At 37.6% G+C, this 72,089-nt stretch overlaps 1 protein-coding gene, 1 long non-coding RNA gene and 1 other non-coding gene across 3 annotated transcripts; 2 read left to right on the top strand and 1 right to left on the bottom strand.

Annotated features, from left to right (window-relative positions):
* Window positions 1-34,200: 34,200 nt before the first annotated feature.
* On the top strand, window positions 34,201-37,105 carry LOC113333985. Its single transcript, XR_003352490.1, has 5 exons — window positions 34,201-34,328; window positions 34,425-34,558; window positions 35,351-35,534; window positions 36,156-36,232; window positions 37,023-37,105. It is a non-coding gene; the product is annotated as an uncharacterized LOC113333985 (long non-coding RNA).
* Window positions 37,106-38,196: 1,091 nt separating this feature from the next.
* On the top strand, window positions 38,197-38,278 carry TRNAS-AGA. Its single transcript has one exon. It is a non-coding gene; the product is annotated as a tRNA-Ser (tRNA).
* Window positions 38,279-57,348: 19,070 nt separating this feature from the next.
* LOC113334068 (clumping factor A-like) lies at window positions 57,349-59,053 on the bottom strand. The gene is made up of 4 exons (XM_026580412.1): window positions 58,860-59,053; window positions 58,101-58,164; window positions 57,823-58,026; window positions 57,349-57,543 (listed from the first exon to the last, which is right to left on the bottom strand). Exons 1-4 carry the CDS (start codon window positions 59,051-59,053, stop codon window positions 57,349-57,351), a joined length of 657 nt encoding a protein of 218 aa, XP_026436197.1.
* Window positions 59,054-72,089: the final 13,036 nt, after the last annotated feature.

Below are 72,089 nucleotides of genomic sequence, written 5' to 3'. Positions count from 1 at the left end.
TACCCCTCACTTTAAGCCCTGTAATCTTGTTCGCGTCATCGGGAGTGATTGTCATTTCCCCAAATGGTAGTTGAAACGTATAAGTCTCTGGACAAAATCTCTCGGTGAAGGCGGAAGCTGTGACACTATCATACTCCTGGTGTCCATATTTAATGATAGGCCATAAATCAGAGGATAGTACGTAAGCCTGGACTTCAGGAACCTCTTCGGACAATTTCCATTCCTTAGCCCTCTGATGTCTCAATACTCGGACCGCATCTTTGTGATCAGGAGTCTCATATATTCTCTTTGCCCAAGATTCGACGTAACCGATCAACACCCTTCCTCCATCTTCTGGAAGTCCATGTGGAAAACCATCATCTCAAGCTGGGATTACGTTTTTCTCATCAGGAATGTGCAAACCTTTAACCCGGCGTTCAACAACATGCTTCTCTTTCGGTTGATGTTGAGGTTCCTCATTAACATGACTACTATCAACTTATTGTTCTTTTCTTTGTATCTCTGGAAGTGGTTCACGAATTTCTAATGTTGTTGCTCTCCCTTGAGCTCCCAATTTCTTTTTACCTCCTCCTCGAGGATCGGGTGTTTTAGAAGTAGAAGGTGTAACCTCCATCCTCCTCCTCTTTTTAACTTCGTTATTCCTAAAACAAATTTATAACTTTATTAACATATTGAATTAACTAAAGTCTAGGATCGGCTACCCCGTAACACCTATTATGAGACGAACCCATTGTAACACAGTGCTATGTTCGGCGTATAATGAAAAGTAACATCAAGCCGAACATATTAAGTCAAGGGTTCGTCTACCCCGATAAACACAAAATAATCCGAACTTAAACCTAGTTTCTGTTGCAAACTAACAGAATATGGTTCGGCATAAATTCAATATTATACAACACGCCAAACCTATACTGAAACTCCTAACTTCGACAAGGTTCGGCGTATATTTGGTATACTATTTCATGGCGAACTGTTCATATACATTTCCAGATTCAAATTGTGAAGAACAGTTCGGCTCAAAATTCACCTAAAATATGCGCGGAACCTATCCCTGCAACCGTCTAAAACCCTAAGATTTTTGGAATTAACCCTATTGAATCGATTAAAACAACAAATAAGAGATTGGGTTTGTAGAACTTACTTTCTTATCTTCATTTCAGGAGTTGGTGCTTCGATTTGTTGATTTTGTGGTTCGATTTCAGGTTCAATCGGTTCTTCTTCTTCTTCTTCAATTGAGGGATTTGAAGACGATTTTAAACGCCTACCAGTTGCATTTTCCTTTCTACGACCCATTATATAGTTGAGTTTAATCGACGATCAAATTTTCACGAATCGACGATTAATCAAGACGATGAAAAAATCTCGCGAGGAATAAGAAGGGTTCGGCTGCTAGAGAAGATGAAGAAGTTAAAAAAAAACTGATTTTGATTTTCTTAAAACTGATTTTAGATTTTTATATTAAGGGAAAGGGTAGATTAGAAATTAAAACGGTTGGAGGGCATATGGGTAATTGAACTACCTAAGGGATACCCCTTATAAGGGAACCTTAGATGGGATTATTGATTTGTATGCCCTGAAAGTTTTATGTATGCCCTAAAATAGGGTTCTTTGAGAGAGCGGATAACAACAGTACTCTCAAAGGATCCAAGAGAGCACAAGAACATACACTTGGTGCGTCTATATGGTACATGTGCAATAAATCCATAACCAAAACAACCACATCAGCTGAAGCAACATTGTTATCACCCAATAAATCCATCCATAGATTTATTTTTTTATTTTTTATTTTTTTGAATCAATCCATCCATAGATGAACCACAGTGCTGGCCACTTCGGGAAATTTAATTGCACAAGAATCCCCATTGAGTCTTCACAACTTTTTTTTTTAAGAGAGGATAATTTCATTCGATACGAAGAAAAAAAAGAGTACAAGATGAGAGTGCTTAGGAGAGTCTAAAGGTCAGAGTAAACTCCACCTAAAACAGAGAAAAAGAAACTGAAAGAGTGGTATAAACCAACTCTTCACCAAAGAAAACTACAAGCAATGATAGAAAAACAGTAAACTACTTCTGCCTTTTAGCTACAGATCTTTGGGAATTTCACCATTCCATTTGAGCCTTAAAAGCTCCTTGTCTGTTTTCCTGCCATATTTTTTTCATAATTCAGAGAGTATTTGTCATCTTCCACAACATAGTCTTCGTCATGATCATCCTCATATTCTGCTATATCCCGAGTAATCCCGTTATTCAAAACTTTGAAAAAATTATTGACAGAGGTTTGATTGCGCATGACAGATTTATTAGTCGACGAGACGATCTTAGAAGGAGATTTCCTACTTGGAGCATCTTTCAATTTCCCATCATATTCTCCTATAGAGGTAAAAGTTTTTTCATTTTCCCATCAAGATCGCCTTTCCTCTTATCTGGTATAAAGCTAGGGTGATCCCCTACCATAAAAGGATTGTGGTTATTTTTCATTTTTGCACTTGGGATTTTTGTTGTAGTAGCTTGAACCCCCTTGATACTTGTCCTCTTTTCTGGTGAAACCTTTGTTACTGTAGGATAAGCATCAATCTTAGGTAGAGAAGCCTTGACCGATAAATATTTCCATTGGGATGGATAGTCACTAGACAAATGGAAGGGTTTTTGAATAAGTTCATTCTCTATAACCTTCTCCTTTGATGAAGCCGACTTTTGCAAACACCGCTACCCTTTTCAGATGAGGATAAATCAATCACAAAAGATGAATCAGCTGCTGCAGTCTCATTCACAATAGAGACAACAACTTGAGCATTTTTTAAACCACATATTCATTGCCACCATCCATAATAGTCAGCTGAGGATAATTGACTAATGCATTCAGCTGTTGTGTATCCCCACTTGAGTCACCATAGCTCCAGATTCTATTGCATTCATTATGTTTCCAACTGAATTCTTACGCTTTTCCATTTAATTCTCGCATTTTGCACTCTCTGTTGCTTTACACTGGATTGTTTCTTGATTTTTCTCAAGATCCTTTCCATTCTTCTTAGGATTCCGTTTTGGTTTCAGTTTTTTGAGTGCAGTTTTTAGAGGAGTGACCAAACACCTTGCACAATTCATACTTGGGGGGTTTCCAGAGATATTCAACCGGCATTTCCAAAACAATCTTGCCATCAATTATTAATAGAATGCTCTCAGGATAAATTAAATCAACATCAACTTCAACACATACCTTAGCATAAGATAATGTAGTTCTATTTAATCATCTGCCAATAAAGGGCTTCCTAAGAAACAAGAGATTAAACTCAGACCTTCAATGTCCCACATGTGCAATGGTACATTTTATATCTACACCCAAATGGGTATGGTTCTGACGCTAACAATTGTAGATTTAATTAAACTAGACCAAGGTCTCACAATGAAAATCCATTTAAATATGTTAAAGGAACCTAATTCTAACACTTTTGTACGATCTTCCTCATATTTGAATTCAAAAATAAAAGCACAGTTGTTGTGTAATTTTATAAGCACTTCGTTCTTGAGGTTCCATAGCTTGGATACAACTTCCTTGATTACTGGGAAGGATAGTCTTTTACCCACACATAAACCAACAACATATTCCTCACATCTCTTGATTCTTGTAGTGAAAACACAAGCAACATAATCTGTTAGAGCATTGCTCGGTCGAACTCGCATGAGTTGCTATCTCAAGCATGTTTGTCAATGTTAGTGATCAAAACTGTAAGTCTTGATTTCTAGTCTACCATAGCTAAGTCTCGGACTAAGATAAAAAGTGTAGTTGAGCTCAAGAACTCCATGGCAATCATCATAAAAGACGAAGGACTACTCAAGGAACTGGTGGAACTTCATCGACTAAAAGGTATGTGGAGACTCGAATTTATCTATCACTAAAAAGTCTATCTACTCTATCTCCTATTTTGAGACAAAAGTCGTTTTGCTATATAGACTTTGATTATAAATATTTGCTATTTCGAGCAGAGTTTATCTCGCCTATCTATTTCTCGAAATATGTGTTGGTAAGCTTTTTCTTTGGCCAAGTTCATCTTTACCTAGTGACGAAAGTCATGACACGTTTCAATCACTTTGAAAATTGCTTACTTTGACGAAATGTCCTCTAAGAATTTTTCAATGATTGAAATGAGAGTTTAGATCATATAACCAATGATGGATATAAGCATTGTGTGGCAACACATATATGTATAAGTCCCTTTTCCTTGAACCGAAGTTTGCGACCTTTGGTGATCAAGAGAACCAGAACAAGAGCCGTGAACTCAGCCCGCGAACTCAGTCCGCGAACTGGCGTAAGTTCTCGACCCGAGAAAATATGCTGGAGTTTGAGAACTCCTTCCGGCAACTTAAGTCCGCGAACTAAGTCTGCGATCTTTAGCTGGTTATATCTAAAGACGATTATTTGTGAACTTATTATATTAACTAAGGAATGCAAAATGCAAACCGTGGCTATATAGTTCATGAACCGTTTCGAGTGAATCAAATCGTCTTTGCTTCGATTGTGTCTTGTGTAGTTACATAAGATTTCCTTGCAATTGAACAGATCTCTAACTAGTTCATTTGAGTTATTTGAACTAGTTATGGTGAAGAAGAATATGGTTGATATGAAAGTGCTCACATGGATAACCATTTGGTTAACTAATGTTGAACCAACAAATGTACATGTTTGGGTACGGTTACACAAACCTAAAATCGTGCATTTCATTTATGTGTAACAAGATAACTTTTTGATCAAACGTTTGAAAGATATTAGCTTGAATCTAACCAGGTTTTCATCTAACGACGAATATTAAATTCTTTGTTACCAAGCTAACATTGATTTCAAACCCTGATTTGAAAGACTATATAAGGGAGAACTCTAGCAACTGGGAAACCTAATCCCCACACCTCCTGTGTGATACTAGTTGTATTAGCTAGAGTCGATTCTCCTTTAACCTTAAGTTTCTTCTTAAAAACCAGGTTAACGACTTACAGACTTCATTGAGATTGTGAAGCCAGACCGATACTACTTTCTCGTAGTTGTGTGATCTGATCTTGTTGATTCTATCATTTTGAGTACAATCGTAACGATTGAATGGAGATTTATATCTCCGATAGGCAAGATAGAAAAGTAGTCACAAACATCTTCGTCTCATCGTTTGTGATTCCACAATATCTTCTTTCGCCGCGTCGATTAAGATTATTGTGATGTGATTCCTAATACTAGGCTTTTCTTTGGAAATATAAGTCCGGTTTATCAATTGGTTCATGTTCACCTTGATTTATCAAAAGACGGAACAAAACTTGTAGGTATTTCTGTGGGAGATAGATTTATCTATTCTGTAGACTTTTATGTGTGATACAAATTTGTTTATTAAAGTCTTCGACTTTAGGTCGTAACAACTCTTAGTTGTGTGTGAGATCAGCTAAGGGAATCAAGTGTGTAGTATCCTGCTGGGATCATAGACGTAATGAGCGCAACTGTACCTTGAATCAGTGTGAGATTGATTGAGGTTCAACTACAGTCCAGACCGAAGTTAGTTTGTAGTAGGCTAGTGTCTGTAGCGTCTTAATACAGTGTGGTGTTCAATCTAGACTAGGTCCCAGGGTTTTTCTGTGTTTGCGCTTTCCTCGTTAACAAAATTCTGGTTTCTGTGTTATTTCTATTCCAGATTATATTTTGTTATATAATTGAAATATCACATATTGTGCGTTTGAATCAATCAATTGGAAATCCGACCTTTGGTTGTTGATTGAAATTGATTGATCCTTGAACATTGGTCTTTGGTACCGCTCAAGTGATTTCTCTTGTATTCAATTAGACTCGCAAATTTCTATTTGCTTGAGAAAGAATTGAATCAAGAAAGAGAGATATAAATATTTGATATACTTTATTAAGATTGAGTCTAGTTGATTCTTTTGAAAGTATATTGGAGTTTGTCCATACAGATTGCTAAGTGAAATATTGGGTGTGGTTGTTGTACCCCCACCTTTTCAATTGGTATCAGAGCAGGCAAACACATTCAAGACCCTGTGTTTGTAGAGATCTGACTCTATAGACAGAGGTGCTATCTCTATTAACGTACCACCAATCTTTGATGGCTCTAATTACTTACGGTGGAAAATTTCTATGTGAGCTTTCCTTCAAGCACGTGATTTTCAATCATGGGCATATGTGGTTAATGGCTATGATGCTCTCGTTGTGGCAGTAGGAAATGTAAACGTTCCCAAGAATATTGGTGAATATATTCCTGCTGTGATACTTGCTGCAAAGCAAAATTCCAACAGTTTGAATGCCATCATACATGCCATTACCCCAAATCGTCAGCACCATGTGTCAAATTGCACTAATTCTAAATAATCTTGGGATATCTTAGAAATCGTATTCGAAGGGAAGCTAGGCTTCAAAACCTTAATTTCGATTGGGAAAACCTTTGTATGGCAGATGAAGAAACATTTGATGAGTTTAATCACAAAGTGTCTGAAATTGTTAATGCATCTTTTCCATTGGGTAAGACTATTCCTGAAAAGTACATTGTGATGAAAATTCTCAGATCGCTGCCATCTAGATACGATTCTAAGAAGCATGCCATCGTTAAGGGAAATAACCTAGATAATCTCTCCAGAAATACGCTGGTTGGGAAGCTTAAGATCTTTGATCATGAGCATTCATCCAAATCTAAGGATGTTGCGTTCAAAGCACTAAAAGACTCTAAATTACTTGATAAAAGTAAAAAAGTGTATATATATGAAGACGATCACTCTGAGACTGATTCATCAGATGAAGATCTTGACAAGTCGGTCTCGATGATCACAAGACAGTTTAAGGACCTTCTGTTGAAGAGAAGTAAACGGTTCTCCGGAGATAAGCCTAAAGCATCAGTCAAACCGCATAATCGTATTCCTCCTAAAAATAGGGACACGGATGAAACTGATGACGAGGATATGCCTCAGTGCTTTAAGTGTAAGGTATTTGGTCATTTTGCAAACGAGTGCCCAAATCGTCGAAAATACATTGGGAAAAAAGGTCTTGCTGCAACTCTTGATGAATTGTCTGACAGCTATGATTCTAATGAAGACGAGAAATCGAGTGTTGCACTTCTTGGTGAAAATATTGATTTTTATAATTGTAGCAATACATACATCAATCTTGATATTCTTTCAGAAGAAAACCCAACTAATCTGGAAGAAAAAATTGACCCATTCTTTGGAAACTCTATATGTAATGTTTCAGGTTCCACCATGTGTCTAGCTGCTTGCACATCTCAGAAGCCTGATTTTTATCCTAGATTGATGTGCTTGTATTGTTACATAAGTACTTAAATAATATTGACGTCTGCGCCCTTAGTGATTTTTGGTGAATCATGAGTGCTTCGGGCTTCTTTAGAGAAAATAGTTGATTGGGCCAATGACGCTAATTAAGTGGTACAATACTCCCACAATGACTTTTCCATCTCGTACCGGTTCAACCCCTAAACCGTACTATGTAGACTCGATGGTGTCCTGTAATATCTGGATTATCCTTTATTTGTCGGGTGAAACTCCGTGTTTTAGTTCCATTAAGCTTAATTTATTAAATTCTGCAAAACTAAACAAAACATCAAATTTGTACAAAATAGAGAACTAAAATTTACAAATTGAGGTGTAATGTATGACGTGTTTACACACTCAACAGTAAGAAAATACCTGATAAAATGATCGTAGGTTTTGGACGGTAGAAATATTAGGGAGAACGTATAAAGACCATAGTTTAAAAGAAAACCAACCAATCAACAAAATATGCGCCTCATAGTTTTCAGGTGGATGAAATCAATACTCTCTTTCAAGCCTTTTCATATGAACGGAAAAATATCTTTCAAGCAAAGTCTTATCTTAGCCTTTTGATATGAATGGAATGATAAAAAACAGGAAAAGTCGAACAGGCAAAGTCTTATATAGGATTTTTGGTTCCAGAATTAGGACACATCTCTGTTTCCGGAAAGTGCTATACTATGAAACCTCCCATACTAAGATAAGAAACCGTATTAAGAACTTCACAGAAGTTACTGGCATACAATATGAAACCAAATTGTTCAATGGACCCTAGCAAAATCAGGAAACCAAGGAATCAGACGCAGAAAAATATCCCTCGCCCAACTCTCGATCCGCGTCGTGGGATGACGAAATCGAGTGTTGGATTTATTAGTCTACACAAGCACCACTTCTTTTTATAATATATAGATGGTAGTGCGTGATGCAAATGCCCAACGTTAAGCGCTTCACAGTTAAAAATCTCATTCGCTATTCACCAATGCCTTGTTAAGTTGGATATCAAGCATCCTCACCTTCAAGTTAAAAGCATACATAACGAGGGGCCAAGGGCCCATAAATATCATTAGTTCTTGGTGAACCGCCATTTTAAACGACCCAAAAATAATATACCCCAATCAAGGGCTGTGATGAACTTGTTGGGAAACGGTGGGTCCTAACTGAATGTCATGGAACCCACTTAAAAGCTTTGCATGTGAGGGAATTGTTTTTGGGCAGTTTTTTTTCGGGCGGTTCACCAAGCATTTTTATAAGAATATTGGTTAAGACAGACAAGTATTACCTCGATTTTTTTTCCATTTTTGAGGTTTGCATCATAGATTAGCAAATGCCTCAAATGTCTTTGGGCGGTGATAGACATACCACAATTTCTCCCACAAAAAATTCCGACAGAGATCTACATGAATAGGAAAATATTTCTAACATCGGGATGATAAAGGTTCATAGTGGGTCCTGCCATATATCTCGGTCGGTAGGTTTTCGGGAGAAAATGCTCGGACAACTTAGCATTTCCCATTTTTTTTTTAATCCTGAGAACTACACTAACAGAAGTGGTAATGACATGGAATAAGGATTCATATCAAGCATCCTCGTCAACAAGCAGAGACTATGATTGGCAAAAATGTGCCAAGGTAACACGAATGCATCCAGTTCAGATTTCCAAGGGTGGGTGCAATGCAGCGGCTCTACTTCCTCGAGTAAGTGCCACAAGGAAATTAGGGTGTGTGTAGGGCTCACCTAAGGGTCAATTACTCATTTTTGTTGTTTCATATAATGCTAAATGTTTTGTCTCTTCGCAGATATGTGGGCCGCCTGGTCATGGAGCTTCCTCCACAGAAAACACAACAGGCATATAAACAAAATGATCTTCTAATATAAGTTAAAAAAACATAGAACAACACCTGATGTAATAAACTATGAGTATCTAGGGATCATGGGTCAAAAAGAAATGAACTAAAACACATATTTCGACGTGACTAAATCATCATCGACCTGCTCTATAAAAAAAACCTCCAAATAGTAAAATACTATTGAACACCGATTGTAACGAGATGAATTACAATTGTTCGCGAAAAATTTAAGTGCATAGGAAACTAGCTTGTCGGATGCCTGTGAAGATGAGGTATTACCTAGTGGGCTGATGCCATGCCTCGTCTCATGGGCCATTTGGTTTGTTTCTTTTTAGGATTCGGTAAGATTTTTTCATTAACGTACAAGTGTATTTACTTTTAATTATAATAAAATAATTGTAATTGCGGAAATTAAAAGTAAATGACACAACAAGATTTTGTTAACGAGGAAACCACAAATGGCGAAAAACCCTGGGACCTGGTCCAGTTTTGAATAGTCTCAGTATTGAGCCGCTACACAAAGTTCAAAGTTAACTTCGTATAGTTGAGACCAAGTAATCTACCCCTTGTTACTTAGTTTCCTTAATATCCCTGCGTCTATGACCGTTCGGTCAAGCACGTGAATTCCAAGACATAACTACCTTTAGTTGCTTTATCGATGTAAAGTCTTAAGCATTAAGCTCCTTTTGATCGTCTTCCAAACAATAAATGAACAAAGATGTTTGGTAACTACTCCAATAATATTTTCGAAAAAGATTCATTGAGTTATGACAAAGGCTCTCCCGTTTAAACAAGTAAAATCCTTTGTTGGGTAAGATCATGAGTAACTTATATTCAAACTCACAACTATCAGATTATCACCTCGATAATCACCTTCCGCCCCTCTTCCACATGGAGTGATCGTCCAGGAGATAGCTCGCCCATACGACCTCCAAACGATCACTCGAAGATGGTTGGACGTGATGCTATTTTAAGACGCTTAATCTGCGAATTACTCGGTTAAGCCTTAAAACATCGATGCTTCGGTTGAGCATACACGATATTTCATGAATATCGATTTCTTAAATGACTTAGTTATTTAACTTAGTATCGAGATGAATTACAATTGTTCACGAAAAATTTAAGTGCAGAGGAAACTAGCTTGTCGGATGCCTGTGAAGATGAGGTATTACCTAGTGGGCTGATGCCGTGCCTCGTCTCATGGGCCATTTGGTTTGTTTCTTCTTAGGGTTCGGTAAGATTTTCTCATTAACGTACAAGTGTATTTACTTTTAATTATAATAAAATAATTGTAATTGCGGAAATTAAAAGTAAATGACACGACAAGATTTTGTTAACGAGGAAACCACAAATGGCGAAAAACCCTGGGACCTGGTCCAGTTTTGAATAGTCTCAGTATTGAGCCGCTACACAAAGTTCAAAGTTAACTTCGTATAGTTGAGACCAAGTAATCTACCCCTTGTTACTTAGTTTCCTTAATATCCCTGCGTCTATGACCGTTCGGTCAAGCACGTGAATTCCAAGACATAACTACCTTTAGTTGCTTTATCGAAGTAAAGTCTTATGCATTAAGCTCCTTTTGATCGTCTTCCAAACAATAAATGAACAAAGATGTTTGGTAACTACTCCAATAATATTTTAGAAAAAGATTCATTGAGTTATGACAAAGGCTCTCCCGTTTAAACAAGTAAAATCCTTTGTTGGGTAAGATCATGAGTAACTTATATTCAAATTCACAACTATCAGATTATCATCTCGATAATCACCTTCCGCCACTCTTCCACATGGAGTGATCGTCCAGGAGATAGCTCGCCCATACGACCTCAAAACGATCACTCGAAGATGGTTGGACGTGATGCTATTTTAAGACGCTTAATCCGCGAATTACTCGGTTAAGCCTTAAAACATCGATGCTTCGGTTGAGCATACACGATATTTCATGAATATCGATTTCTTAAATAACTTAGATATTTAACTTAGTATCGAGATGAATTACAATTGTTCACGAAAAATTTAAGTGTAGAGGAAACTAGCTTGTCGGATGCCTGTGAAGATGAGGTATTACCTAGTGGGCTGATGCCGTGCCTCGTCTCATGGGCCATTTGGTTTGTTTCTTCTTAGGGTTCGGTAAGATTTTCTCATTAACGTACAAGTGTATTTACTTTTAATTATAATAAAATAATTGTAATTGCGGAAATTAAAAGTAAATGACACAACAAGATTTTGTTAACGAGGAAACCACAAATGGCGAAAAACCCTGGGACCTGGTCCAGTTTTGAATAGTCTCAGTATTGAGCCGCTACACAAAGTTCAAAGTTAACTTCGTATAGTTGAGACCAAGTAATCTACCCCTTGTTACTTAGTTTCCTTAATATCCCTGCGTCTATGACCGTTCGGTCAAGCACGTGAATTCCAAGACATAACTACCTTTAGTTGCTTTATCGATGTAAAGTCTTATGCATTAAGCTCCTTTTGATCGTCTTCCAAACAATAAATGAACAAAGATGTTTGGTAACTACTCCAATAATATTTTAGAAAAATATTCATTGAGTTATGACAAAGGCTCTCCCGTTTAAACAAGTAAAATCCTTTGTTGGGTAAGATCATGAGTAACTTATATTCAAATTCACAACTATCAGATTATCACCTCGATAATCACCTTCCGCCACTCTTCCACATGGAGTGATCGTCCAGGAGATAGCTCGCCCATACGACCTCCAAACGATCACTTGAAGATGGTTGGACGTGATGTTATTTTAAGACGCTTAATCCACGAATTACTCGGTTAAGCCTTAAAACATCGATGTTTCGGTTGAGCATACACAATATTTCATGAATATTGATTTCTTAAATAACTTAGATATTTAAATTAGTATCGATATGAATTACAATTGTTCACGAAAAATTTAAGTGCAGAGGAAACTAGCTTGTCGGATGCCTGTGAAGATGAGGTATTACCTAGTGGGCTGATGCCGTTCCTCGTCTCATGGGCCATTTGGTTTTTTTCTTCTTAGGGTTCGGTAAGATTTTCTCATTAACGTACAAGTGTATTTACTTTTAATTATAATAAAATAATTGTAATTGCGGAAACTAAAAGTAAATGACACAACAAGATTTTGTTAACGAGGAACCCACAAATGGCGAAAAACCCTGGGACCTGGTCCAGTTTTGAATAGTCTCAGTATTGAGCCGCTACACAAAGTTCAAAGTTAACTTCGTATAGTTGAGACCAAGTAATCTACCCCTTGTTACTTAGTTTCCTTAATATCCCTGCGTCTATGACCGTTCGGTCAAGCACGTGAATTCCAAGACATAACTACCTTTAGTTGCTTTATCGAAGTAAAGTCTTATGCATTAAGCTCCTTTTGATCGTCTTCCAAACAATAAATGAACAAAGATGTTTGGTAACTACTCCAATAATATTTTAGAAAAAGATTCATTGAGTTATGACAAAGGCTCTCCCGTTTAAACAAGTAAAATCCTTTGTTGGGTAAGATCATGAGTAACTTATATTCAAATTCACAACTATCAGATTATCATCTCGATAATCACCTTCCGCCACTCTTCCACATGGAGTGATCGTCCAGGAGATAGCTCGCCCATACGACCTCAAAACGATCACTCGAAGATGGTTGGACGTGATGCTATTTTAAGACGCTTAATCCGCGAATTACTCGGTTAAGCCTTAAAACATCGATGCTTCGGTTGAGCATACACGATATTTCATGAATATCGATTTCTTAAATAACTTAGATATTTAACTTAGTATCGAGATGAATTACAATTGTTCACGAAAAATTTAAGTGTAGAGGAAACTAGCTTGTCGGATGCCTGTGAAGATGAGGTATTACCTAGTGGGCTGATGCCGTGCCTCGTCTCATGGGCCATTTGGTTTGTTTCTTCTTAGGGTTCGGTAAGATTTTCTCATTAACGTACAAGTGTATTTACTTTTAATTATAATAAAATAATTGTAATTGCGGAAATTAAAAGTAAATGACACAACAAGATTTTGTTAACGAGGAAACCACAAATGGCGAAAAACCCTGGGACCTGGTCCAGTTTTGAATAGTCTCAGTATTGAGCCGCTACACAAAGTTCAAAGTTAACTTCGTATAGTTGAGACCAAGTAATCTACCCCTTGTTACTTAGTTTCCTTAATATCCCTGCGTCTATGACCGTTCGGTCAAGCACGTGAATTCCAAGACATAACTACCTTTAGTTGCTTTATCGATGTAAAGTCTTATGCATTAAGCTCCTTTTGATCGTCTTCCAAACAATAAATGAACAAAGATGTTTGGTAACTACTCCAATAATATTTTAGAAAAATATTCATTGAGTTATGACAAAGGCTCTCCCGTTTAAACAAGTAAAATCCTTTGTTGGGTAAGATCATGAGTAACTTATATTCAAATTCACAACTATCAGATTATCACCTCGATAATCACCTTCCGCCACTCTTCCACATGGAGTGATCGTCCAGGAGATAGCTCGCCCATACGACCTCCAAACGATCACTTGAAGATGGTTGGACGTGATGTTATTTTAAGACGCTTAATCCACGAATTACTCGGTTAAGCCTTAAAACATCGATGTTTCGGTTGAGCATACACAATATTTCATGAATATTGATTTCTTAAATAACTTAGATATTTAAATTAGTATCGATATGAATTACAATTGTTCACGAAAAATTTAAGTGCAGAGGAAACTAGCTTGTCGGATGCCTGTGAAGATGAGGTATTACCTAGTGGGCTGATGCCGTTCCTCGTCTCATGGGCCATTTGGTTTTTTTCTTCTTAGGGTTCGGTAAGATTTTCTCATTAACGTACAAGTGTATTTACTTTTAATTATAATAAAATAATTGTAATTGCGGAAACTAAAAGTAAATGACACAACAAGATTTTGTTAACGAGGAACCCACAAATGGCGAAAAACCCTGGGACCTGGTCCAGTTTTGAATAGTCTCAGTATTGAGCCGCTACACAAAGTTCAAAGTTAACTTCGTATAGTTGAGACCAAGTAATCTACCCCTTGTTACTTAGTTTCCTTAATATCCCTGCGTCTATGACCGTTCGGTCAAGCACGTGAATTCCAAGACATAACTACCTTTAGTTGCTTTATCGAAGTAAAGTCTTATGCATTAAGCTCCTTTTGATCGTCTTCCAAACAATAAATGAACAAAGATGTTTGGTAACTACTCCAATAATATTTTAGAAAAAGATTCATTGAGTTATGACAAAGGCTCTCCCGTTTAAACAAGTAAAATCCTTTGTTGGGTAAGATCATGAGTAACTTATATTCAAATTCACAACTATCAGATTATCATCTCGATAATCACCTTCCGCCACTCTTCCACATGGAGTGATCGTCCAGGAGATAGCTCGCCCATACGACCTCAAAACGATCACTCGAAGATGGTTGGACGTGATGCTATTTTAAGACGCTTAATCCGCGAATTACTCGGTTAAGCCTTAAAACATCGATGCTTCGGTTGAGCATACACGATATTTCATGAATATCGATTTCTTAAATAACTTAGATATTTAACTTAGTATCGAGATGAATTACAATTGTTCACGAAAAATTTAAGTGTAGAGGAAACTAGCTTGTCGGATGCCTGTGAAGATGAGGTATTACCTAGTGGGCTGATGCCGTGCCTCGTCTCATGGGCCATTTGGTTTGTTTCTTCTTAGGGTTCGGTAAGATTTTCTCATTAACGTACAAGTGTATTTACTTTTAATTATAATAAAATAATTGTAATTGCGGAAATTAAAAGTAAATGACACAACAAGATTTTGTTAACGAGGAAACCACAAATGGCGAAAAACCCTGGGACCTGGTCCAGTTTTGAATAGTCTCAGTATTGAGCCGCTACACAAAGTTCAAAGTTAACTTCGTATAGTTGAGACCAAGTAATCTACCCCTTGTTACTTAGTTTCCTTAATATCCCTGCGTCTATGACCGTTCGGTCAAGCACGTGAATTCCAAGACATAACTACCTTTAGTTGCTTTATCGATGTAAAGTCTTATGCATTAAGCTCCTTTTGATCGTCTTCCAAACAATAAATGAACAAAGATGTTTGGTAACTACTCCAATAATATTTTAGAAAAATATTCATTGAGTTATGACAAAGGCTCTCCCGTTTAAACAAGTAAAATCCTTTGTTGGGTAAGATCATGAGTAACTTATATTCAAATTCACAACTATCAGATTATCACCTCGATAATCACCTTCCGCCACTCTTCCACATGGAGTGATCGTCCAGGAGATAGCTCGCCCATACGACCTCCAAACGATCACTTGAAGATGGTTGGACGTGATGTTATTTTAAGACGCTTAATCCACGAATTACTCGGTTAAGCCTTAAAACATCGATGTTTCGGTTGAGCATACACAATATTTCATGAATATTGATTTCTTAAATAACTTAGATATTTAAATTAGTATCGATATGAATTACAATTGTTCACGAAAAATTTAAGTGCAGAGGAAACTAGCTTGTCGGATGCCTGTGAAGATGAGGTATTACCTAGTGGGCTGATGCCGTTCCTCGTCTCATGGGCCATTTGGTTTTTTTCTTCTTAGGGTTCGGTAAGATTTTCTCATTAACGTACAAGTGTATTTACTTTTAATTATAATAAAATAATTGTAATTGCGGAAACTAAAAGTAAATGACACAACAAGATTTTGTTAACGAGGAACCCACAAATGGCGAAAAACCCTGGGACCTGGTCCAGTTTTGAATAGTCTCAGTATTGAGCCGCTACACAAAGTTCAAAGTTAACTTCGTATAGTTGAGACCAAGTAATCTACCCCTTGTTACTTAGTTTCCTTAATATCCCTGCGTCTATGACCGTTCGGTCAAGCACGTGAATTCCAAGACATAACTACCTTTAGTTGCTTTATCGATGTAAAGTCTTATGCATTAAGCTCCTTTTGATCGTCTTCCAAACAATAAATGAACAAAGATGTTTGGTAACTACTCCAATAATATTTTAGAAAAAGATTCATTGAGTTATGACAAAGGCTCTCCCGTTTAAACAAGTAAAATCCTTTGTTGGGTAAGATCATGAGTAACTTATATTCAAATTCACAACTATCAAATTATCACCTCAATAATCACCTTCCGCCACTCTTCCACATGGAGTGATCGTCCAGGAGATAGCTCGCCCATACGACCTCCAAACGATCACTCGAAGATGGTTGGACGTGATGCTATTTTAAGACGCTTAATCCGCGAATTACTCGGTTAAGCCTTAAAACATCGATGCTTCGGTTGAGCATACACGATATTTCATGAATATCGATTTCTTAAATAACTTAGTTATTTAACTTAGTATCGAGATGAATTACAATTGTTCACGAAAAATTTAAGTGCAGAGGAAACTAGCTTGTCGGATGCCTATGAAGATGAGGTATTACCTAGTGGGCTGATGCCGTGCCTCGTCTCATGGGCCATTTGGTTTGTTTCTTCTTATGGTTCGGTAATATTTTCTCATTAACGTACAAGTGTATTTACTTTTAATTATAATAAAATAATTGTAATTGCGGAAATTAAAAGTAAATGACACAACAAGATTTTGTTAACGAGGAAACCACAAATGGCGAAAAACCCTGGGACCTGGTCCAGTTTTGAATAGTCTCAGTATTGAGCCGCTACACAAAGTTCAAAGTTAACTTCGTATAGTTGAGACCAAGTAATCTACCCCTTGTTACTTAGTTTCCTTAATATCCCTGCGTCTATGACCGTTCGGTCAAGCACGTGAATTCCAAGACATAACTACCTTTAGTTGCTTTATCGATGTAAAGTCTTATGCATTAAGCTCCTTTTGATCGTCTTCCAAACAATAAATGAACAAAGATGTTTGGTAACTACTCCAATAATATTTTAGAAAAAGATTCATTGAGTTATGACAAAGGCTCTCCCGTTTAAACAAGTAAAATCCTTTGTTGGGTAAGATCATGAGTAACTTATATTCAAATTCACAACTATCAAATTATCACCTCAATAATCACCTTCCGCCACTCTTCCACATGGAGTGATCGTCCAGGAGATAGCTCGCCCATACGACCTCCAAACGATCACTCGAAGATGGTTGGACGTGATGCTATTTTAAGACGCTTAATCCGCGAATTACTCGGTTAAGCCTTAAAACATCGATGCTTCGGTTGAGCATACACGATATTTCATGAATATCGATTTCTTAAATAACTTAGTTATTTAACTTAGTATCGAGATGAATTACAATTGTTCACGAAAAATTTAAGTGCGGAGGAAACTAGCTTGTCGGATGCCTGTGAAGATGAGGTATTACCTAGTGGGCTGATGCCGTGCCTCGTCTCATGGGCCATTTGGTTTTTTTCTTCTTAGGGTTCGGTAAGATTTTCTCATTAACGTACAAGTGTATTTACTTTTAATTATAATAAAATAATTGTAATTGCGGAAATTAAAAGTAAATGACACAACAAGATTTTGTTAACGAGGAAACCACAAATGGCGAAAAACCCTGGGACCTGGTCCAGTTTTGAATAGTCTCAGTATTGAGCCGCTACACAAAGTTCAAAGTTAACTTCGTATAGTTGAGACCAAGTAATCTACCCCTTGTTACTTAGTTTCCTTAATATCCCTGCGTCTATGACCGTTCGGTCAAGCACGTGAATTCCAAGACATAACTACCTTTAGATGCTTTATCGATGTAAAGTCTTATGCATTAAGCTCCTTTTGATCGTCTTCCAAACAATAAATGAACAAAGATGTTTGGTAACTACTCCAATAATATTTTAGAAAAATATTCATTGAGTTATGACAAAGGCTCTCCCGTTTAAACAAGTAAAATCCTTTGTTGGGTAAGATCATGAGTAACTTATATTCAAATTCACAACTATCAGATTATCACCTCGATAATCACCTTCCGCCACTCTTCCACATGGAGTGATCGTCCAGGAGATAGCTCGCCCATACGACCTCCAAACGATCACTTGAAGATGTTTGGACGTGATGCTATTTTAAGACGCTTAATCCACGAATTACTCGGTTAAGCCTTAAAACATCGATGTTTCGGTTGAGCATACACAATATTTCATGAATATCGATTTCTTAAATAACTTAGATATTTAAATTAGTATCGATATGAATTACAATTGTTCACGAAAAATTTAAGTGCAGAGGAAACTAGCTTGTCGGATTCCTGTGAAGATGAGGTATTACCTAGTGGGCTGATGCCGTTCCTCGTCTCATGGGCCATTTGGTTTGTTTCTTCTTAGGGTTCGGTAAGATTTTCTCATTAACGTACAAGTGTATTTACTTTTAATTATAATAAAATAATTGTAATTGCGGAAATTAAAAGTAAATGACACAACAAGATTTTGTTAACGAGGAAACCACAAATGGCGAAAAACCCTGGGACCTGGTCCAGTTTTGAATAGTCTCAGTATTGAGCCGCTACACAAAGTTCAAAGTTAACTTCGTATAGTTGAGACCAAGTAATCTACCCCTTGTTACTTAGTTTCCTTAATATCCCTGCGTCTATGACCGTTCGGTCAAGCACGTGAATTCCAAGACATAACTACCTTTAGTTGCTTTATCGATGTAAAGTCTTATGCATTAAGCTCCTTTTGATCGTCTTCCAAACAATAAATGAACAAAGATGTTTGGTAACTACTCCAATAATATTTTAGAAAAAGATTCATTGAGTTATGACAAAGGCTCTCCCGTTTAAACAAGTAAAATCCTTTGTTGGGTAAGATCATGAGTAACTTATATTCAAATTCACAACTATCAAATTATCACCTCGATAATCACCTTCCGCCACTCTTCCACATGGAGTGATCGTCCAGGAGATAGCTCGCCCATACGACCTCCAAACGATCACTCGAAGATGGTTGGACGTGATGCTATTTTAAGACGCTTAATCCGCGAATTACTCGGTTAAGCCTTAAAACATCGATGCTTCGGTTGAGCATACACGATATTTCATGAATATCGATTTCTTAAATAACTTAGTTATTTAACTTAGTATCGAGATGAATTACAATTGTTCACGAAAAATTAAGTGCGGAGGAAACTAGCTTGTCGGATGCCTGTGAAGATGAGGTATTACCTAGTGGGCTGATGCCGTGCCTCGTCTCATGGGACATTTGGTTTGTTTCTTCTTAGGGTTCGGTAAGATTTTCTCATTAACGTACAAGTGTATTTACTTTTAATTATAATAAAATAATTGTAATTGCGGAAATTAAAAGTAAATGACACAACAAGATTTTGTTAACGAGGAAACCACAAATGGCGAAAAACCCTGGGACCTGGTCCAGTTTTGAATAGTCTCAGTATTGAGCCGCTACACAAAGTTCAAAGTTAACTTCGTATAGTTGAGACCAAGTAATCTACCCCTTGTTACTTAGTTTCCTTAATATCCCTACGTCTATGACCGTTCGGTCAAGCACGTGAATTCCAAGACATAACTACCTTTAGTTGATTTATCGATGTAAAGTCTTATGCATTAAGCTCATTTTGATCGTCTTCCAAACAATAAATGAACAAAGATGTTTGGTAACTACTCCAATAATATTTTAGAAAAAGATTCATTGAGTTATGACAAAGGCTCTCCCGTTTAAACAAGTAAAATCCTTTGTTGGGTAAGATCATGAGTAACTTATATTCAAATTCACAACTATCAGATTATCACCTCGATAATCACCTTCCTCCACTCTTCCACATGGAGTGATCGTCCAGGAGATAGCTCGCCCATACGACCTCCAAACGATCACTCGAAGATGGTTGGAAGTGATGCTATTTTAAGACGCTTAATCCGCGAATTACTCGGTTAAGCCTTAAAACATCGATGCTTCGGTTGAGCATACACGATATTTCATGAATATCGATTTCTTAAATAACTTAGTTATTTAACTTAGTATCGAGATGAATTACAATTGTTCACGAAAAATTTAAGTGCAGAGGAAACTAGCTTGTCGGATGCCTATGAAGATGAGGTATTACCTAGTGGGCTGATGCCGTGCCTCGTCTCATGGGCCATTTGGTTTGTTTCTTCTTATGGTTCGGTAATATTTTCTCATTAACGTACAAGTGTATTTACTTTTAATTATAATAAAATAATTGTAATTGCGGAAATTAAAAGTAAATGACACAACAAGATTTTGTTAACGAGGAAACCACAAATGGCGAAAAACCCTGGGACCTGGTCCAGTTTTGAATAGTCTCAGTATTGATCCGCTACACAAAGTTCAAAGTTAACTTCGTATTGTTGAGACCAAGTAATCTACCCCTTGTTACTTAGTTTCCTTAATATCCCTGCGTCTATGACCGTTCGGTCAAGCACGTGAATTCCAAGACATAACTACCTTTAGTTGCTTTATCGATGTAAAGTCTTAAGCATTAAGCTCCTTTTGATCGTCTTCCAAACAATAAATGAACAAAGATGTTTGGTAACTACTCCAATAATATTTTAGAAAAATATTCATTGAGTTATGACAAAGGCTCTCCCGTTTAAACAAGTAAAATCCTTTGTTGGGTAAGATCATGAGTAACTTATATTCAAATTCACAACTATCAGATTATCACCTCGATAATCACCGTCCGCCACTCTTCCACATGGAGTGATCGTCCAGGAGATAGCTCGCCCATGCGGCCTCCAAACGATCACTCTAAGATGGTTGGACGTGATACTATTTTAAGACGCTTAATCCGCGACTTACTCGGTTAAGCCTTAAAACATCGATGCTTCGGTTGAGCATACACGATATTTCATGAATATCGATTTCTTAAATAACTTAGTTATTTAACTTAGTATCGAGATGAATTACAATTGTTCACGAAAAATTTAAGTGCAGAGGAAACTAGCTTGTCGGATGCCTGTGAAGATGAGGTATTACCTAGTGGGCTGATGTCGTGCCTCGTCTCATGGGCCATTTGGTTTGTTTCTTCTTAGGGTTCGGTAATATTTTCTCATTAACGTACAAGTGTATTTACTTTTAATTATAATAAAATAATAGTAATTGCGGAAATTAAAAGTAAATGACACAACAAGATTTTGTTAACGAGGAAACCACAAATGACGACAAACCCTGGGACCTGGTCCAGTTTTGAATAGTCTCACTATTGAGCCGCTACACAAAGTTCAAAGTTAACTTCGTATAGTTGAGACCAAGTAATCTACCCCTTGTTACTTAGTTTCCTTAATATCCCCGCGTCTATGACCGTTCGGTCAAGCACGTGAATTCCAAGACATAACTACCTTTAGTTGCTTTATCGATGTAAAGTCTTAAGCATTAAGCTCCTTTTGATCGTCTTCCAAACAATAAATGAACAAAGATGTTTGGTAACTACTCCAATAATATTTTAGAAAAATATTCATTGATTTATGACAAAGGCTCTCCCGTTTAAACAAGTAAACTCCTTTGTTGGGTAAGATCATGAGTAACTTATATTCAAATTCACAACTATCCGATTATCACCTCGATAATCACCGTCCGCCACTCTTCCACATGGAGTGATCGTCCAGGAGATAGCTCGCCCATGCGGCCTCCAAACGATCACTCGAAGATGGTTGGACGTGATACTATTTTAAGACGCTTAATCCGCGACTTACTCGGTTAAGCCTTAAAACATCGATGCTTCGGTTGAGCATACACGATATTTCATGAATATCGATTTCTTAAATAACTTAGTTATTTAACTTAGTATCGAGATGAATTACAATTGTTCACGAAAAATTTAAGTGCAGAGGAAACTAGCTTGTCGGATGCCTGTGAAGATGAGGTATTACCTAGTGGGATGATGCCGTGCCTCGTCTCATGGGCAATTTGGTTTGTTTCTTCTTAGGGTTCGGTAAGATTTTTCTCATTAACGTACAAGTGTATTTACTTTTAATTATAATAAAATAATTGTAATTATGGAAATTAAAAGTAAATGACACAATAAGATGTTGTTAACGAGGAAACCACAAATGGCGAAAAATCCTGGGACCTGGTCCAGTTTTGAATAGTCTAAGTATTGAGCCGCTACACAAAGTTGAAAGTTAACTTCGTATAGTTGATACCAAATAATCTACCCCTTGTTACTTAGTTTCCTTAATATCCCTGCATCTATGACCGTTCGGTCAAGCACGTGAATTCCAAGACATAACTACCTTTATTTGCTTTACCGATGTAAAGTCTTAAGCATTAAGCTCCTTTTGATCGTCTTCCAAACAATAAATGAACAAAGATGTTTGGTAACTACTCCAATAATATTTTAGAAAAAGATTCATTGAGTTATGACAAAGGCTCTCCCGTTTAAACAAGTAAACTCCTTTGTTGGGTAAGATCATGAGTAAATTATATTCAAATTCACAACTATCAGATTCAGATATTGAAGAATACAAAATGATATTTGCCCATTTAAATGACTATATGATCATATAAATCTAATCTAAATCTGATCCCAGACGATCAAGATATTTGCATAAATCACGAGATACGAAAATCAATGAGAAAAATCCTCTTGTCTTCAAATCTTCAATTGTCTTCTTATGTACCGGCACTACAAAAACTTGAATTCACTTATGATGAAGCATACGTAGAACGGAGTTTGTTAACAATGGATGATCGCAAGTTGTATTTAGATCTAATAACATTTTTAAAGATCCCGTCAATACTTTAATCTAGTTTGAGTGACCCTTATGTCAGAGGAGAAGACTCTCAAGAAGAATCAAAGTAGGTGCAATCAAAGTTTCAACAACCGTTAGTCAATCAAATAAATAATCGAAAACTAAAATAAAAATTCGATTATCTAGTTTCCCACCAATGGTACTCGTAGAGCTTCTTGATCCCACAAAAATCTTTAAACGAGTGTCGTAAGAGATTTCGCCTAATTAGGATACTTTCCTCTCCGGAGAGATTGGATCCACTGGAAACAACATGAATGAAGTTCGCCTGGCTCATAAGATAGTTTGCAAGAAATGCAAACTCAACTTTTTATAGACCAAGGTTGTTTGGACAACAAGGAAATTCCAAAACCGAAAGTATTATCAAGATATGCAATAAGTACCTAATTTTGGTTTTCCTATTTCAAATTAATATCCAACCTGTAATTCCGAAATATCGCATTAGAAAATAATTAATGTTAGTTTAGCACTTAACTAATATAACTTTCCAAGATATACATTTTGATTTGCTTGATGATTTTGTTTTCTTTTGACGCCATATGATGTTTTTGTTCTCTTTTGACGAATTTGTCTAAATAAAACTGGAAACTGAGCCGTCACAACCAGTGTTCTTCGCCCAGTTAGTCGTGTAGTACATATCAAGTATTGGAAGTCTACGGGTATATTGTCTTTAAGAACTGGTTTATCAATACGGAGGTAGGTATACCACCAATACTGCAAATTAATCCATAATTTAGTATTTTGTAACCATGTCCGCTTTTCTTGTTCACAAATTTTTTTTAAATTTAAAAGTAATTATTTAGATATTACCTCTATAACTCCCCCAAAACTAATGAAGTTAGGTGTACTTATGGACTCTTGATTCATCCCACAGTACATTTCTCCAAAAGTTGCGGACCCCCAATCATAATATGGTTCTTTTTCAAAATCTCCTATCGCTTGCAGCCAACCAATATAAGAAACAATAGTCTAAAGAACGTCCGACCTGTATTTAACCATAAGATAAACATGCTTTCAAATTCAGGATATTCAACTTTATTTGTTGAGTTTTTCTTGTATAAAAGGAAACGCTTCAACCTGAACAATATAATAATCCACCTCAAATCTTTATGATTTTTTTTTTGAAGAGTAATTCATTTTATTAATCATAGACTTCTATGAGGTATGAACGCCCCATTGAGTCATTCATCACAATTACATTTAGGAATTTTTGGCATGTGCAATCCCAAATGCACGTATGAGCATTTTCTCCTAGTTGTAATTGTTGTTGTGTTGTGAAATTCGCCTAACCATTTGCTACATGATTTGCCTCTCTGTAGGTGTGTAGTATTTGGTATTGGTTAATCCGTAGTATATGTTGGTGTATTTCGTTAATAATATTCTGAATGACCCAGGGCATCATTTCTTCTTTCTTTTGTAGAATCAGGTTATGTCATTGCTTCCCAGTATTGTTGGTTTTGCATGCATGGGTATCCAGTTCTCATTTATCCTTGTAGATTGTCCATCTCCAATTTGTACTGCAATGCTCCTGGAGGAAATGCACCACTTTATGTAGATATTTCCACGTGGAGCTTGCTCCTTCGGGTGGCACTTGCATGGATGGAAAGATTGATTGATTCTGCATGTATCTCTCTCTGTACACGGTATTGCATATTGTATTTGGTTTCTCGTGTATCTGCCAAACTCATTTCCCTTGTAAGGAAAAATTGTGCTTTCTTGAGTCTCTTATCCCTAGTCCTCTATGCCTTATAGTTATATTGAGTTTGTCTTTTCCGATTGTATGCAACTTCCTTGTATTTGGTTCATGTCCCCAGAATAAATTTCGCGCCATCTTGTCCATTTTTTTGTGAACATGTGCCGGGAGAAGTTGAATCTGCATTACATGGTTGGTTGTTGGAATGAAAGATGAGTTTATGAGCATCCACCTTCCGGCTTGATTGAGACATTTTGCCATCCATCCTTTTGCTTTCCTCTCTAGCCGTTGAAGTAGTTGGGAGAAAATTGGTGACGAGTTCCTCCCCTGTTTAAATTACACTCTTAGGGTATGCTGGTGGGTTGTGTGAAGTTGGGATGTTGAAAGTCTGTGCTAGCCATTCTTTGGTTGTTGGTATGATTCTAGGGATGGTGAATGAGTATATCGACTTTTGGGTGTTTATTTTTTGGCCATCCGAAGTGGAGTAGGAGTGTAGAATCTTGTTGAGGTTGTCACATGTCACTTTGTTTGATGAGAAGGTTATGAGGAGATCGTCCGCATACATCAGGTGAAGTATTGGTTGTGTTTTGGTGGATAATCTTAACCCTTTAGGTTTCCCATGTTGCTCCATTTTCGCTAGGTTGGAAGACAAAATTTCCGCACACATGATGAATATATATGTGACAGTGGGTCGGCCTGTCGGAGTCCCATCTTCAGTTGGATGCACCCATGCGGCGTGCCATTCACATTTACAGAGTATGTGACTGATGTGATGCATATCATGATGTATTCAATGAATTTATCTGGAAATCCCAGAGAACCTAAGGCCTGTTTTACAAAACCCCAATCAGGACTATCATAAGCGTTTTGTATGTCTAGTTTTAATGCAATTTTGGGGTTTTTTGTCGGAGCAGAGGTTTTGATGTGGTGGAATATTTCCGTGGAAATGACAATGTTTTCATGGATTGCTCTGTTGGGTATGAAGTCACTTTGGTAGGGACTTATCATGAATTATTGTAGAGGTCGAATTCGGTCGACTAAAAATTTGGAAATGACTTTATAGACTACATTACATAGTCAAATGGGTCGGAAATCCTTTGGTTTTGTTGGGTTATCTATATTTGGGATTAGGGTGTTGGTGTGATTGAACGGGGTTGCTAGCTCAGCTTTTTCGAAAAAGTTGTGTACCAGGTCTATAATTTGCGGTCTAGTTATATCCCATTAAAATTTGAAGAACTTACTTGTGTAGCCATCTGATCCTGGCGCTTTTTCGGAGCCAATGCTGAGTAAGGATTTATGCATCTCTTCCGTTGTTGGCTTGCTAGTCAGAGAACTACATTGAGTTGTTGTTAGCCTTGGAGCTAGATTAGTGAACAGGTTCATATCTACCATGGTTGGAGGTGCTGTGTACTGCTGTTCAAAGTTATTCACCAACATATGAGCTATTTTCCTCTGGTTATCGATCCAAACTTCATTTTCATCTTTTAGTTAATGAATGTGGTTGATTCTCCTACTGGTGGTGATCTTTGTATGGAAAAACTTGGTGTTCAAGACTCCGTTTTCCAGCCACTCAATTCTCGACTGTTGTTTTCCAATACATGTCGTGGAAATGTTGCAACATCAGGTGGGAGTTTCTTGTCTCTCTTTCATGTTGTAGCCAGAACAGTAACTCTGATCCCTGAGCGGAAGTACACTTGGATTGTGCCAGCTGGATTTGAAAGTCGGCTTCTTTCAGCAATTCTGGAAGGTGCCAAAGGTGCTTTTATGCGAAAGTTGAAGAGTCATTGCAGTTTTCTTCATTTTAATCTGGAGGTTGCGTGCCACATTCTATTCAGTGTTTTGATTCCATGTCGAGGTAACTACCTCTTTCATTTGTGGATGTAGAAACCAAAGGTGCTCAATTCGAAAATTTGGTATTGATCGCCGGGGCATTATCAGACCCTATTCTTGGGAGATGTCTTAGCAAGGCCTGAGACTGTGAGTCTATCCATTGTTGATTTGGCATTCCTATGTCTAATCTTTCCATAATAAAGGTAAAATCAACATGTCTGTTATTACAAGTGTAAGGGCCTCCTTGGTATCCCAGGTCGATTAATGCAAGTTTGTTTACGAAATTGTTGAAGTGTTTTACTTGGCTCTTTGTAACTATTCTGCCTCCTATTTTTTGATCTTGTGCTATCACTTCATTGAAATCTCCCATGAGTAGCCAATGGATGGTTGGAGTTGCTATAGTGTTGTTGAAGTTCTGCCAAAATTGCCATCTTTCACTTGGCTGTGGTGGACCATAGATTCCGCTAAAGAACCATGGTTGTGATGAGGAGTGCATGCATAAAAGACAAATGTAAGCATGTACAATGTTTTGATTAGCTACTAAAACAGTGAAATCGAGATGAGATGTCCACATCAATCAGAGGCCAACTCGATGCCCATTACAAGGTACAAAAAACGAATTATTGAAACCTAAGGTACTTTGCAAGGAAGACATAAAAGTAGATGATGCAATAGTTATTGATAAAAACAGTAAAAATGGTTTGAATTTGCGTATGTACTCACGCAATTTGGAGACTGTCAAGGGATTGTGTATCCTTTGGCAGTTCCAGGCTAGATAACTCATGGTTTGTGCGAGTGCTGGCATTCAAAGATTCAGCTGCTGCAATCTCATTGTCAATGGAAAGCTTCCAAGCTGGTTTTACTCCACTCTTTCCCTTGTTCATGGTGCTGTTGGAGGTTGTAGGTGTCGATGTCGGTGGGGTAGCAGAGGCTTGTTGTGGGACAGTATCTGATGGTGTTGATGTTCGAGCCTGTGCAGCAGCTTGGGCCTGAGCATATGCTTTGGCTTGTGTCAAAGTCCCGAAACTTCGGTGTTTCCTTGCTTTTACTGTTGGAATCTCGCACACAGGTCTTCTCGTTCTCTCGGTTTGTTGTTCAAGTTCAGCAATGGAGATGTATTTCCGTAGCTTGGGTGGTGGTGGTGGAGCAGCAAAATCCAGCGTGTTTGGAATGTCCAGATGTGCTGGGAACTTTGCTGGTCGCCTGTGGGTTCGTCTCTTGTATGTCCTGAGTGGTCGTAGTGTGTTCTCTTTCTCTTATGGTTTGGCATTATGAGTAACAATGATTTCGGGTTTTCCGTTGATGTTGTGAACACGCAGGTTAACTTTTGCATCTTCCCTCTGTAAAATGGTGAGTAGAACATTGGTGTAATCTAGAGTAAAGAAGGCCCTCATTCTGTTAAAACCAGGTTTGACATTGGGTTTTGTTTGTTGTTCGGATACTATAGCTGAGGATTGGCCAGTGGTGGGTATATTTGTCTTTTGGGCTTCGATTGATGCTGGGCTCTTATGGTCTTCAGTTTTAGTCAGTTTTCCTTTTTCTTTTTGTATCTGTTGTGGTGCACATTTGATATCTTTACTCAGTTTTACGTGGCTGGACACATCAGCAAATCTTTATGATATTCACGTACCTATGATTCTTTAAATAAAGGAAGAAGATTCCTCCATTATCTTTTGATATCCATACATTTTGGTTGAATGGTACAGGCTCTCCCACTCCACTTGGAATCCCACAAATGAAATACAAATCAAGAGGCTAATTCCTATTTACAAGAATAATATCAACTATAATTAATTATTTTGGATTATTTAAGAAGATATATTGCTTTAAAAATTTAATTTTAGTTAAACAGATTTACCAATTCCAAAATCTATGAAATAGAACGTGTGCGTGGTTGGCCACCACCTTTTTACCAATATGTTTGTAATTTTGTTGTGTTTTCTGGGCTTCACAAAATAAAACGCGCACGAAGGACATCTCTATCAACTCTTGTTCGTACTGCAGCGGGTAGACTATAATAAATAACATTTAATTCTTCAATTCCACCTATCATTTTATAATTATTCTCCGGCTGCTCTTGATGCTCCGACATATGACCTTCAACTAATGCTGGAGCAACAACGACACTCGACGAAGAAATTCTGCTTCACGATTCTGATTAACATCTACATTTGTGGGAGGCGTCAGTATTTTTTCATCTTTTCGATCTCTTTTATACTTCAAACTTTTGAAGGTAGCTCTTACCAGTTTGCTTATTTTGTAACAAGATTTTGTGAAGAAGAATACGAAGAGACAGTGTAGTGGTGTGAGTGAAATAAATTCAAATAAAAGATTTTATAACTTTTGAAAGTTGTAGCCGTTGAGAATAGAGCCGTTAGGATTTTACCCATTGGCGATTTCTCCGGATCCGCCCGCGGGTCATCATCATCCGTCGCATATTTTTATCACCCGCTGGCGAATTGTTTTGATCCGCGCGTTTCACCACCTCCGCTCACTGCTCTTACTATAGTGTAAAACCGTGTTTGACCATCTACCTGGCTTGACAAAAATCTTGTTTGTTAATTGTCAATATGAATTGCCGTAAATGAGTCTTTTCTTTTAGTGTGAATGTTATAAATACCCTCCATTTTTGTTGACCTAGCACAAATATCCCAGAGGGGTAAAAAATAATTTACACGGATTCACAACCCGCAAGCTTCTGGTGTTACATTTTATGGTCTCCAGTTTACACGAGTTATGTAAACTAGTGTTGACACTTGTTTCAATAACCAAAAATAAGAATAAGAACCATTTCATTTATTTTTGGTCGATCCAGTCTACAAACAAACCCTCCTCTCACCCAGCTAGGGTTTTCAATGGGTAAGTTAGAGGATCTTCCATTAGTTACCAGCTGAGTCGGTTTTAGAGTGCAAACTGGTATCCAAACCATGGAAAGATCTAGTTTCTCATCGATCCTTCTCTCAGCTTCACTTAAATCGCCTTAATACGGAAGATTCTGGTAAGTTGGGGTTTATTTTCACTACTAATACAATGCATTATACCATGTAGGATGAGATTTCTGGCACCTGTATTAGAACAGCAAGGGCCAATTTTAGAACTCCGGCTATAATTTCAGGTTATTATGCTGTCGCTTCTTGCAATGGCTTAGTTTGTTTCAATGCAACATATGGTGATGACTGGGTATACTTTCAACCTGCTTTTATCTTAAATCCCATTACTAGAGAATATATTATGCTTCCTAGAATCGAGATAAAAGTACAAGTGATGTGTGGATTTGGCTGCATTCCTTCAACTAATGTGTACAAGGTTGTCAGGATGTATGAGTTACCTGACAAACATTTACAGGTTGAGGTTTACATTCTTGGAAGTGGCGACGGATGGAGAGATGTTGGATGAATAGACGATCCTTTCGGATGTAATCGATTACACGGAGTGTTTGTTGATGGAGTTGTTCATTGGTTTCTCACAAAGCAATCATCCATTGCTGCCTTCAATCTGGCCGATGAAAGGTTCAGCCAAGTTCCCTCACCACTTTTTTTGCCGTATCTACAATTTGTGTGCTACTTATCCTATCTACAATTTGTCTTCTTACTCTTTTGACGTATGGTTGCTAAAGAAGAATAATGACAATCATGGAATGAGTTGGATTAAACAGTTCAATCTTGTAGGGTACGTACCATCCGCACTTACGAAGAGTGGTGGGCTTATATGCTATGGTGCCGGTAGAATAAATTTATATCATTACGATCCCAAAACTTCATCTTCCAGAATGCTTCTAAAATGTGTCCTGTGGAATGCTGTTGAACCAGTTTTTCATAAGAACACCTTAGTTAGTATAAGCGCGTTAGGAGAAGTGGACACGAATGTGTCGGAATGCGGCGAAAGAGCAAGATGATTAGCCTAAGAAGCAGATTTACAGGGTAAGAGATCTCTAGGTACGTATAACAAGTGATCTTTCTGAATTGAATTCAATCGAACAATGTTTACTGATATTATATTATACGACTCTTGTGTCCTCTTATATCAAATATATATGTTGCTATGTTGATCCCGCAATATGTTTAATTACTTTAGTAGCATTTTTTTTCTCACGACCTGACACCATTCAGTAGAATTTTCAGGGAATCCCACACACGTGAATGCAACATAGCCAACAGAACATCTTTAGGTCTCTGAAAGGCAACATGTTTAGTGAAGAAAGCACTATAATGAAGATTTTCAACCGAACTATTGTTTAGTTGGAGCACCTAAGTAAGGCTTAGCTATAAGGTTAATATACAGCATGTTTGGATGTCTTATGTGATTACAAGATAAACTTTCAGAGTAGCCAAACAGGAAATCATAATATAAACTTTCACAGCAGCCAGATAGTACTTCGTTCGCCTCGTGACCTCGTCTTTGAAATTGCTTCTTTTTTGTTTTTGGTGTAGGGGATGATGACGTTCTGCATAACCTGTTTCTTGAGATTTACATCGCCCACTTCAAGGTGACACATTTTTCTTCAAATACTGTGCCTTCTACAATGCTGTGAGCGCTCCAGAAGTCCTGCCAATCTCTCGAGTTTCCTACTCTGCACTTGAATCATTGAGCTGCTTTGATTACCTGCTGCATTTTAAATAGTCACCTCAACGTGACAGCAGTTGTTACGTTGCTCCTTGCTGAGGAAACAAAATGAGTGAAAAATAGTTGTTTTTCTCTGATTTTTGGCCTTGATGTGTTAGTAAGCACCTGGCAATACAAAGGTTAAGATTTTGTATGTCAGAACTGTACTTGCTGTCTCGAATTCAGTAAAGCCAAGGATTATTGTTTGTTTTTGCCACTAATAGTAGTGATGAGGGGACTTTGGTGCACTGAACCATGGAATCTTTAAAGTACACTTGAAACAGAATACTGACAAGACTGCAGGAAACCAAATTACACAAGTATATTGCTAACTAACAATATTTGCGTTCCATTCTGTCATTAACTACAACCGTCCTAATTGTTTATCATCAACAAGCTACTTTCCACCCCCATGGGAAGGATCAGTGAGCCAGTTACCTTGCAGGCTACCAGCAGGATTCAGAACAATGATTCCGTTGGCAGCCAGACTTTTGACATCTTCCTCAGTTTGCACTTAACTGCGGTTATTCACACACTTCATGCCTGGTTGCCTACTTTTACATCTGTACCAATCTTCCATTTTGGTCAACTCTAATTCTGTTTTACATAAGTTGCATCATTTATGTCTGATGATAACAATGACATTCAAAGCTTTCTTTTGTAACCAATACTAGCTCAGTTCAGTAGCTATTATAAAAATCAGTTCTCCCATAGCATTGATTGTCAAAATAAATGTGAATTGACCATGTAATATGGTTAAAGTCAGGTTTGATGTTCCCCAGTTATTGCTCAAACCAGACGAGAATTTACTGCTAGTTTTTAAGGAATTGGGCAGTGATCCAAATGGGACATCTTTCGTAGAGAGAACTATCAGAATTGTTTGTGCCGATGTTTTTGAATGGATTCAAATGGGAGTGAACCATCAAAGGCAAGTTTCAGGAAAAGATAATAAGACCTAGAACTCATTTAAGGTGAGCATGTGTCTCAGAGGTGAGATTCAGTCTGCAGGTTGAGTGTTGTTAACAAATAAAAATTGTTCTATACTATGAGCTGAACTTATGCTAGCAAGTATATGCCGGTAATTTCCAGTGTAAGTGAACACCATCCGCCACCAACATGACCATCTTACTTTATGGACATCAAGGTTTTGGCTTTCTTGGTTCCAGCTGGCAAATTGTAAGTCCAATCTCTTCTCTTCCTTTCTGTTTTACTGCAAGCAACCATCTTGGTCCATGTATTTTATATATATGTGTGTGTGAGAATATTCCTGACATGATCACTTGAGCTAATAAATTAAACTGCAACCCAATCAAAGAAAGCTCTAAAGCAAAGGCAAAAACTCATCATATACACCGACACAATCAATAAACTTGCATTATGAATAAGAGGTTTAGTTTCTTAAAGCCTTAAAACCCTTTACAAAATCCAAATAAGGATCAAGCATTTCAGCGTATTTCAATAACATTACATTACATCCGATGCACAAAGCAAAAGTGGAAGGAAGAAAAGAAAATCAGAATCCCAACAGGAGATTGGGCTTGTGGACCTGTAGATATTTACTTTTCCGGACTGCTAGATGTTTGCTTTTCCACTCTATTCGCGCCCTGACGCTGTCTCCATGGTTCTTTTTAGCATACTTGCTCACCTGCTGCTTCGGTTTAGCAGTAATCTTGTTCCCAGCTGCCTTTTCTTGTCTTTCCTCACAATGTGATTTCCTTTTAGCAGCTTCAACTTTGGGCTCTTGAATTACATCATCTTGTTTTTCCTCATCTTGATAAGAAAGGTTCTTATACATATTGGTCCCTGGTATTTTTCTCACCCTAAGCCTGAGAATGCATCTTTCTCTCGGTTCAGTTTGTTGTTTCAAATCAAGAACAACATCTGGTTCAACAACTCTTGGTGAATCATCTTCAAAATCACTCCCAAATAAACGATCATACAAGTAACGTTTTTGATCAAAAACTAACTCACCCTCCTCTGCCATGATTTTACTAAAGAAGACAAAAGAACAGAGAGAATTACTAGACTTATGAAATCTTTTGCTACCAGGTCTTCAGTTCTCCGAAAATATTTTTTGTTATGTTTCTGGTTGAGTATACCTTCTAACAGTATTTGTAGTGTTTACACAGGACGATATTTAGAAAGGCTTCTAAACCTTAGCTTGCCAGCATATGATCAAGTTTCCTAATATAAGACGCTGAACTTGATGGCAAGTGCTATTTGACACCGGCGGTACCAGCCAGAGGTTCAGAGTTCAGTCACATGGCATAACCGTGTGAACTCACGCGGTTCGAGTTAGGATTAAATCGGAACACTACCGGTCAAATCGGGGTAAACCTGGTACAAAATAGTATGGCGGACCCTAGTTAGTAAGTTCGCGAATGATTCGCGAATCATTCGCGAATTTTTCCGTATCACGAATTTTACCGTCTTATTCGCGTACGTTTGCAACTCCGAACCCAAGTCGCGTATTATGTGGCATTCCCGGATTATTCGCGAACCGTTCACGAATTTTACGTATTCCGAATGATATGTCCGCTTAATTCGCCATAAATTCTTTAGCTTTTACTTTTCAAAGACTCCACTTTTTGGGCTTTACTGCCTTCCGAGCATACACGACCGAATATTAGACGTGTTGTAATTTTTATGAAACAAAAACGACTGAAGAGATTTGAAGGTGAAGGTGAAGGTGAGAGAGATCTCAAACTCACTAACCAAACATCTAAACCACCATACGACGTCCTCTTGGATAACTAATGTTGTATATATTATTAATATCATCATATTAAGTTTATTTTTTCTTTAAATAACTCACACATATGCATAAAAATTGGTCTATGACCTTATAAATACAAATTATTTGTTATATATAGATACCGAATTTTCAGAGCCGAACTCACATTTATAAATCGAATTATACACGTACGTATGCCGTTCTGAATTACTGACGAATCACGTCCCGTTGACCGAATTTTGGACCGAATCGGATTTTACAAAACCGTATAATACTCGTACGTTTGCCGTTCCGTACGTTTACCGCATCCCGAATTGCTAACTAGGTGGCGGACATTGATATGTAGGCCCTTCCCGCTTTCCTTTCTCAATTTCTTCTCTCCTTCTGCTCAAAATTCTAGATTCTTCTTTCTCTCCAGGTCCATGTCCATGACTCGAAAATCTCCTTTGAAGAATCAGGTCTGAAATCTCTCTTACACGTGATAATCTTTTGACTCTATTGATTATTACTGTTTATTTTGGTTTTTTTTTTTGTGTCGATTTCTGGTGAGAATTTGATTGAGTTTTGTGAAATTGTGTCAGGTTGAACTGCATTTAATGGTGTCTTTCTTGGTTTCTGATGACGGAGGAAGTACACACTGCACAGATTCTTTCGTGTACTTGGTAATTTTAATTAACAAGTTGGATATCTTTCTGATGTTTGATTGGATTGAATCGATAGTTTGTTTAAGATGATAGAATTGAAGTGGTTTTTTATAGGTAGTCCATGCTGTTGGAGACATTGACTAGATCGAGATGTTTGAGAATATTGTCTGATGAAATCACTTCTGAAGCTCTTGCTTTGTGAAGATTGCTTGGACACGGATTTTACCTCTTGTTGGAGCTTGAATTAGGTATGATGAGTTCATTTCAATTCACTAAAGACTTTATCCTCTCCACTTGATGTATACTCAATTTGATGCTTAATGGTGTACGTTTTTACCATAGTTTTGGAGAGCCTGCCTACGCCGCTTTCACTTTTTCCACTTTAATGTGGTAACATTTGAAATAAATGTCATTTTGAGCCAGGTTTCATGTTGTACTCCTTAGACTGTTACCCTAGGGGAGGTGGTTGATTTGCTATGGAGTAAGAAAATCTATGAAATCAAGTTCAGTTTTGTTAGGTAGTGGATTTACACTTAATGGACCCTATGGAGGAATGCTTCTTGGCAATTGTTATAGATGTTTGAGAAACCATCGAGGTTGTTGTGGTCTTGATTTAATGCTTGGTTCCCTTTTGTGAGGCAGCAGATTACTTTGTACAGAGTTTAGAGAGACAATGATAGATTTTGGGTATTAGTTGTTTCGTTGTCATCTGATGGTGTTTCTGATTGTGGAAGCTTAATAAATGCGAGAAAACGTAATAGTTTAGACAAAGAAAAGCAGTGGATTTTATTTGAAAAAGGAAAGAGATAGTTAAAGCTTGTGTACGGGTTGCTAGTGGCCTAGTTCTGCTGTAAAAAATGACACCCATGGCACCTCTATACCTTGCTTTTCGGTTTTCTATAAGGACCCTATAATTCAAGAGTATTACATGCTTAATACTACCAAAAGAAATGCATGTTGAACTGGGCTCTTCCCTCTTGGGTCATTGCTGGGAACTGACTTCTGTTATGCTTACAGCATTGAAAATTTTCTCTTTGCAGGTGCTCCAGTCTTTTAGATGCTGCAATATTCTTGTTTTCATGTGTTACAAATATTCCGACAGAAAGTCTCGTGCTCCCTGTGATATCCATAAATGACAGATTTATGTTGGGATATGAATTATGGGTATGGTTGTCGGCTAAATCAAATGTCGCACCTGTTGGATCTATTCAACCTGGTGACAAGGTATTTCACAATTTTGTCAACAAGTTATTTTTATTTCTTTCTTTCTTTCTCTGTTTAAATAAGTAGATATTTATGTTAAATGGGGTATTGACTATTGAGTAATTACTATTTTAATCAAGTGATGGTAAAGTTATCAATTCTAAGCCATATTGCCAAAGAGCTCAGTCAGGCCTCAAGTTTATCATTTTATCTGCCAGTGTGCGTGATAGTACCATACCGAGCAGTATAATCATCTTTTGTCCCGTAATAAAAGCCCTTTATGAACCTGATTCATTGTTTCTTTCGTGGTCATGGTTTTTTATCTACTAAAAATTCTGTTTGATACCCAATTTTTTGTGATTTCTTACCTAAAGAGACGGCTTGCAATATCCAGCAATCAATATTAGGGATAATTGCTGAAACATTTGGCGGGAAACTTAATCGTATTTGGTGTTGATGTTGCATATCCTGCATGACTTTCTGCAATTAGATACGTCAAAAGACATGACTGTAAAAAGTTGCTATGTTATGGTTTAGGTTGGTTAATGTATACTAAATTTGGTTGATAATGTTAACATAGTTATTCTTTGCATGTGTTGACATCTATAGCTGCTTATTTAGTTGTTTTATTCTTATGGATAGAAAGGCTCTTCTGTTTCAGCATTGGAATAAAGAGAAAATTCTACATGTCAAGCGAGGGAAGAAACTTGTTACACGAGGTTAGTGATATTTATGGTTTTTGGTTGTCTGATTTTTTTTTATAAGTGAGTTCCCCTCTTTGGGAACCCCCACATCAAATTGACTGACAGTTTTATGAGGGGCCGAGCCTCCTACCTCCTTGGAAGAAATTCACTAGCTTAAACTGATTAGTATATCCCTAATCTCCCTTTGGACAATACACCTCTCCAGATCTTCAGCACGCTTGTATCCATAGTTGAGAGGGACAAAGGAGAAAATGAGTTTGAATGGGTAATATTGAATAGAGTTAGTGTCTTTTTGGATTAAATAGGATGCCTTCCACATGTAATATTTCTGCTGACACCCGCTAATACCTTTAAAATCTTCAGTTGATTCTGTCTCTAAATTTGAAATCTGTCTTTTAGCCAAAATACATAGAAATCTGTAGATAGGAATTTCACAAAAGACAGAAAATATTATGAGACAGAAATGATTTCAGAAAACATCCAACAATTCTTGTTAGGAATTTTCTTCTTAAAGCTGATTATAATTTTTAAGCTTCAAAGAATTCTTTCTTTCATATTGTTTGCTCTAGAAAGTTTGGTAAGATGGCGTTGTAAATCTTCAAAATCGTAGTTGTCTTCATGGTGCTTAAGCCTTAAGTTTCTTCTTGTACAACTTGATGATTTGATTGCAGAGTCTCTATATATACACTACTGTCTTGAGCTAACCCACATTTGTTTTCTTTCAGAAATTATTGGTTCCGTTTTTAAATGTACTCATGGTTCTCAATAGCTTGCAACCTTTGACACCATTAAGTCTTTCCCACAGGAAACCCTAGTGTTCTGGAGCAGTTGAAGAAAGGGATCTGACTTGTTTATGCAATGGGATCCCTTCTTACTTCAGTTTGCCCCTTACTGGTAAGCTTCGATGACCATATATTTGATTGTTTATGAGGCATATGTCAATACTGCTACAAGAATTGACCAAGATTTTTGACAGTTGTCACAGTTCGCTACTCCATACTAGAGCCACCTAATGGGAACAGTTCTAAATTTAGCTGGTTATCCCGTATAAACTATGACCGTATGCCACAATTGTAAACATGCACTCTTTTGTACTATGCTGATAAAAAAAACATTAAATATAGAAATTGTTGCAAACTTACAATCCTATTTGCATGGTCCAGACCTCCTTTACTGATATATTGTACTGCTAAGTGATGCCTTACTTGAGATTGTGTATATGTGAAGATGAATTGATGTAAATCGTGCATCGGTGAATTTCGTTTGTAATACGGGTATTAGAGTTTCAGCACCGTGTTTTTATTGTTACCACAAATGGCTTCTTTACCTCAATTGGTGTATTGCATTTCGTTATGTCTATATTATAAATTCATCTAATCCGTAACTCGGAAAAGTCATTTTCTGTGCAGATGCAGCCAAGTCACTATGTTATTGCCCTGTTGGTTCCCAAGGATGGTCAAATTCCAGTAATGTTCGGAGTTTGTCTAAGCAAGGAATCTTTCAGGTGGTATTGTACACTTAACTTTCAAGCTAAAATCGTTGTTACTACATGATAATATCCATGCGCCTGCCATACTTGTCCTTTTTGGAACAGTGTAATTGTAATGTGAATTCATGATTTTGCAACTAAACTGCCTGGTTATTTTACAAGTTAGACAGTATCCTTTCTTGGCGGAGCCCTTCAATGCTTTTAAAATCTTAACTAGATTTTCTGCTTAAAATTACTTCGGACCATATCTGATGTTATTAATCGCATGAACATGCTGATTCTTTATCATCTCTATCTTTCTGTAATTGGTTCTCCATAAGGGTGTGCTTGATGATAAAATCCTCTGTCAAGTTCTTCAGTTATTGATTTGGGCAGAAAGCAGGTTTTTTTTGTCATTAATTTTAATTTAAGGGATCTTCTAGGTAAAGATTTTTTGAATTAAGCTGTTTTCTTGTTTATGTATTTGATGTGTTCTGAACAACACAACAATGTGGTCGTGCCGGAGTGGTTATCGGGCATGACTAGAAATCATGTGGGCTTTGCCCGCGCAGGTTCGAATCCTGCCGACCACGTTTTTTTTGTATCCTGCTATCCATTTTCATTTTACTGACGAAATAGCTTACTGAATTTTGTCAATGAATTCAACATATTGCAATTTCATTCCCTTCATTATTTGAACAGCCATGCATAAGATACTGTTAATAATCTTGTGTTCCACTTTAGGTACTCTTACATTAGAAGGCAAACATGCATAAGGTAATGCAGATGTTACAATAATGTAACTTCTGTGGGATATCTGCAACATTACCACATTGCTTGGCAAATATTTCTCCACAGAGATTGGATTTCAAGTTCTACAGGCTTAGGAGGTAATTTTTCTTGAATAGTTGTTTGTCCCTTGAGGATTTAACATTCCTAATCCTGATTACAGAAAGGTGTCATGGATGGCCGAATCAGATATGTATCATATGGATCCTGCAAGTAAGAAATTCCAATCATGTCCAAGTTTCCTCAACGTTTTCTTCAAAGTTCCTGACCAATGTTGTGTTCTGGGGTTTCGAATTGTTGTTCGATAAATCATCAGAATGATCTCTTATACCACTTGTATATCTATCTCTGTATGCTCTTATAGATGCAATTCATTTTCAGCATACAATTTGAATACATGCATGATCCAGTAATCCAGTAGTGCTTGCTGGAATTCACCCTTTCTGAATTTGACTCTTTTCGCACGCATTATTGTTTTGCAAGCACTAGTTTTGATTTTCTAGCATCTCCAAGACTCCAACTGTTGTTGTCGATCAGGCATTATGTCCTTACTTATGAGTACACGATATGTTTTCAATCTGCAGTATTGTGATCATGCATTAATACACTGTTCATTATTATTTGTCTGATAGGATGTTGATTGCACTCTTGCGCAACTTATACAACTGCGCATGCGTCAGAATTTGAACACCAGACCAACAAGCTTATGTGTTGTACCATACCTTCTACAACTCAGATGTCGCCAGAAATAGACCTGATTGCTAAACTGAGAAAACACATAAGCCACACGCCAGAGGCGAAACAGACACTACACTTAGTAATTTGACTTTTTTGGTGATCCAGAGAGTACGTAAATGTTTCTTCTCGTCAATCTTGTATGTTTTTCTATTGATAGAGAAGCATAATGAAGTAATGTTCTCGAGTTGCATATCTTCATTTCTCTTCCTTCTGACACGGGCTTCTGATGCTGCTCTGGTGCTGGGACATACTCCACTTACACGGCTTCAACTGTGCAACTGGATTTCCTGGTCAATCATCGGACTACAGTTCTATTATTTTGACTATAAAAAGTAAAAAAAAGTTACTGAGATTCATATTGTTTCCTTTATTTCTCTTACAAACTGGCCTATTATATAGCTGATTTATTAACTTTTTATTTCTTGCAGCTTAAGCGACGTGAGACAACAGCCAACATTACAACCCCAATATACATCTCCACATCCGTCTCTTTATATGGAAAGCCATTCCCTCTCTCTTTTTTTTTTTTCCTCATCACCATTATTTCCAAAGCACCCGGTTGTCTTGTGAATTGGGATACTTTTTAGCTTCCGGAGACTATTTTCTTTGGGGTTTCAGGTTTGGGTTTTGTCACCACTGTTTTTGGGGTTTTTGGAGTTCCTTCGGTTTCCTTCTTTGTACTCTTTAGCCATTTCTGATGACTTTCTCTAATCTATATTTTTGCCGATCAAAAAAGAAAAACAATAACACCTACCTGCTCAATTATGTTAAATTACTTAAATACCCTTCACCTAAATTTAAAATATAAACCTAAACTAACCAAAATCCAAAATTATTTTCAAAATAAAAAATCATTTTTCATTCCTAACCTAATCTAATCGTTAATCAAACAATTTTGATTTTATTTTTCGTCGGTGATTAGTTGTTGATTCATATATCTTTGATCATTGATTAAAATGAGTGAAGTGTTGCACAAAGAAATTTAGCTTCAGATCCGTATATTGGAACCTAGATCTTTTTTTTTTTTTTTTGTGTTTCAGAAAAACAGTTCGGCTGGCAATTAAACATGAAAATGATAGCCGAACTTCACTTTGTTAAAAAACACACTTAGTTCGGCTATTAAATTTTTTGTTCGAATCACGCGAACCTAAATTCGTCAGTACATAGTGAAGTTCGACTGATAATTTGTCAGACGAACCTAAGTTTTTTGAAAATATAGGTTCGCCTAACTAGTTATCGGCCGAACCATTCATCTGGACAGCAGAGCTAAGTTGTATTTTTTTTTGACAAACTCAACTAATAAAAATGACATTAAACCTCATTTAAAAGTCTACCTCTGTATGAACAAACCTTAATTATCTATTAGTTCAGCAAATCTCGAAGACCTAATTTCTTATTTTTCTTCTTTAACAAACCCTAACCTAACCATCTCTTAAAGAACAAATCTTGGAAAATTGTAGATGGTGGATTTTGGACAAAGGCTAAAATTGTAAACCCATAATTATACGAACTTCTGATCCAGCAATCAGACGCAAGTATTGAGACACGAGTCTCTCACCGAATCTCTGACTGAGAATACTTTCTCTCAGAGTACATGCGGATATGTAGTCTCTCGGATGGACAACGACAAATCTCAATGAATACTGAACACTTCAGTAATTATTTCTATATAGAATCACGAGATTGACGGCTCCTAGACAGCTTGCTCTGCTAGTATAGAGCGATAACGTCTTCAGGATACAAACAACAAGTTTTCCCTGACTATATAAAGGATATGAAGCTCCAGAAAGCTCATGTCAGAATAATTAATGCTCCTAGACAGCTTTCTCTGCTAGTATAGAGCCATCAGTTAATTATTCTTAAATTCTTGGATTCATCCACTGAATTTCCGAAAATATTCAAATATTTTCGCAATATTTCATTACTTCAATCTATGGTTCTTCCCAGCAAAATTCAATGGGTTAGTAATAAATATTCAACGCACGGGCATCTGAGCTACCTCTGAGTAAACCCCGGCTCAAAAGGTGCAAGTGTACTCAACGATGATACACTAACAATCACCGCACGAACGAGTATTTCAAAATACGACGAAATGATAAACCTATGCAAAATAGGAAATAAAATAATAAATAATTAAAATATTGACCAAGGCGCCAAGGGATTGGGCTCATCGAACGTCCGGCTCATCGAACGTCCGGCCGTGCCGTGGCTAATGCGACGCCAGTTTTATATTTTATCATATTTTTGTTATTTTCCTTGATCTTATGAAAATCCTTTCATTTGAATAAATATCCTTCGTTTTGAGGAAACTCATCAGTTTCTTGGTGTTTCCTTCGCACCAAGGAAATAATATAAAATTTGGAAAAACATTGTGGGGTCGTGATTATTGGCCAACCGGCCATGTCTTGATCCCGGCCGGCCCCACACCTCATGGTTCCTCATTATTTTATTATTATTTTCCTAATCTCATGAAAACTCCTTAATCTCATGGTATTTTCATAAATCCATGAAAAATATAATATAAAATTAGGGAAACCCGTAGGACCGGGCCAAGCCGGACGGCCATGCCCTAGCCGGTCCCATACTCCCTTTATTTTATTATTATTATTTTAAGGTTTCCTTGATCCCATGAAATTCTTTGATTTCATGGTTTTTCTCTCAAATTATGAAAATTCCTTCTAATCATGGAAAAAATACATAAAATTAGGGAAAACGCACGGGACCGGGCCCCAGCTGGCCGCCATGCCTCAACCGGTCCCACACGCCCTTATTTTATTATTTTTTAACATTATTTGCTTCCTTGATCCAATGGAAACTCTTTCACTTCAAGGAAACTCCTTAATTTCAACAAATTCCTTAATTTCATGATATTTTCATAAATTCATGAAAAATAATATAAAATTAGGAAAAGCACCACGGGACCCTGGTCACTGGCCGGCCGGCCATGCCTTGACCTCAGCGGTCCCACTCTTCAACATTCCTTCATTTTATAATTATTTTCCTTCATCTCATGAAGTTTCCTCAGTTTCAGCAAAACCCTGATTTTGTCATATTTTCTCGAATGGTTGCTCAAACGCACGCCAGAAAATATCAAAATTCTCAGGACTGGGACACGGACACGGACGTGAGCATGTTACCTTGACCGACCAGGGTTGGCTCTTTGGCTCGCAATGAGCCAGTCCCGCATATTTTCATGATTTGACCTAATTTGCGCAATTGCACATATTAGGTCCAAAACTCTTCCAAATAATTTTGGAATTTCATGAAGTGATCATCATTCGATCCCACGACCATCCAGGGCCGGTTTCATGACCCCTTGGTCGGTCTCTCACTTCTCCATAATTAATTAGGTTTTATCACTTAAGGCTTAGACGAGCATTTTTCGAATAAATGATTAAAACCAGCATTTAATCATTCTTTCATCAACAAATCACCAACTCTTCAAGAGATCTTGGTATTTTTCTCACGCGGGCATATGGACGCTACATAATCGACCCACGATCTCATGTAGTCGGTCTTCCTTCATTCCATGGTTAATTCTCAAATAAACCATCAATTGGTCATCAATTGATCAAATTAGGGTTTCTGAGTCCAAGGATCATAATTCTCGACTCGAACACTAATAACTTTACGACGATATCATGATCAATATTCTTATTTATTATGCTCGGTTCAACTACCATTATACTAATTAATGTTTTATTTTGGTCACGCTACCAATAAATTCATCAGACGAGCAACAGTTGCTCAGATGAGCAATATTTGCTCAAACCAAGGAATATTTGTTCAACTATCAATATTCAACAATTCCTCAGATGAGAAATACTTTCTCACCTCAACGTGAGAATTATACCTCTGTCTCAACAGACACGTTCAATTCATGAGTCTTAGGACATTTTGAAAAATCATGTTCGACTCAGCAAATACATGGACTCGTCGTCCCATAAAGTCATGAATTCAACAACTGACTAATTAACCACGAGACATCAATCGTGTCACTTGGAGGGATATCAACTAGGGTTTTGGTCTGGCGGTCTACGTCACGTGTGTTCATACACACGATGAAATGCGAGCAAGTCGTGCAATCAGTTGAAGTAGTTAACAAAGTAGTGGATGGAAAATCGACCACGTCTCCGCACGATGAGCAACTGGTTTCAAACACGATTTCAATTTTCCCACTCTTTGATTCCATCAACTGTCACACTTCAGGGGATCATGGTGTCTACAATTCCAGCAATATAAATAAGTCTCTGAAATCATGATTGAATATACAAGAACAACGATCTCACGTCTCATAGACAACACGAGATTAACTAAACATATGAGTAATTACTCTCAGCAGAGATTCAATCATTCAGAAATTATCTTATTCAGAATTCACAACACACCCACAATCTTTGATTACCATTGATTCCACACATTTCTCAGCTTCCCTCCTACAGATCAACCCGTCCTGTCTTGTGATCGAATTTACTCTGTATCGGCCTTGTCTTGGTTTAGGACGGAGTACTACAGATTGATCTCTCGAATTCAAATCACTCCCTTCTTACAGTGCATCTGTGTGAGGTTGAACATTTCGCTCGGTTCAAGGAGTCTCCTCCGTACGATCGCCTCCTCAATCCCGTGAAAACCATCAAATCGTGTTGCCCCATCCACAGATTGGCGACCACAGTGGGAGATCATTCTCTCGGTTGCAATCTCAAGCTTTCACAAGATGGTTGGTCTTAGGTCTTCATAAGAAGCTCCAAACCCTAACTAGAGTATTTCAAATGGCGACATTCCTCGCGCTCGTCCGAACGACTCTGGTAATGTTCGTCACTCCTATTTTACTACTCTTTTTCCCTCTATTGATGCGTTCGACGGAGGAATCCCATCATTGTCTGAATTTTCACGGAGGCAAGAAATTCTGACTAGGAGCATCAATAGATTGAAGGAGGCAATCGATGAACTCTTCAATTGTATGGTAGAATTGACAAAACTCTTGGGAGCAGAAGTGGTAGATCATCCCAGCGCTACTGCCAACGATACCCCTCAAACCAACAGCTTCACTACTTACGAAAATCCGGTAGACCAAGAAGTTTCACATCTGATCGAAAGTTTATGTGAGCTTCTACACTTCTCCAGAGATCAACGTACGAGTACATTCGCTGCACTCAACCAGATATCGTCAGACATACCTCTGACCCCGTCGTGCCTAATGATGTAGTTTTGAAAGTGGTAGTAAAGTTCGTTCAACTCGGACTTGATAAGATTGGGTTCTAGACTTAAAATAAAAATAGAAAATATATATAAAAAAGGTTTGTCACAATGTCGAGAGAGACTGAGACTCAGGATTCCACCAAATTCCATTCATGTGATTCAAATAATAATTCCAATCAATTATAGATCAAATATTAAAAATATGGACTCTTATTCTTTGCCAAAAAGTAGATTTTTAAAAAGCAATGATTGTAAATCAAAATCATGATGTATCAAAAATACATAGACCAAGCATACACCATCAAACGAAATCACACCCATTCAATAAAAATCATAAATCGATTAAAAATCAATGCAAATAGTCATAAAAGAATTATTAGAATTACCACACCTTGAAATAGGGCTTCCTCCCTCATCCCAGTGTTTGGGTTTAGCTCCTCATATTAATCAATTGCTCAAAATACATGTTTATAGCCCAAAAGTTGATTAAAAGATGAAATAGTGCTAAATCAGTGAGTTTAAGACTGCCAGAAAGGGTCACAGAAGAACGATAAAATAAAATTGTTGATACGCTGTTGTTTTAAGACCGTCATCCGCTGGTCGTTGTCACTGTTGAGGAACGATTGTCAGTGAGGGTCTTTTCTTCGTGTTCTTCAGCAGCAGCAGCAGAAAAATATTTTGATCAAACTCTGATTTCTTCTTCTATGGCTCTCCTAAGGTTCCCAAATTTTCGACACCTCTTCTATATGACCCAACCAATCTATTTATATCAAAAAGACCGATTAAATCTCTCCAGAATCTTCCAAAATCTCTTCCTTTCTCTTCACGGCAAAGTTGCGGCAATTTCGTGTTTTAGAGTTTCTACGCGTTTATGAGCTTTCCTTTTGATTCTAAACTCTTTCTTAGATATATATGAATCTTTGGGAAGGTTTATAACTCTTTAGTCTCTCTAGAATTTCCTAAAACAAGTCACACACGTGACTTTCCGTATTTTGCTGTTGAGGTGAAAACCCGTCGATTGAGCCCAAGTTAATCGTTTCCAACACCCATATTAGATTCCTAGACCTATAAGGAGTCTATCCTATGAAAATCAGAGGTTTAGTCGACCTAAAACTCCTCCAAATCACGCACAACAAATCTTCCAGAGATGTTTCTCTTTTCCCGCCAATTTCAAAATTCAAAAGGTGAAGGTGACCTCCCCCTAGTAATTAGGCTACCCCTTATCCAGGGTGCTGGGGTCCGGATAACACTTGTCCCTTGGGTGCCTTTAGTAATTTTTCTGGGATGTTTTCGACACTTTTTCGGGGTTCCTCCGGGGTATTTCTGGGGTCTCTCTGGCATACTTCTGGGGTGCTTCTGGTACGTTATCTACGGAGGTTCAAATGCCACATTTTGAGCCAATTTCGTCGCAAAAGCTTATTTCTCCAAAAACACCTACAAAGACATAAAATAACCAAATAAGTACAAAATCGAGCACTAACAATATATACAATTGGGACAAATTAGACACATAAATGCGTCTATCAAATACCCCCAAACTTATTATTTGCTAGTCCCGAGCAAATCAAAACTACAAAAGAAAATCCTAACTCACTGTCGCAGGCATCGTCGATTGCATTTAGCGTATGCAATAAGCCTTTAAACCCCTAGGTGTCCCTAGTGGCCGAGTTATAGTCTCGGGAGGGCTTACTAGAGATATACCCACAAAACCTTAATACTCCAGACCCTATCTATCTACAACGAACCTTGGAAGGCACTAAAGAATCTCCTTGGTTCGCATACTTATTGACTACAAGAGGAAGTACCCTGATGCGAAATTCCAATTGATGTACACGAGTTTGTACTCAAGCATACTAAAAGTCATATATAAGTGACAGAGCTCTACTCAGATAGTTGCACTATGGACATCAATATTCGGAGTCAAACCAATCACATGGATAGATTAAGATATGGATATAGAAAAACATAGATGGTTTTGATGTTTACTAAGTGAACGGCGTTTCCCATATCTGTCTGAAGGCCTCCGCCAAAATGAACCTATCCTAATTGACTGAGATACTAGTATGACTAATATCAACACACTGGCATATACAAGGGAACCAGTGGTCGATAACCTAACTCTAGGTCAACACAACTAGCATATACAAGGGTACCAGTGGTCGACTTTATTGAATTTATTCCTTTTGGTCAAATGGTCTGGTCTCAAAATTTTTTTTCTTCATCACTTTTTTTTCAACTTCTTTTTCTTTTTTTGGTATCTCAATCACTCTAATTCACCCTAGCATTGGTAACAACTTGAATCGTGGACCCCACCTAATCACTTAGAGAAACATAGTTTAAAAACAAAACAAAATAAAAATAGAAGTGAAAAGGACTCAACGAGATATGGTGAAACGATCATGTTATTTCTAACACCTGAGCTCTGTGCTTTTATGAATAGACTCTTTAGATGTTGCCATCTAATCAGATTGGTTCCTCAACTCCTACTACCAACATGCTTCCATCCACTTAGATTAGTTAGTGCAATCCTAAATAGGCATAAATTTCTAAGCTCTGGAGTTTATTTATTCATACTGCAACTAAAAAGTTTCTCCCATACCCCCAAACTTAAATCTAACATTGTCCTCAATGTTCTAAAGATAAAATTAAAAGCATGAACAAGGAGAAACTGTTACCATTTGAAGCAAATGAGATAAGGAAAGATATTACCATGTTGCATGAGATTGGGTTACCTCCCAAATATTGCTACATTTAAAGTCTTCAGCGAGACGTCAAATAACACAAAATGGCTAATTACCTTTCAAATCATATATCAATAGTCGAAAAAACTGTGGGTCAACAAAAGCAAATAAAATTGCCACAATTATCAGACAACTGCACCAAATCAGAAAAATGAACAGACATAGGACATCCTTATCCACGGTTTCCTGCAAGACAACTGAGTTTTTCTGTTGTGCCCATTTGGGCTTCATATGAGTGTCTTGACAAATTGACTCATTCGAACAACAAGTCTTTAGAATTTCCTCCTGGACAATATCAGGAGGATCCGGTTGCGGAGTCGGAAGTGACTCAAGTAATACCTTAGGTACACTAGGCTCGAATCCAAAGTTAGGGACTTCTAATGGAGATAATTGACCATTACTACCCCCAAACTTTGGGTAGTCAGTATTCTCGGACAAACCTCTAACTATTGCTTGAATTTCTGGATCCTCAGAGTCTTTAAAATACTCAAGAGCTTCTTTTAGTTCATTACCCCCAAACTTAGGGTCAACATTACTCTCCGTAAGGCCTAGCACTATGGCTTGAATCTCAGGGTCCGTAGAGTCTCTAAAGTATTCAAGAGATTCTTCTAGTTCAAAAGTTTGGTCACCTAACTGACTTAAGATAATTTCCTCATCAAGTTCATCTAAGGAATCACCAAATAAAGTGTCATCCCTATTATCCTGAGTTAGATCCTGAGCTAAAGTGCTAATCATATTCACTTCTTCTAAATCATCGGAAGGTTGTTTATTAACATTAAAGACATTTAGTTCAGTGGTCATATTACCAAATGATATGTTCATAAGTCCGGTCCTACAGTTGATGACAGCGTTAGCTGTGGCTAAAAATGGGCGACCTAAAATCACTGGTATTTGAGCACTAAGATCCTGAACATGCTGAGTATCTAGAACAAAATCCACTGGATAAATAAATTTATCAACCTCAATCAGAACATCCTCTATGACACCACGAGGTATTTTGACAGACCTATCATCTAATTGTAATGTCATTTTAGTCGGTTTCAACTTACCAAGATCTAGTTGGTTGTATACATGATAAGGGAGTAAGTTCACACTAGCTCCTAAGTCAAGCAATGCCTTATCTACTGAATAATTACCGATCACACAAGATATGGTGGGGCATCCAGGGTCTTTATACTTAGGGGTTGTTTGGTTCAGAAGGATTGAACTTACCTGAACAGCTAAAAAGGCTTTCTTATGGACATTAAGCTTACGCTTTCGTGTACAAAGGTCCTTAAGGAACTTGGCATAAGCAGGCATTTGCCTAATTGCTTCTAATAAAGGGATGTTAATGTTTACCTGCTTAAATATCTCTAGTATTTCGTTGAAAGTCAACTCTCTCTTTGTTGGAACTAACAACTGTGGATATGGGGCTTTGGGTACAAAATGAGACCTGTCGGGAACCACATTGGCATCGCTAGAAATTTTATCGGTTTCTTCAGTTAGTGGCTTCTTCTGGGGATCATCTTGGGAACTAGAAGGTGGATCTACAGTATGTACACTATTAGGCATGACTACCCTATTGTCTACCGTTTTACCACTCCTAAGGGTTGTGACAGAATTCACTTGATTAAATGGTTTTGCACCTACTTCATGAACTCCTCTAGGGTTGGGGGTAGTCTGACTATGGAGACTTCCGTTACCTCTCTCACTTAAGTTCTTAGCTATTTGGCCGACTTGAAGTTCTAGCTTAGCAAGGCTCTGAGCATTAGTTTGAAAGTTCTGCTTGGTTTCCCGCTGAAAACTAATTTGGCTCTGTGCTAACATATCCTGAGTTTTTGCTAACATCTTAATAGATTCCTCTAAGCTAGTCGTTTTATTTTCTGGGCCTGATGAATTCTTAGTGTAACCAAAAAATGGGGGAGCATTAGAATTACTAAACTGACCTAGACTCTAGCCTTTAGACCATGAAAGATTCAGATGGTTTCTCTAACCAGGATTATAGGTTTCTGAATATGGGTCAAACTTCTGACGGTTATCATACCTAGTGTTATTATAGAGATCATTGGCTTGCTCTTCATTATTCTGGCCTTCCCAAAAAGGCTCCAATCTACCACTAGTGTGACCCACTTCTAAAGCTTCTAACCTTTTCGTTATAGCAGCAATTTTGGCATCTGATTCAAAGCTTCCTTCTACCCTATTAACGTTTCCTCTGCCTAGAAGAATTGTTTTCTGGGGTACCCTATTGCTTTCTCATTGTTGGGTCTTTTCGGCGATTTCATGCAAATATGTCATCGCATCATCAACTGTTTGGTTTTCAAACCCACCTATACACATGGACTCTACTGTAGTTGTGGTGGGATAATCTAAACCCTCATAAAGGATCTGAAATAACCTAACCTTTTCTAAACCATTATGAGGACATTGAGCTAATAAATCATTGAACCTTTCCAAATACCTATACAAAGATTCTCCCTCCTGTTGTGTAAACGTGCAGACTTGCGTCCTAATAGACGAGGTTTTGTGCCTAGGGAAAAACTTGTTCAAAAAGGCAGATGTAAGTTGTTCATAGGTTTCAATTGATTCGGAAGACAAACTATACAGCCACGACTTGGCTTTATCTTTTAAGGAAAAGGGGAATAACCTGAGTTTTAAAGCATCATCATCAAGGTTTCTAATTTTCAGGGTACTACAGATTTCCTCAAAGTCCCTAACATGGAAATAGGGGTTTTCATTTTCTTTTCCTAAAAAGATTGGGAGCAACTGTAAGGTTCCAGGCTTAAGTTCATAATTTGCTTCAGTTTCAGGTAACCTGATACACGAGGGACGAGTAGTCCTAGAGGATTCAACAAGGCTTTCAAAGTTGCCATTTCTGGCGCTATTGGACTATCAGGGATTCTTTCCTCAAACGGACGTTCACAAACGGAATTTTCACGAATCGGAATTTCTAAATTGAGGTAATCAAGACGCTTAGAACTACTAGGTTTCTCTTTAACAAATCTACCTAGGGCGTCTCTTTTACGTTCAGGCGTGCAACAGAATAAGGTAGGGAATTCTATGCAAACACAAAACAAGGCTGACTCAACCAAATCAAACCTAATTTTCTAGCAAACAAAAAGCATGATGGTTCCACTTAGATTGTTTCTAGACCAGCTTCTATTCTTTCGAAAAGGAACTCGTAAAAATATGAGCAAACCCCTCTAGAATCAATCCGAGTCAAAGTAAGTTGAATCGAGGTGAGGAAAGCTCAGTGGAGCTTTGATACCCAAGGCCTCACCGGTTACAAGGCGGCGCAATCACGCATTCAACTCACAAAAACTATCATGAACTTCGAAGTATGCTCAAAAGAGTAACCAATATTCTTCGAACGACTTTCCTATTAAGCTCGTTACCCTATCAGTCTCGTTCTAGTCAAAATTTTAGGCTTAGGTTCGCGTTTGGTTTCGTTTTCCTAAGGCGGGAAAGAAGAGAATGGTGATGAAATCCGAACCCTTATCTTGTATGGCCAGTCCTTTCCCTTTACTAGGAAAGTAAACCCGCTGACAGGGGATTCGCGGGTGTTTCGAAAAACTTACCTCCCATACCAGACGGGCGAAGAACCGCTGAAGTCGACTCGGGCCACGATTCCTATGTCATGTACGAACCCGAGGGGCCGAGGCGATATCGTAATCACCGTCCTTCTCTGCACACAGTTTTTATTTAAACCAACCCTTCCGTAGGGTTTAAAAATAATAATCTCCCAGTCCAAAAAGTATCCAAAAATAAAAAGAAAATTACAAAAAATAAAACCCTATTTACAGTTTCTAAAATTAAACCAAAATAACTATATACAAAATATCCTTCTTCACTCCTTTCGGATTCCTCTTTTCTTTCCTTCTTTGGCGATGCTTTCCTTTTATAGCACTTTTTCTTTCCTTGTAGCTTCGCACAAAACCTGAAAAGAATCAAAAAATAGCAAAGGCGTAAAAGAGAACAAAAATTCTAAAAGAAATAAAATAAATCTAAAACCTAAAACCTAATACAAATCCGCGTCGGCGGCGCCAAAAATTGATGTAGTTTTGAAAGTGGTAGTAAAGATCGTTCAACTCGGACTTGATAAGATTGGGTTCTAGACTTAAAATAAAAATAGAAAATATATATACAAAAGGTTTGTCACAATGTCGAGAGAGACTGAGACTCAGGATTCCACCAAATTTCATTCATGTGATTCAAATAATAATTCCAATCAATTATAGATCAAATATTAAAAATATGGACTCTTATTCTTTGCCAAAAAGTAGATTTTTAAAAAGCAATGATTGTAAATCAAAATCATGATGTATCAAAAATACATAGACCAAGCATACACCATCAAACGAAATCATACCCATTCAATAAAAATCATAAATCGATTAAAAATCAATGCAAATAGTCATAAAAGAATTATTAGAATTACCACACCTTGAAATAGGGCTTCCTCCCTCATCCCAGTGTTTGGGTTTAGCTCCTCATATTAATCAATTGCTCAAAATACATGTTTATAGCCCAAAAGTTGATTAAAAGATGAAATAGTGCTAAATCAGTGAGTTTAAGACTGCCAGAAAGGGTTACAGAAGAACGATAAAATAAAATTGTTGCTACGCTGTTGTTTTAAGACCGTCATCCGCTGGTCGTTGTCACTGTTGAGGAACGATTGTCAGTGAGGGTCTTTTCTTCGTGTTCTTCAGCAGCAGCAGCAGAAAAATATTTTGATCAAACTCTGATTTCTTCTTCTATGGCTCTCCTAAGGTTCCCAAATTTTCGACACCTCTTCTATATGACCCAACCAATCTATTTATATCAAAAAGACCGATTAAATCTCTCCAGAATCTTCCAAAATCTCTTCCTTTCTCTTCACGGCAAAGTTGCGGCAATTTCGTGTTTTAGAGTTTCTACGCGTTTATGAGCTTTCCTTTTGATTCTAAACTCTTTCTTAGATATATATGAATCTTTGGGAAGGTTTATAACTCTTTAGTCTCTCTAGAATTTCCTAAAACAAGTCACACACGTGACTTTCCGTATTTTGCTGTTGAGGTGAAAACCCGTCGATTGAGCCCAAGTTAATCGTTTCCAACACCCATATTAGATTCCTAGACCCATAAGGAGTCTATCCTATGAAAATCAGAGGTTTAGTCGACCTCAAGCTCCTCCAAATCACGCACAACAAATCTTCCAGAGATGTTTCTCTTTTCCCGCCAATTTCAAAATTCAAAAAGTGAAGGTGACCTCCCCCTAGTAATTAGGTTACCCCTTATCCAGGGTGCTGGGGTCCGCATAACACTTGTCCCTTTGGTGCCTTTAGTAATTTTTTTGGGATGTTTTTAACACTTTTTCGGGGTTCCTCCGGGGTGTCTCTGGCATACTTCTGGGGTGCTTCTGGTACGTTATCTACGGAGGTTCAAATGCCACATTTTGAGCCAATTTCGCTGCAAAAGCTTATTTATCCAAAAACACCTACAAAGACATAAAATAACCAAATAAGTACAAAATTGAGCACTAACAATATATACAATTGGGACAAATTAGACACATAAATGCGTCTATCACCTAACAACTGAGGAAACGCCGATGATGTCTGACCATTCAATCAACAACATCACTTTTGGAGAAGAAGACCGCATGGCAGACGAAGGACACAATCGAGACCTGTACGTGATTGGCTTCATCAGAGACTATGAATTCAAGAGATTTCTCGTTGATACAGGTGCTTCTACAAATATTGTCACTATGAAGACTCTCAAGACGGCCAGATTCCCACAGCACAAGATTGTCCGGCACCCTATCCTGATGACAGGCTTTGAAGGAAGTCAGATCCATACATATGGTTATGCATACATCGATTTAAAGGTCGGCCTATTCAGTCAAAAGTCAAGTTCCGTGTGATCGAACAAGAGCCCGACGATCACATGATACTTGGGCGCCCATGGCTCCATGATAACAAGGTGGTCTCTTCCACGTACCATCAATGCATGAAGGCACTACTCAACAACTAGATCGTTCGCATATCAGCTTCGTCATCTCCTTATGCTCCTGTCTACGATGCTCAATTCCTTGAATCTCAAAAGAGCATCCCAGAGCCTCCAAGAAAGGTTTGCAGCATACCACTTCCACGTTGGAAGGCTATCGAAAAGATCGCCGACAAGCCATCATCCTCAGATGCTAAGGAGATTAAGTCATCTACTACACCGGTTAAACGCCTTAATGATCAAGTTTCAACTCCAGGATCAAACTTCATTACCAGCCGTGATGCGGAGGGGAGGATCGTTTATCGCCGACGGGAAGATTAGGAATTAATCGGGGAGAATGATGAAAAGTCTCCCCACCCTGAAGAATCATGTCAGAACGAACCGTCACTCGAAGAAGAGGTTCAAGACTCCCCATGACAATTACAAGACGACACTGACTCTACCACCGATGATATCGAGACAATCAATATTGGGACTCAGGATGATCCAAGGCCAATCCTGATTAGTTCAGCACTGTCATCAGAGGAGCGGAGTTGATAAAGCTGTTGAAAGAATATCAAGATGTTTTCGCCTGGACGTATGAGGAAATGCCCGGTCTAGACGACAAACTGGTCACCCACTACCTGCACCTCGTTCCTGGCTACGAAGCTGTCAAATAACCTCCTAGGCAATTTAGACACGAAGTCGAGGAGCAAATCAAAGTCGAGATCCAGAAACTACTAGCAACAGGATTCATCAAGCCTATTCAACATCCAACGTGGCTGGCAAATGTTGTTCCTGTCAAGAAGAAAAATGGTCAAATCAGATGTTGTGTCGACTTCAGGAACCTGAATAAATGTTGTCCAAAGGATGATTTTCCTCTACCCAACATTGATATGATCGTCGACGCAACCAGTGGCCACGGTATGTTCTCATTCATGGATGGTTACAGCGGATACAACCAGATCAAGATGTATGAGCATGACGCCAACAAGACTGCATTCCGTACTCCCATTGGGAACTTCCACTACACTGTGATGCCCTTTGGATTAAAGAATTCAGGTGCCACTTATCAACGAGCCATGACTGCCATATTCCACGACATGATGCACAAACAAGTGGAAGACTACGTCGATGATGTGGTAGTAAAATCGAAGACTCGAACGTCTCACCTCGAAGTCCTGAGACAAATATTCGAGAGATGCAGAGAATACAAATTAAAGATGAAACCTTTGAAGTGCGCTTTTGGTATTTCCTCTGGAAAGTTTTTAGGATTCCTAGTCACATCCGAAAGAATCATAGTCGATCCGGACAAGACGAAAGATATCACCACCATGCCTCCTCCACGCACCGTGAAGGAACTACAGAGTTTTATGGGCAAGGTAAATTGTATTCGACGCTTTATTCCTGGATTGACTCAACTCATTGCCTCATTCACCCCTCTACTAAAGAAAGGAGCAAGTTTCACCTGGACAGTCGTTCAACAAGAAGCCTTCCATAAGATACTGCAGATACTATTGTCACCTGCTGTCATGAAGTCTCCAGTACAGGGACGACCGCTAATTCTTTACACAGCCTCCAGTGACGTTGCTATCGGAGCACTCTTTTCTCAAGAAGACGACGAAGGCATCTAACGACCAATCTACTACTTCAGTCGCACAATGAGAGACGCTCAACTCCAATATCCAAAGGCTGAAAGGGCATGTCTAGTATTAGTACATGCAATCCAGAAATTCAGGCATTATTTACTGTCTAACAGGGTCGTACTCGTTTCCAAAGTTGATCTTATAAAGTTCCTGCTATCAAATGCAGCCTTGATAGGGAGACCAGCGAAGTGGCTACTCCAGATGTCGGAATTTGACATAGCTTGCACGCCGCCTAAAGCGATCAAAGGCCAAGCAGTTGCAGACTTGCTCGCTGCTTTTCCAGGAGAAGATACGACAACATTACACGAGGATGTACCTTGTGAATTTTCAGATATCTTAGTTATCAAAGAAGAAACATGGCTTCTAAACTTTGATGGATCCGCCATCCCTAGAAATGACACCGGAGGAGCGGGCATAATGCTGGTGTCCCCATCTGGTGAAGTTTTCTCACATTCGTTCAAGTTGGATTTCCACTGCACCAATAATTCAGCAGAATATGAAGCCTTCTTATTAGGATTGTCCCTGGCTAAGCAAGCAGGAGCGACACACCTTGAAATAAGAGGAGATTCAAAGTTACTGGTCAATCAGATGAATGGAGCATACTCTCTCAAGGAAATCACGCTCGCTCCATTCCGAACCGAAGCTCAGCGACTATTAACTCATTTTGCTGATGCCACGATCGTCCATACTGGACGGACCAACAACAGGCATGCCGACTGCCTAGCAACTCTCGCTTCTAAGCTGCAGTTCGAAGGGGCAGAGAAAACAATCACTGTACAGAGGCGTACTGTGTCGTCTACCTGGCTCACTCAAGAAGACATTTCAACAGACGATTGGCGAGCACCATCATTCATGAATTGAGCAGCTCTATTTCAGAAGGCAAAATCAGCCTCAAAGAATTGAAGAATTATTTCCTGCTTCACGGGGCGCTGTATTACCGAAACCCTGATGGATCCCTATCACGGTGCCTTGGAAACGACGAAGGAAGAACAACTCAAGCGCATACATGAAGAAATCTGCGGACAAACACTAGTAGTAACACTTTACAGAAGGCTTCAGAGGGCAGGATACTACTGGCCTTCCATGGAAGCTCAAGCAAGGGCTCTACAAGGATCTTGTCCCAATTGTCAGACACCTCCCCATCACTTAGAGGTTTTGACAGTCCACAACACTGGGGACTGGAGGGAGCCTTACATCAAACATCTCCGGGACAACGAACTACCAACAGAAAAGAAGCAAGCAGTCAAACTCATTCAGAGAGCTAAGAGATTTGTCTTTCTTGACGGGATCTTATACCGCAAAAGCTTTGGTGGGAATTTACTGAGATGTTTAGCTGAACATGAAATCCCAAAATTCTGAAGGAAATGCACGATGGAGAACATCAAGGAAAGAGAAAATTATTTCTTCAAGTCCATGAGAAATATTACTGGCCGACCATGGAAGACGATGCAGCTGCATACGTTCAGAGGTGTCACCAATGCCAAATCCATGGTAATCTTATCCACACTCCTTGTCTCCCGTTGAATTCTGTGAATAGTCCATGGCCCTTCTACAGCTGGGGACTGGATATCATCGGGAAGATCAATCCAGCATCTTCAAAGCAGCATGAATATCATCACTGCAACTGAGTATTTCACCAAGTGGGTTGAAGCGATTCCTCTTCGAAGCACCACCGGAGTCACGATTGCAGCCTTCATCAAAGAGCACATAATATGTAGATTCGGTGTTCCTAAACACATTGTTACTGATAATGGAACTCCTTTCGCCAATAAACATGTGACTGAACTGCTCGAGGAATACGCATCAAACAAATCTTCTCCACACCATATTATCCCCAAGGAAACGGACAAGCGGAGAGCACCAACAAAACTTTGATTGAATTCTCAGTCGGACAATTCATGACAATCCTCGAACGTGGCATGAACAGCTGCCTATGGCTCTATGGGCTTATCGAACCGCACCAAGGAGCTCAATCGGAACTTCGCCATATTCCCTCGTCTACGGAGCAGACGCCATACTTCCAGCAGAAATCAAAATTCCTTCAGCAAGGATTGCAACATCCAGTGGAGTACAATGGGATGAGGCCGAAGTATCCAAGTCAAGAATCGCTGAACTAGACATGCTCGAGTCAAGGAGAGCTAAGGTGGAAAAATACATAGAAACCTACAAACAAAGGATCCAGGGCCTACAACAAAATGGTAAGACCTCGAACATTTCAAGTAGGAGATCTGGTATTAAAGACAACAAAGCACATTCAACAAGATATGTCCGCTCACAAGTTCTCTCCGAAATGGGAGGGACCATATGTAGTCATCAAGGCAGTATCCAGTGGGTACTACAGGATCTTAGCTGTGGATGGAGGAGTGGAAGGGAATATAATCAATGGAAATGGCTCAAAGCCTATTACGCCTGATTCATGAAAGCAATTACCTTTTCATCATTTCAAGCATTTTCAAAAATGTAATTTTCATTCCTCCAAAGAGCGTGCAAATGCTCCTTTGTTCATTAAACATTTCATAAATGAGCAAAATTCCTTCATATCATGATCAATTATTCCACCTAACCAGAAGCTTAAACCTATTCAAAAACAACAATCATAAATGCTCACTCAGAGAAAACCATCCAACAATGGGTAATCTCTGTAAGCAACCCTGTCAAGCTTCTTCTGGAAACTTTTGGTTTTCATCTTCAACTCACGTACCGCCTTCTCAACCCGGGCCGACTCCAAGGCGAACATCTTCTCCTCCTCCAATAAAGCAGTGGTCAGAGAAATCGCATCAGCAGCCTCCGCCGCCTTATGAATCTTGATTATCTCGAGCCGATGACGAAGTCATACTACATTGAACCGCAAGGTCTCGCAGTTCGAAATCATCTCATCCCACCTATGCAATTCCTGATTCTTGACATCTCGCAGGCGCATCTGGTCCATCTCCTCAATGACCGGTAACAGTCCTGCAACTTTAGTCAAGAGGGTTGGTAGGAAACCTTTCCACACTTCAGTCGTAGAAATATGCCTATATATTTTCCATATTTTAGTGTAAAGGAGCGTATGACACTTGGGAATGACGAATCCACCGACTACCTCATTATCCAGGAAAGTATTGATCAAAGGAGCTTCAAACAAGAGTCCAGATGTTGGATATTCACGATCGTGAACCCTGTCTTCAACCTCCACAGATTCTGCAGAGTCTTCACCAACTCGGTTGCTGCTGCCTTCAACCTCAACCACGGTCACAGACTTTTCATTCCTCCTCCTTCTAGCATCAACGACGACACGGACGTTCGCCTGCGACATGAAGAAGTATTTAATTTCACGGAAATTGAGCATAATGGAATTTCAAGAGTTATAAGATTGCTTACAGATGATCCAGCCTCAGCATGAGCTGACCTGTATCGGGCAGGGGCTCTAACAGTCCGCTTGGGCCTTGAATTATGAGAAGAAGGATTCTTCTAATTATCCTTCAACGAATCGTTTTCTTATGATCAATAATCTCGATCAAACAAAGACGAACAAGTATACAACTTACTGAGATGGACGCTTCTATTTCACGCTTCGACTGAGGATCATCTTGAGAAGAAATACTGCTGCTCGACATAGTGACAACAAGGTATGATGATCGAAACTTCTCTTCACAATGAAACTGACTCAGGAATGGAAGAAATATTCACGTAGATGATGGACTCAAAGTCTTGAAGATATATATATTAGACACAGTGGATGTTTATCTTCTGCGAACAGTCAATTCAGTTACGAGTTTCACTGAAACCCTAAGTTTCAAAGATCAATATTGAAGACGCGGAGGAAAATAACGCACTGGGGGCTGACAATGACATAGTCAGAAAATAGCCACGCGGCTTTATGCACGTCATGTGTCTCTTGGCCGTACTATGGTACTTCTCACAAGACGGAAATCATCGAAGGAGATCATGATGGATTTAGGCGCATGTACATTGGTCCATGTCATTCAATCATAAGGAATCAACATTAACAAAATGTTTATTATTCAGAAGAAAGCCCTAACTCTGAAGCAAAGTTCAAATAATCAAAGAGATGTCTACTATGAAGGATAAAGAACGTTCAAATATTTAAGAAAGAAAAGAAGATGGAAGTAAAGTTACTCGCCAGACTCGTCCGAATTATCAGATTCGTCATCACTGTCCTTCTCATCATCCGAATCATCAGATTTGTCATCACTGTCTTCCTCTTCGTCGGAATCAGCGTCAGGACCGTCGATGAAGTCTGGATAGGCATCAAAATCATCAGCCGAGTCTGAATCTTCTTCCGCTTCAGCTTTAGCTTCAATTTGCTTCATGGTCTTCCGGAACTCCCTTTCATATCAGTCAGGCTTGATCTTACGCTCTGGAAACACCCACTCAACTTCCTCTTCGGAAGCATCAGCGTCAGAATCAAATTGACGTCTCTCCTCATCCGCTTGTATTCGACGCCGAATTCGGTCCTTTTCGCGTTGACGGTACCCTGCTTCATCATCTTCAGCCTTCCTCTTCATAAGTTCAGCATAAGTGACCCTTCGATCATTCAAGGGTATGCTAGGCTTCGTTCCCTTATCATGAGTGGTCTTAGCTTTCGATTTGGCTACAGGAGCTTTGGAATCCTCATCATAAGAGCTATAAGAGGAAGAGGAATACCAATAATCGTAATCATTGTTGTTGGTAGTTGACATTTTCTAGAACCGGGAGCACAAAATTACCAACACGCAAGTAAATCCATCTGCAAAAATGGTAATTCTTAAATCTTACCTTTTTACGATTCCACTAACAATAGTGATAGTAATGCGAGAGTTAAACACCTCAAAACTCTTTCGTTTCTTCGAAACCTGCAAAAGACGAACGAAACTCATATTTCATAAAATCATGAACATTTCCACTGCGTGAACGTTTACCATGGAATTATGAAAACTAAAAAATTATTTAATCATAAATAATTGTTTACTTTGAACATTATTCAAAAGTCAGTTTTAAAAATATATGTTTATAAAACATGAAATAATAACTCACGTTTTATTTTTAGTGAGTAACAACTCACGCAAAAAAAAGTACACTCTTTTCCGTGAAAGCATGTCACGGTTTTGTATGCAAATATATTTTTCATGGATAGACCATGATTTTATATAAAAAAAAAAACTCTTTTCGTTCGTATTGTGGTTCGTCTTTAAAACGAAAGTTTATTTCAATTTTGTGAAAGCTCACACCTTATAAGATAAAGTTTTGATTTACATGAAAGCTTATAAACAAAATTTTATCCCTGGACACAAGTTCATGTATGAAAAAAAAACTTTTCCTCCGTACTATCGTCATCCTCTAAAACGAAGGTTTATTTCGGTTTTGTGAAAACTCACTTCTTTTATGATAAAACTTTGGTTCACATGAAAGCTCATAAACTAAACTTTATCACTGGACCTAGGTCTACATATATTAAAAATCTCTCTTAAATCAGGGATTATTGTTAATTTTCAAAACTAACGATCAAACGACCATACATTTTCAAAAAACAAAGGTTTTTCGACAAAAATCCTACTCACATACACAAATATATGGTTTCAACATGATCACTTCATGAGTCTCATCTACACATCATCAAACATCAAAAAAAATCGTACCTGGTCGGCACCGGCCGGACGGTGGAGGCGGCGGCGGTCGGTGCTCCGACGACCGACGTGAAAATTTTCTCCTCCTGTTGCTGGCGTGAAGGTGGTGGGGAGGTGATGAAGGTGCTGGTCGTGGAAAATAAAGAAAAGGAAAGGGATTAATTCCCTTTTATATCAAATTTTATTTCCAAAACCTAATTCCACAAGAATTTCCTTCTTGGTCCCAGACCCGTGAATCCTAAATCGACCAAGGTTCCACCATCGAATCAGCGGTTCTACACTAATTTATGCTCGCTGGATGACGCTCTATTATGCCACTGGGGTTTTCGCTCAAACCATGGTTCTCTCATTCGGTCGAAATCCGGTAATGTCTTATCTTATGACTAAGTTCAATTACTTATTTTTCGTCTGTACCTAGAAAATCACCATTCAATGCTGATTGAGGAACACAATTGTTCATCACTAAGCAGGGGACTTAATGTAGATGGTGGATTTTCGACAAAGGCTAAAATCGTAAACCCATAATTATACGAACTTCTGATCCAGCAATCAGACGCAAGTATTGAGACACGAGTCTCTCGTCGAATCTCTGACTGAGAATACTTTCTCTCAGAGTACATGCGGATATGTAGTCTCTCGGCTGGACAACGGCATATCTCAATGAATACTGAACACTTCAGTAATTATTTCTTTATAGAATCACGAGATTGACGGCTCCTAGACAACTTGCTCTGCTAGTTTAGAGCGATAACGTCTTCAGGATACAAACAACAAATTTTCCTGACTATATAAAGGATATGAAGCTCCAGCAAGCTCATGTCAGAATAATTAATGATCCTAGACAGCTTGCTCTGCTAGTATAGAGCCATCAATTAATTATTCTTAAATTCTTAGATTCATCCACTGAATTTTCGAAAATATTCAAATATTTTCGCAATATTTCATTACTTCAATCTATGGTTCTTCCCAGCAGAATTCCATGGGTTAGTAATAAATATTCAATGCACGGGCATCTGAGCTACCTCTGAGTAAGCCCGGGCTCAAAAGGTACAAGTGTACTCAACGATGATACACTAACAATCCCGCACGAACGAGTATTTCAAAATACGACGAAACGATGAACCTATGAAAAATAGGAAAGAAAATAATAAATAATTAAAATATTGACCAAGACGCCAAGGGATTGGGTCATGGACCGGCCGGCCGTGCCGTATCCAATCCCACGCCAGCTTTATATTTTATCATATATTTGTTATTTTCCTTGATCTTATGAAAATCCTTTCATTTGAACAAATATCCTTCATTTTGAGGAAACTCCTCAGTTTCATGGTGTTTCCTTCGCACCAAGGAAATAATATAAAATTGGGAAAAACATTGTGGGGACGTGATTATTGGCCAACCGTCCATGCCTTGATCCCGGCCGGCCCCACACCTCATGGTTCCTCATTATTTTATTATTATTTTCCTAATCTCATGAAAACTCCTTAATCTCATGGTATTTTCATAAATCCATGAAAAATATAATATAAAATTAGGAATACCCGTGGGACTGGGCCCAAGCCGTCCGGCCATGCCCTAGCCGGTCCCACACTCCTTTTATTTTATTATTATTATTTTAAGGTTTCCTTGATCCCATGAAATTCTTTGATTTCATGGTATTTCTCTCAAATTATGAAAATTCCTTCAAATCATGGAAAAAATACATAAAAATACATAAAATTAGGGAAAACGCATGGGACTGGGCCCCAGCCGGCCGGCCATGCCTCAGCCGATCTCACACGCCCTTATTTTATTATTTTTTAATATTATTTGCTTCCTTGATCCCATGGAAACTCTTTCACTTCAGGGAAACTCCTTAATTTCAACAAATTCCTTTATTTCATGATATTTTCATAAATTCATTAAAAATAATATAAAATTAGGAAAAGCACCACGGGACCGTGGTCACTGGCCGGCCGGCCATGCCTTGATCTCAGCGGTCCCACGCTTCAACATTCCTTCATTTTATAATTATTTTCCTTCATCTCATGAAGTTTCCTCAGTTTCAACAAAACCCTGATTTTGTCATATTTTCTCGAATGGTTGCTCAAACGCACGCCAGAAAATATCAAAATTCTCAGGACTGAGACACAGACGTGTTGACGGAGCATGTTACCTTGACCGACCAGGGTTGGCTCTTTGGTTCGCAATGAGCCAGTCCCGCATATTTTCATGATTTGACCTAATTTGCGCAATTGCACATATTAGGTCCAAAACTCTTCCAAATAATTTTGGAATTTCATGAAGTGATCATCATTCGATCCCACGACCATCCAGGGCAAGTTTCATGACCCTTGGTCGGTTTCTCACTTCTCCATAATTAATTAGGTTTTATCACCTAAGGCTCAGACGAGCATTTTTCGAATAAATGATTAAACCAACATTTAATCATTCTTTCATCAACAAATCACCAACTCTTCAAGAGATTTTGGTAGCCAGTCCTCCTTCATTCCATGGTTAATTCTCACATAGACCATCAATTGGTCATCAATTAATCAAATTAGGGTTTCTGAGTCCAAGGATCATAATTCTCGACTCGAACACTAATAACTTTACGACGATCTCATGATCAGTATTCTTATTTATTATGCTCGGTTCAACTAACAGTATACTAATTAATGTTTTATTTTGGTCAAGCTACCAATAAATTCATCAGACGAGCAACACTTGCTCAGATGAGCAATATTTGCTCAAACCAAGGAATATTGGTTCAACTATCAATATTCAACAATTCATTAGATGAGCAATACTTGCTCATCTCAACGTGAGAATTATACTTCTGTCTCAACAGACACGTTCAATTCATGAGTCTCAGGACATTTTGCAAAATCATGTTCAACTCAGCAAATACATGGACTCGTCGTCTCATAAAGTCATGAAGTCAACAACTGACTAATTAACCACGAGACATCAATCATGTCACTTGGGGGATATCAACTAGGGTTTTGGTATGGCGGTCTACGGAACGTGTGTTCATACACACGATGGAATGTGAGCAAGTCGTGCAATCAGTTGAAGGAGTTAACAAAGTAGTGGATGGAAAATCGACCAAGTCTCCGCACGATGAGCAACTGATTTCAAACACGATTTCCATTTCCCCACTCTTTGATTCCATCAACTGTCACACTTCATGGGATCATGGTGTCTACAATTCCAGCAATATAAATAAGTCTCTGAAATCATGATTGAATATACAAGAACAACGATTTCACGTCTCACAGACAACACGAGATTAACTCAACATGTGAGTAATTACTCTCAACAGAGATTCAAGCATTCAGAACTTATCTTATTCAGAATTCACAACACACCCATAATCTTTGATTACCATTGATTCCACATATTTCTCAGCTTCCCTCCTATAGATCAACCCGTCCTCTCTTGTGACCGAATTTACTCTGGAACAACCATTGTCTTGGTTTAGGCCGGAGTACTACAGATTGATCTCTCGAATTCAAAGAACTCCCTTCTTGCAGTACATCTGTGTGAGGTTGAACATTTCGCTCGGTTCAAGGAGTCTCCTCCTCCTCAATCCCGTGAAAACCAGCAAATCGTTTTTCCCCATCCACAAAAATAAGACTATATAATCATTGACATTAACCACTAATCATTAACATTAACTACTAATCATTAATATTAGCTTCTAATTATTTTCATTAACACTAATGAAAAAGGACATCATTGTCCTGATAAAAATATGATGGATAAGAGGTTTTTGATTTTACCACATAGTGGTTTTATTTTGTCATTACCTTGTATATATGTCTCAAAAAATATTTTGTTATTACCTTGTGTGTTTTAGAAAATTTGAATATGCCTCAAGACAGGTTTCTTATAGTTGCTACAAAGTTTTGTTTAGCCACTGTATGATATATATTAGCCTACTAATAATAAAATTAACCTGCTTATAATAAAAAAGAAGAAAAAAGAGGTACCATGTCCAACATGCATAAGTGTAAACACTGTTGTTGTCTTTTCTTTTCTGCTTTTTCCCCCTATGTTTTCATTTTAAAGCAAGAACCATTTTTCTACGTACCTTTTAAAGATATAACCATTAGGTCAAGGTAACTTTTAAAAGAAAAAAGAAAGATCGAGGCTATATTAATTGCGCCAAGTTTTCTACTCTCTCGCATTGTTTGTGTACAATATAGTTTTGCTTACTTTTTTAGTTTGGTTTTACCTAAACACCACCCACACTTTACCTATGTACTACCCACGGTCTAAAAACACAATGAATTTAAACCTAATTTAGAGTGGGTAATGATAGTTCATCTTCTCTACTGGCGCCCTAATAACCGTAACACCTGCTAAGCCATTATCACCACCACTTCCAACAAACACAGTCACCAGCATCATCATGTCTTTATGATACTACATACAACTACATGTGGATCTTAGTTAAAGAGTTTTCAAATCACACTACTTCAAAATTGAGAAGGCCCTGATCAACCAAATTTTTGTCATCAGAGTTTTTCTAAATTGGAATCGTAAATCAAAATTTAATTTGTCTCCATCAAAAATCAAACCTAACCCATCAAAATAAACCAAGATTAAAACATAACAGAATTTCTGACACAAAATTCGTGATTAAGATGAAGATTAATTTTACAATTAAAAACTTAAATCTTAACAAAGATTAAGATCTTGATGTTCTACACGGTTACTTTTTATTTGGTAAATTGAAGGTTAAATTGTTGAAAGCGGCACCGGCTGTTACAGGTTGTGTTATGATCATATTAGGTGATAGTTGTTGGAGAAAATGAGTTATTTAATAAATGATATTTTGGTCTTGGTGTGGTTTGATCTCATGACCTAAGGGTCTAAGGATACTCACTCATTTTTGAGTGAATGAAATGGAACCTTTAGTCCCACATTGTGGAAAACTAAATAGGTGCTCCACTATATTACCATGTTCTCATGGATATGTTATAAAACAATGTGGGTGCTCCACTATACATGTTTCGACCCATGCCCATGCGCGTGTACCAAGCACCAAGTCCGTGTCTACTTGAAATTATTTTTTGCAAGTTTTTAACTTGATAAATAATTTATTTAAGAGTTTTATTTATGGAAAAATTCCTTTTTTTGTGGTTAATTGTTATACAAGAAACAAAACTCGTTTTATAAGAAAAAACCTAAACCTAACTTGATTTGCAAGTTAATTTTCCTATAAATACAACTCTAAAATCTCTTTTCAAAACACACAAGCAGCGACCATCTCTAGGTCTAATTTTTTTCATCTTCTTGCTTTTATTTTCGTGCGGCGAAAAATACATGTTTCGACCCATGCCCATGCGCGTGTACCAAGCACCAAGTCCATGTCTACTTGAAATTATTTTTTGCAAGTTTTTAACTTGATAAATAATTTATTTAAGAGTTTTATTTATGGAAAAATTCCTTTTTTTGTGGTTAATTGTTATACAAGAAACAAAACTCGTTTTATAAGAAAAAACCTAAACCTAACTTGATTTGCAAGTTAATTTTCCTATAAATATAACTCTAAAATCTCTTTTCAAAACACACAAGCAGCGACCATCTCTAGGTCTACTTTTCTTCATCTTCTTGCTTTTATTTTCGTGCGGCGTTTCACTTCCATCCCCGTTGCTGAGTTTAAGAGTGGGTAACTTGTATTGTGCTAATACAAGTTATATCGGGCAGTCTTATCCTGGACACATCTTTGCACGTTGGGGTTTAGCATTACTTTAGAGTATACCCGCGAACTAATGTGTTAAGGACAGCTTGTTGAACCTGTGATTCTGCCCTCATCAATTTGTTCGTGGTAGAGTTGTTTGATACGGTTTTTTATATTTATTGTTTGATAAATCTGACGTTTCTTCTATTGTTGCAAGACTCCAACAATAGTTATGGAGGAAGGTAGGTTTTTATTACTCACTTCAATTTAGGTTGAAAATTATTTCATTTTTCACTGTGAGTGGTACTTAGGAAATATGCAGGTAAAACATATAGTTTAGACATGGAAATTAGTCCCGTTGTTTTGAAAAAACTTTTTAATTTTCAGAATGACAAATTTAATTTTGGATTATTTTAGATTGCCCGTTTTTGGTTTTGTTAGTGAATTTAACTATAATATATAGGGATAAAGATAAGTGATAGAAACCAAAGGAGTACCAATTAGTGTATTTTCAAGTATATCATTTTGCCTTAAAAAATAAACAAATTTTAGAGCTTAGAATATTAGTATGTATGTTTTACACGAAACTTTTGTCATTGAAATTCAGGTACATGTTTGGCTCTAATCTGAGTTCAGGTAAATGCATGAAAATGTTTTTCTAGCCACCCATTAGATTCTTGGTTCCCTTGGTGCATCTGTGCAGTAGAGAAATATGAAGATTTGTCCGGAACAACACCAGCACTCTTGGTGTCTCACATGTGCACTTCGTGAAGCTATTACTCGTCTGAAAAAAACCAATTAATCCAGGATTCCCACTATTCTGGATCTATAAATTTTACATAAAAAACTTGATTTTGATTGATCGGTTATTAAGAAAATATTCATCGAAAAAGTGGTCCTTCAAGGTACCTCGTACAACAAAAACCCTTGAAAATACTTAATCTTGAACTTCGTAGAATCATGACAATGCGATACTTTTCTTCTAATTCCTTGTTGCTTGAAACTTCATTATGTCGTTTCTTCTTTCATTGACTTTATTGAAAGAATACAAAACTAAAAACAAACTAAAATATTATACAACACATTTTTCTTAAAGGCTATTATTGGGGTGTCACCATCCAATAGAGGGTCTTCACTTGGATATTTAGTGACCAAAAATCTGGTTATGGGATACTTTTGATTCAATAGCAACTGTCCAAACTACCCTTCAATTAAAATTAAAACTTAAAAACAGAAACAAAACCTAATTTCTATTCTTCATTCTTCACATTTCAATTGATCTTCTTCTTCCTCTACTCTTTCTCTTCATCTTTTCATCGTAAATCCATTTGAATTCATTTCATCGAACAAACCCATGGTGTATGTAAGGTAATAATCGAACATACCCATCTTTGTTTACTTGTTTTTGTGCTTAAAATAGGTTAGATTGAATGAAATCGAAGTAAAATTAGGTTTTAGTTACTTTTTGCTACTATTACGTCTGGGTACGTTACTAGATTTTTCAACCGTAATTTAGTTTTTCAAGAACTTACGTCTAGGTTTAGTTCAATTCAACCGTAAACTTTGATTTGCATGTTGTATTACGTCTAGGTTTAGTTGAATTCCAACCGTAATTTTCAATTTTACGTCTAGGTTTAGTTGAATTCCAACCGTAATTTTCAATTTTACGTCTAGGTTTAGTTTACTGAATTTTCCTTTCGTCAACCTAGCCGTAAATTTCAATTTTACGTCCAGGTTCCTTTTAATTCCAACCGTAGAAATAGATTTTACGTCCAGGTTTGAGTTGATTTCAACCGTAGAAATTGATTTTACGTCCAGGTTTGGATTGATTCCAACCGTAGAATTAATTATTATCTAATAAAATTAAAATTAACTAAAGGGTTGTTTGGTCATTAAAAAATTATTTGAGATAAAGGGTTTTTGATATTACTTCTGGGTGATCCGTTTTTGTTCTATTAGGTGACGCCCTCTAATGGAATGTGACGCCCCAATAATAGCCTTCTTTTTCTTGTCTCTTTTTTTTTCTTTTTTCTCTCTCTCTCTCTCTCTCTTACTTTTCTATTTTTTTTATTTTTTTAATTGAGACAAGAAAAATAAAATAAAACAAAATAATAAAACTAATAATGAACCTAGTAAAAAAAATTCTGGTCACTTTTTTTTTCATTTTTTTTTTGTTTTTGTTTTTGACAAGGGACCTAGCATAATGATGACCATGTCCCAAGTTTTTTTTCATTAAGACAAGAGAAAATAATACAAATAAAGATAAAATAAAAATGCAAGTACAAAGGCCATGGTGTAAGTACTTTACCGCTTCACAACTTGTATTGTCTCAATTTCATAAACTTCTTGAATTATCCTGAGACCAAGTACTTAATTTATTAGGTGATATTTTTACTTCTGAGAATGAACAAGAATAATTTTATTTTAAAACAAATAAACATTTTTATTATTATTATTATGATTTGCCGGATGCCTCTTCATCAAGTCCCCCTTAACTAATCCAGCCTTTACCGAAAAGATATAACTCAATTGGAAAACGTTCATTTTATTAAATGCATTTATTTCCCAGAAAACAAACGTTTTCGTTTAATTATCAAATTTCTTGGTATCTTCCTTTAGGACTAATGTACTTTGACAGTAATGTAATCTATAAATACCGCCATTGTTTCTTCTTCCGATGCATAAGTTTAAATTTATTTCTTATTCTTCTTGTTACGGAAAATTCTAACAAGTAGTACTATTTTCTTATTATCATAAGATGAGGAAGGGGTCAAACATTAGTTCATGGAGAGCAAATACAGTTTTATTGATCGTTGTGATATTTGCAGCATTGGTGAGTATGTTGGCATCGATTACATCTGCAACAACCACTGCTGATAGCCAACTGCAAAAACCAAACGCCTTAAAGGAAAACGGTTTGGCCATCTATGGTGCTGCTGGTATGGGTACTGATGGGCAGATTTCAACCGAATCGTTTTTGGGTTGTGTAACAGCAGTCCCAAGCATTGCTTTTAGTTGTTGGAACAATATTTATTAATTATTATTTTAATGTATTTAACTAAATAAAATTAATTTATTATTTTGTTTGTGAATGAAAAACTTATTAGTCCCACATTGTGGAGTTTCCACTTTTTTAGTTGTTTTAAGAGACTATATAAGCTTTTTAGTCCCACATCGGGGAATTCCTCTTCTTAAATTGTTTTATTCTATTATATAAAGAAATTCACTACTTTTGTAAAATCATGGGAAAGGGGTTGCTCTATATTTTAGAGGAACCCCTAAGGGAAAATATTTTATAGCGTTTTTTAAGCATTCGCGATTTTCCTTAACGGTTTTTTCGGAGTTGCCAAGCTCAAGTTGAGCATCTACTACATATGCTAGTAGTAGGTGTATTAGGGTGTTTTATCCTGAAGATATCCGTCCTGTGAGGGCTATAGCATCACTCTTGAGTGTAGCCGGGCGCTAATGTCTTAAGGACAGCGTGTTGAACACGTGACTCACTCTATTTTCCAAAGTTTTGCCTTGTTGCTGTTGCGGAGATACGGGGAGCTTGTTCGTTTCGTCAAAGCAATCACTTCCATTATAAAGGAGCTAAGTATCAATAACTTTTTCTTATTTGATTTTTCTTTGTTTTTTATTATTGCACCCAACAATCTTAAGACATTATTATTTGTAATAATCGAAAACGATTGATTGGTTTGTGAATCATGGATGTTAATTGTGGAGTGAAAAACAAAAACGAATTTCTGGTCAGCTGTAGAGTTTCAATTTTATCTTTTAATCTAGAAGGAATTTCGATGAACCCTTTTGACACAACGTAGTAGACATCCTGATAGTTACCCGCGTAAAATTTCAGAATTTTTGGAGTTGTAAAAGTATTTTTTTGATATTTTACAAAACAGAAAAACGTTTCTGAAAAATTCTGACGAGCAGAAAATTGTTGTTAACTAAATTAATTTTTGTGGGGTAACCATGAGTTTTTTGAAACGCTGATTCAAACGAAGTTTGTATATATAGATGTTATCTTCAAAACTCATATTTTACTTTCTGATTTGGAATTGTGATTTGTGAATAAAGGTGTCATCTCCGAGGGACATGGCTAATAGCCGCATGTGGTTGGAAACAAATCTTCCAAAGATGGCAAAGGTGAGAACATCGAACGCAACTCTAAGCATGGTCTTCATGATAAAGGTATATTTCGTAAACCTGAATCCGTAATTACTTTAGTTAAGGGTGAGTGTTATGTTTGTAAAATTCCTGGCCACGCGGCAGTAAATTGTAGACAACATAAAAACCTTAATAAGTAGAAAGCTAATGCTAATTTAGTTGAAACAAACTAGAACGAGTTTGGTGGCATGATGTCGGAAGTTATTTTAATAACCAATGTGAGAGACCAGTAGGTGGACTCTGGAGCCACCAAGAATGTTTGTTGAAACAGAGACCTGTTCAGCTCTTATCATAGGATAGGGGATGTCGAGAAACTCTTATTGAGTAACTCATATGCAATAGAGGTTTCATAAAAGGAAAAGGTCGAGCAGAAGCTCATATCTGTAATATTCTCACATTGAATGAAGTTTTCATGTTCCGAGCATATGCGAAAATCTTGTATCTTGTTCTGTTGTAGATGGAAAAATATTTAAGATCTTAATTGAATATGGAAAACTTGTTGTAACTAGGCAGTGATTTTTTAAGCAAGAGGTATAGGACTTTGGGTCTATATAAGCTTAACGGAAAAACTGATGATGTGAACGTAGTTGATTCTTGTGATATCTTTGTGTGATTGATTGTTTTACGTGGTAGACTTGGAACCGTAAACTTATAAGTCAATGCTTAACTGGATAGCATAGGCTTCGTACCCAAATTTAGTTTGGATTTTGAACACAAAAGTGAAATCTGTGAAGAATCAAAATATGCTATAAAATCTTTTAGCACAAATGTTCAGAGTAATTCTAAGCCTTTAAAATTAATTCAGTTAGGCCTAGTTGACATGAGTTCAACCCAAAACCATTGTGGTAAAAGATGGTTATAACTTCCGTAGATGATTGTACGAGGTACTATCTTGTATACTTGCTTAGGATAAGGATGACGCCTTAGAAGCCTTAGGATGTATAAACTTGAAGTTGGAAACCAATTAGAAGCCTTGAACATAACAACCATATCCTTAAGGAGACGATAATTTCCATGTTGATTAGTTCAGGATTACCTGCGGCCTTGTGGGGGAGGTAGTCCTCTTAACTAGTATAGCCTGAATAAAGTACCCTTTTAAGAATCAGATGAAACTCCATATGGTTTATGGAACGGTAGATGACCTTCTTATGAATGTGTCAAAGTTTGGGGGCGTTTGACTAAGATTGTAATTCCTCTTCCTAAAAGAACTAGATTGAAACCAAAAATGTTGATTGTGTTTTCGTATAGGGTATATTGAGTATACTTCTACAAATAGATTTTTGGTTGTGTGTTCTGATTTTTTCTGACATTGGTGTGAATATTATTACGCAATCTAGGGATGCTGAGTTCTTTGAACATGTTTATTCTAAACCTGTACCTCATTAGAGATGTGTTGTTGATCCCCTAGATTTATTTTCAAATAGTCAGAACTTATTTTAAAGGAAGATGAAGTTGATGTTGAGCCTAAGAGAAGTAAAATAATTAGACTTCAGACTTATTATGAAACCGACTTCATAACATGCCTAGCTTAGTCTGAGCCACAGATTTGTAAAGAAGCCTTGATATCTACTGAAACCCCATTCTGGTAAGAAGCTTCATTTAGTGAAATGGACTCCAGAGTTGGGAGCTTGCTAGTTTACCTCCAGGTTGTAAGACCATGGGATGTAAATGAGTCTTTAAGAGGAAACGATAGGTAGATGAAACTGTGGAAAAATATTAAGCTAAGTTGGTAGCTAAAGGCTATAAACTAAAAGAAGGTGTAGATTTCCTTGATTCTAATTCAATTGTGGCGGAAATTACTTCCGTTGAGATACTAATTGTTATTGCTGCCATAAAGAACGTAGAGATGCATCAGATGGATGTTAAGACAACTTTTTCTAAAACCGTGAATTAGGTAAAGAAATT

Source organism: Papaver somniferum, unplaced genomic scaffold, assembly GCF_003573695.1.
Source record: "Papaver somniferum cultivar HN1 unplaced genomic scaffold, ASM357369v1 unplaced-scaffold_135, whole genome shotgun sequence".
NCBI lineage: Eukaryota > Viridiplantae > Streptophyta > Magnoliopsida > Ranunculales > Papaveraceae > Papaver > Papaver somniferum.
The sequence above is the reverse complement of the archived record's forward strand: the minus strand, read 5'-3'. Positions and strand labels throughout refer to the sequence as shown.

Bases quoted from the DNA above. Each gene is read 5' to 3' on its own strand.
- LOC113334068 (XM_026580412.1), bottom strand. From the start codon at position 59,053: ATGAAGCAAATTGAAGCTAAAGCTGAAGCGGAAGAAGATTCAGACTCG. The intron at 58,165-58,859 runs GTAACTTTACTT...TCATAATTCAAG, and splicing joins AATTCGGACGAGTCTGGCGA to GCCCAAGCGGACTGTTAGAG. The intron at 57,544-57,822 runs GTAGTCGGTGGA...GAGATAATCAAG, and splicing joins ATACTTTCCTGGATAATGAG to ATTCATAAGGCGGCGGAGGC.